This window comes from Phaenicophaeus curvirostris, chromosome 1 (assembly GCF_032191515.1).
Source record: "Phaenicophaeus curvirostris isolate KB17595 chromosome 1, BPBGC_Pcur_1.0, whole genome shotgun sequence".
Lineage (NCBI taxonomy): Eukaryota > Metazoa > Chordata > Aves > Cuculiformes > Cuculidae > Phaenicophaeus > Phaenicophaeus curvirostris.
In genome coordinates this window covers 118917312-118989400 of record NC_091392.1, presented here as the reverse complement: position 1 = coordinate 118989400, position 72089 = coordinate 118917312, and the positions used below count along the sequence as shown (strand labels likewise).

Below are 72089 nucleotides of genomic sequence, written 5' to 3'. Positions count from 1 at the left end.
CCATAGACCAGACCTTATAATAGGTCCTTGCTATGGCACAGACTGTGAGAAGGGCTAAAGGAGTGAGCTCAGCATCAGCCCTGGTCTCGCACAGGCACTGTCTGCCTGACAGTGCTTGAGCAGAGAGTTTCCCTGTGTTCTGCACAGCTCTAGCAGCCCCAGCCTTCCCAGCACTCAGATGCTGTGGAAGAAAAGCTAAGTATCAGCATTCGGCAGGCTCTAGTCACTATTAAAAAGTCCCTCTGAAGGCCATGGATGTGTGTTTTATCAGCTGTGCATGTCTATAGTCACACATCGGGAACCCTCTTCCAAGCCTTGATAAACATAGAACAGTTACACTACAGAAATGCTAAGATCTTGTATTTAGACTGACTGTTCCAATGTAGAAAAGCAAATTTATTCATTACACTGAGAACTTTGGTTTGAATCAGGTGTCCATGAAACACTCATTTCACATCCTAACGTTTCCCAAACCAAATGTTCAGTCTCCTAGTGAAGGCCGTACACAATTTCGGCTCCCTCAAAAAAATGGATACAGATAACACTCTTTAGCACACACATACTAATTGAGATGTGGTCTGATGAAGATGATCTGAAAAATAATCATGTCCTTACATAGCTAAGGGCTTTAAGCATGAAAAACTGAACCTGAGTTTACATGATCCATAGATACCTATAATGTGCTTGAAAATTAAGTACATGGAAACTCCTATCATGGCTTCCAAAATGGATGCCATCAACAATCCCTGACAGGTTTCTTTCAGAATGTTTAATTTTTACTCATATTAATGTATACCACTTCAGGAGCTCATGCCATTTTTTTCAAGGACACCCATATAGATCAAATGCAGGATGTTTTAAGTGTGCTCTGCTGTGGTGTTGAGGAATCAGAGTTCCAGCAACACCACCCATTAGTGTTCCAGATAAAGAAATCCTACTGCAATTGAAAAAAATGAGATTAAGCAGTAAAATATTTGTAAATTCAGCACATTGTCCATGTAGAGAACTGTAGCGGCAGTGGCAGGGTATTTTAGTCTAGAAAGGTAATTTGGGCAGTATCAAATGCTAGTGTAAGCAAACTCCAGTTGACAAAACAGGAACAAATCCACCCACATCATAAGCACGTGCCGCTCCATTGACTGAGGGCTCAGTGACTGCAGCCAAGCCTACACGCGGGTCAGCTCATCTCTCATTAGAGGTCTGAGTATTGCTGACAGATCCTTTTATGCCCCTTTCTTTCCACATGACTAAGATTCCCTCTTTCCATATGCAGGGACATCCTTATTAATGTCAACAAAAACTGGCCAAGATCTCTGGTTAGTTTGACTCAATTCCTGTGAATCACAGTATAGCACCAGAATTAACCCTTCAGTCTGCTGAAACCTGGAGTCACTCATTAGGCTCAATATCAGCCCAAACCTTCCCAAAAAGCATTTGTTGGAGGGTTGCTTCCTCTTGTGTCTCCTATTACCATCAGCTCTTTAAGGCAGGTGTTTCCAGCTTAGTGTTTGTGATCTGTGGAGAGGTTAAAGCAAGTTAATGCAGTCTGGTTCCAGTTCAGCAGAGCTTGTAAGCACATAACTTAATTTGATTGGAGTCCCTGGGACTGTTACGTTGTGTGCTATTAACTATGTACTTACATGCTTTACTAGCCTGGGAAAGGATTTCCTAGTTTTGTAGATCTCTAATAGACTGTAGGACCATGTAGACAATGCCTCAAACAACCTTTGTTTTTCATTAGTTGTTTGGTAGGAGTCTTACTTCCTCCATGCATTTTGCAATGAGGCTTTACCTGAATGCTGCAACGAGCCCAAGAGCCCAGGGTCTGAACATGCAGGATTTACACAAGTTCCACCACTCGACCCTAAAGTCTCAAGCTCTGCCATCTGCCATCTAAGAGACATTTCAGAGGGGGCTAATTATATAGCTATTTCAACCAGACAGTTGTATTGTGTCCCCTCTTTCCTACTTGATACTGCACGATGCAACTGAAGTAAGCTCCTCTCAGTCTGTGAGAAAAATTGTGTTGCCTACATGTTTTTATCATGTGGGTCAACTGCTTACTTTTCCCAGTCACACAATGTCAAGACTGCAGATGGCCAGTTCCCTACTCCACAGATTTAATCTGCTCAAGAACTGGTATGACTTTTTACCTTCTTTTCAGTTTTCAACTATTTATTTTGTGCATAAAAGTTGCCTGGGGAGTGGGAGGTTGTAGTCATGGGGGAATAGTTCATGTACCCTTACAGGATATTCCTTTGTGCTGAGTCCTGATGGGCCTCACTATATAATTTTTTTATGCTTTTCATCAAGGATGCATCAACAGCACCATGAATGCCTCTTCCTGAACGTTTGTGATGAAGCAGGCACGAGCAACTACCACGCAGGTATCTCCAATGAATGTCTAAATTAATGAAGCATAAAAACAGCTACAGTTTCTTGAACTCAGATACAGACTGGAATGGTATGAAAGCCTAATGATAGAGCCTTTCCATGGAAAATGAAATTTCTTTCAAGAGAACAGATATCAACATTATAAATTAAAACATATGAAAGTCATAAATCTCTGTCAAAAACCCGATTGACCTTAGATCATAGAGCTGCTACGCTAGAACACCCTCCCATAAACCAGATGAGAGGGTTACAGCATTTAAAGGTATTAGTTATAAAATTTAGGAAAAGCAGTGAATTTTTCTCTTCCACATACCAGAAATTTAACATTTCATTGTTCATTCCCTGCTTGCTTATGCGCTTTCAAGAGAGCAATTGCAATTAAAGGAACATATGCCCTCTTTTGTCCTTCAAGACTCATGAAGTCCTCTGGTGTAGTGCAGCTGGGTGCAGCAAACAAAATCTTTTAAGTCATTTATCTAAGTAGAATGGTGTCATATCAAACCAAAGAAAACTTTCTTTAGCCACATGTGCCAATGCTGTACACAGGGATCATATGAGAATATCAGATGACCCATAATATAACTGGTGGGGTTCAGAACAAAAATGGAAAGTGTAATAAAATTCTGTGGATGTATTTCTACCCTTTGGACATAGTTTCCTATCAAGGGTTTTCCCTGGCACTGACTTACCTAGATTTTTGATGAACATACTATTGATTTCCCATAGATACAAAAGACTACAAACAACATATAGTTCTTAGGTCAATGCACCATTTCCATCTCAAAACATGCAAAGCAGAGCACATAAAATTTCTCTGGGGTGTGTGTATGGATTCGTGTGTGTGTGTGTACAGAGAAGTGCACCACAGATTGCCAAGTTCTTCTTTGCAGTAGGATTACACAGTTCAATACCTAAACTAGTAGGTCAAGCTTTTTTTTTTTTTGTATGTCTGATTTGGGCTGGATGAGACCAGAAGAACAAGGAAGAAAACAATATAAATATTTTAGAATATATTAATTATAGAAATATAGAAATTCAGGCAACTAAAATAAAATTACACGCCTCTCGATTGATGTAGAAGGGCTGCACTTCCAAAAGGTGTTCTGAAAATGCTACAAGCTTAAGGACACAGAAGAACTGGCACAGCCACCAGGAAAGAAAAAAAAAGTAGATCCCTATCTCTGGCTCTTAGCATATAGATTCAGGCAACCCCTTTGCAAGAGAAAGGGAGGGATTCTACTATCATTTAAAAAAAAAACAAACTCTGAAGCAGTGGTATCCCAGACTTGAGTCAGCCATACCAAGCTGTTGTCCTAATATATAGAACAAACACAAGTGATGAAAAAGATCCAAGAGATTTTGTCTTTAGTTTGCCCTTCTAAATCAGGAGAAAAAATATGAATTGTCTTTTATTTAGTGTGGTTTTATATGGAATTAGCTGTGATTGGAGCTCTTTCCTTGTAAAGACAGAACCATCAAGCGGTGAATGTCTGTGGAAAAGCAAATGGTTCTCATTGTCTTTCCTGTAGGAATACCAAAATGGGGATTAGTTCCATTTCTATACCCTTGCCACAGGAAAGGAGTAAAATAAAAAAAAAATAAAAAATGAAACCAACAGTAGGGCTTCCTGAGAGAGAAAGCTACAGAGGAAACACCATTTGACTTTCTTACATTGTGGCAAATATTACGTGTTAAAATTTGCAATTAGCTCACTGCAGCTGGATGAAACAAATATTACACGCCTGCTGGCGGGTGCCAGCTCTAAGCACACCCTGCTGAAAACCGAAGAATCCAAAGGATGTGCAAAACAGAGGATGTCAGAGGCCCCTTGCGCCGCGGCGGCAGAGCGGAGAGGAGCTGAGCATCCTCCCGTCGGTCTCTGCCAGCAGGAGCTGAGGTTGCCATGGCAGCACGGATGCTTCCTATTTCATCGGCATCGAATCTGTGCTCCAGCGCTCTGCCCTTACAACCGTGTGAACCTTTTCTCTGCCAAGGCGTGTGACTTGACAGACCTGGGGACTTCTCCACGTCTGTTGAAACGAGAGTGGACGTTTCAGCCCTGAAATTATTTTCTGCTCCATTTGTCGGAGGGCAGGGTGGGGAGGAAGGAGGTAGGGAGGGGCGGTCAGTGTCCTCTTTAGCGTTTGAGTGAGAAGGGCTGTGTGACGCTCGGGGATGCTCGGGGATGCAGCCCCGGTCCCGGTCCTGGGCGGGGAGCTGCTCGGTGCGGAGCTCCCGGCTGCTTTCCTAGCCGATGTCGCCCTCTCGCGAGCTCCAGACAACCTTATTCCCGTCTTTCTTCCTCTTGCAGAAGAATAAAAAAATAAATCCTAGCTACCCCCTGCTCTTAGGGCAAATACCAAGCTTTTCAAACACAGGGCACATGTGTATGGGCTTAGAAGAAGCAGTAGTGGCGGTTTTGCTCTCTCTCTTTTTTATAGAATTGTAGAATCACCAGGTTGGAAGAGACCCACCAGATCATCAAGTCCAACCATTCCTATCAATCACTAAACCATGCCCCTCAGCACCTCATCCACCCGTCCTTTAAACGTCTCCAGGGAAGGTGACTCAACCACCTCCCTGGGCAGCCTGTGCCAGTGTCCAATGACCCTTTCTGTGAAAATTTTTTTCCTAATGTTCAGCTTAAATGTTTACCCCGTTATATGTTCATTTGTGTATCTACGGATCTATTTGTATGCATCTCCAGCCACTGGGGTATGTGGATGTCATAACAACTGCTAGCACAGACAGGGAGCTCCTGTCAGAGGCAGCCAGCACAACAAATTGAGGGTCCGCCGTAGTGTTTAATTAGAGGTCTGCTGAAGCAAACATGCTCTCCTTTCAAAACTAACACTGACCAGGCACTGGTTCTCCCAGGCAGCTTGCTGGAGAAAATGCCATATGTGAGAGCTTTTCCATAACAGTACATGGTCACTGGTTTCAGACACCAACAGACCCCACAAAAGCTGCCCTGCAGACCCAACTTGCATGTGTTGTTCAGTGGTTCCTATGATAAAGAAATTCTCCCTTTGGTAGCAAGGCTACAAGAAGAAAATCAGTCTGGAGCCTGTCTGAGATTCCACGCAATTGTTTAATTTATGCGACCTCATCTGGTCAAAGCTACAAAAGCCGAAGGTGTCCCTGCCCTGCAAAAGACTTTTCTTGTTGCCTTAGTCAAGGTCCATGTTACTGGGACTTGATCTGGGTGCCCAAACAACTTTGAAATGCTGATCTGGGCCCTCAAGTTCTCACCTGGAAAACAGGTAAGTCTGTTCTGCTTGCATGTACAGGAAAGAGTGAGAGGACTCAGCTAGTGTGAGACAGGAGCTGTGACAAAACATTGGGCATCATAGACTGAAGCATCTCCAGAAGAAAATGCACCCCCTACCTGAGCCCTAGCCTCACAGCGTCACCCTCTCAGGCATAAAAACACATGAGTTTGCACTAGAAAGAAGGGTCTACACTTTTCTGACTCACTTGGGCGAAGATGATCCGTTCCCATTATCCGATAATGTAGGTTAACTGTAAACAGTCAGAGTTTATTTGTAAATTGGGTGTGCATATCACAACAGCTATAACCTTGGATGTTCTGAGATGTCTTCAGGCTATTGTGCTCTGCAGGGTTTTCTTGGTCGGCAGCAAGCTTCAGGGCTACAGCAACAAGAAAGGCTGCAAACCAGCAGCAATAAAGTCCACACTAGCACCTCAGGCTGCAGGGGACTAAGAAACATGGAGCAGCTAGGCAAGTGGATCATATGTTTTCCACTAAATTAATCTTTGCACAGAAATGGAGCTCATCTCAAGACCAAATCCTATTTGTTTGCTGTGTTAATCACAGTCCCTTTGGATCACTAGGGCCCAGCTTTCCGGCTCCCGTCACATCTGTGCGCCTACACATTGGACCTTAAGAGCAGTTTGGGCCCCACAAGGAAAGAGCACTGTAGATTTGCTGGTCTTGGAGGGATAATAGCAAAAAAAAAAAAAAAAAAGAGAATTAACACAAAAGATCTGGAGGATATATCCATGGCACTAGAGGGATCTCTGAGCATTTTACCCTGAGTTGTTTTTCCCCAAATGTAAATGGTAGGAAGGCACTACAGAAACAGCTCCAGTACAAAAACTCACTTGCCTGACTTCAAAATCCTCCACAAGTGAGGAAGCTCTTCCCAAGGATTTTATTGCTTATCACAGGTAATAACAATTTATTTCAGTGTCTTCACTGTTAGGTTTAATAGCCAAACAGAGGTATGAAAGACCCAAGCTGACACTCTCATTGAAATCTATTGCTCTGCCTAGCCACTGTACAACTAGTCACAGCTAACAAATCACCAATGTGGCTATAAATTGTGTATTTGCATAAATAAATAAACAGGCGGTCTTGTGCATTCATCTTTCCCATTGTATAATGTGATTTCTCTAGTAGACTTCTGGGGGCTTCTGAGCATTGCTTCTCAAGCTCCCAAAATCTTTAGTGTCATCAGGATTGTCAGTTTTCACCAGCTTGAAAAGTACCAATATTTTGTTCTGCTGAGTCATAGAACACTTGGGTGTATTTGGGCTGCGTGCCTTTTAGATAAACGGATCCAAACTATACAGAGAAGGAAAGACAGAAGAAATGTCCTGGACATTTGTAGTCATGAAATAAGCAGTTATCCTCCTTTACAAAGACAGAGAGGGACTCACTATTCTCTTCTGGGAACTGCCCCATCCTGCCTCTGAACCAAAACCTCCTCTGCAACTTTATTGTTGTGCATGGTTAAAAAGCTCCTGCTTTTCAGCCCACTGTGGATGTGATTATTGCTATGTATACTCATTTATAAGCACAATTTCATATCTTTGGGAAACAAAAGACAGTAAATGCATACAGAATATGATGCTTAAACATAGATTTCATATTTTCTGAATGAACAGAAGAAACGGTGGGCTACTAATCACATCTACATGAACCTTTACATTATGTTTGCTCCATCTCAGTCTCTTTGGTGTTTGTTATTTCTTTCCCTTTCTGCTGCTCAATACAATGAAGTAGACTTCTACATATTGGGGTGCCTTCAATAGACTCAGTGCAGCAAAAGGCTTTCAGCTTCTGCATGCTTCTGTTGATTTCAGGGAAGGACAAGCAAGGTTTTCAGCTCGAATACTGTGTTCAGTTCTGGGCCCCTCGCTACAAGAAGGATGTTGAGGCTCTGGAGTGTGTCCAGGGAAGAGAAACAAAGCTGGTGAAGGGGCTGGAGAACAAGTCTTACAAGGAGCAGCTGAGGGAACTGGGGTTGTTTAGCCTTGAGAAGAGGAGGCTGAGGGGAGAATATTGCTCTCTACAACTACCTGAAAGGAGGTAGAGCAACAGGAGGTTGTAGAGAGGAGGGAGCTGGCCTCTTCTCCCAAGTGTCAGGGGACAGGACAAGGGAGAATGGCCTCAAGCTCTGCCAGGGGAGGTTCAGGCTGGACATCAGGAAAAAAAATTTCACAGAAAATGTCATTGGGCACTGGAACAGGCTGCCCGGGGAGGTGGTTGAGTCACCATCTCTAGAGGTATTCAAAAGAAGGATGGATGAGGTGCTGAGGGGCATGGTTTAGTATTTGATAGGAATGTTTGGATGCAATGATCCTGGAGGTCTTTTCCAACCTAGTGATTCTATGATTCTATGAAAGTTAAGGACCTCTGCACTAGTGGCTCTGCTGACTCAATCCTTCCAGTTTTTCGCCAAATCCATGTCAGAGTTCGTTTAGTCACATTTAATGTAAGCCTGTAACCATCTCCTCACCTTAAAAATGATGCTTCTCTACATGTTGTATCTGCAAATAGGGAAGTACATGGCAGTTTTACCCATTTTCTTTCATACGCTCAGTATTATGATATACACTTTAAGTGAATACGCAGAATAGCAGGAGAGAAAGAGAGGCTTGAGTGGTCACCATGATGAAGATTATGACAAAAGGGTGAAAGATTTGGCAGATCTGAATTTTAAAAATCCGATCGTCATGGCTCTGTTTAAATACATGTGTGCATATTGCACAGGTGGTTAATTTATTCAAATTGTCAGCAACTTGCAATGTAAGTTACCAAATATCCACCAGAAATAATGAAATTTGGCATTTAAAAGACATCTAATTCAAGGCACCTTGTTTCTGTGGACACAATATGGCCAAAAAAGGCTCAACTTGCCTCACAAGTTTAGAAACGGGCTTTCAGATCACCAAGCCCTGTGATTTGTGTCTGTTGTTCCAGCTGCTCCAGTGCCTAGGGACCCTGAGACCCACCAGCCACAAGAGCCCTGAAGAGCTTCAGATCCAAGGTTACACCAATTAGGCATTGCCTAATCCATGCTAAAGATACATTTGTGTGCTAAGCCCCAGAGGTACTGAAGAAAATGTCATTCTTTTATCCATGTGGAGATCTCAGTAATGTATTTATCAACAAGCTATTACCTCTAAGACTCTCTAAATAATTTACCTTGAGCAAGTTTTTCCGGACACTTCTGGGCAGGTAGTGTCTGGGACCTGTGTGATATCCAGAGCAAAATCTCAGAAGACAGCAATGGTTACCTGACTCCTGTAATAGAGGTGTGAGCTCCTATCCTCCTATCCTTCTGAGCACAGGGGACATCAATAGTACACATCATGCCCCTGCAGAGGTTGCAGTAACTAAAAGAGCAAAACAATCATTTGGCCAATCATTGGCAAAAGCCAAAAGAAAGCTTCAGGTCATCTTCTCAGCTTCATCACATCACGCCTTCCTGATGAACCTCTCTGAGGCCAGCCATTTGCTTTACAGATTGTTTTAGGCCTCTTTGCCAGTGCACCATATGGCTTTGGAGAGATCCTGGCTGATCTCATTTTAACTGCTTAACATGTCTTCTACTAACACAGATATAACTTCACACCCTGTTCTTTCTTATTTTAGAAAAAGACTCCACTAGCAATCTTGTCAGCCCATGACTTCTTTTGATCTGGTTGTTTTTTCCTCTTTCCACCCATGTTCCCACCAGATGTAGTCTGATGCTGGTTGAAGGAAGACAGCTTTTCTGTCATAGCCTAGCTTATTAATACCAAAATAAAAATTTAGAAAGCAATACCAAACAAATTCTGCATAAGCTAACTACCTCTCTAGAGCTCCCACCACACTTTAACCTGTCTTAACTTCATCGCTCACAACTCCTTCCAATAAAAGCTGATCATCAACAAGACTTTAGTCGATATTCTTACAGGAGCAGATCATCTGCAACAAACACTAGTGTTTGTCTGGCCAACATGAAGCACATCTACACTTATTGGTGCTGGTCATTACGTTGCACTCAATAGATTAAACAAGGAATCCTGATTGTTATTAGTTTTGATGGCATCTAGAGTCCTAGCTTGGCTACAGTCCCTAACTGAAAACATCTGCATGAGACAAACCCCACTGAAACAGAACACTTGTTATAAATGAGAAGAATGAAACCATTACACAATAGAAAGCCCATAGCATATTTATCAGTCTGAAAGAAATCAAAGCCTGAGTGATAAACCTGGTTCTTCTTCGTAACGTGGTAATCCTGAAACAACTTCTTCAGGAGCATAGTTTCCAGCCTTGAGAGCATGCTGCAATCAAAGTTACTCACATTCTTGCTCTGTCAGGAGCTTGCAGGTTTGGGGCTATATTCTCAGCTGGTATCAGTGAGCATCACTTGTGTACAGCCAGGCCAGGCAATAACACCTAGATTTAGTCCAATGACTCTTCTTAGATGGATGCTTAATTTCCTCCCACTAACTCTCTATACCTCTAAAATCCCATGCAGCCTTCTTCTCACCAGTATATGAGAAGGGGCAATGTGGATTCTTCATCTCAGATGATCTTCAGATTCTTTTTGGTATCCATTAGATATTCCTACCAGACAGTCCTGTCAGGTAGGTTTAAATAAGATGCACCAAAGTGAAAGCTGTTATCAAAAGTGGATTATTTTACTGATCTCTGCATGAATTTACTACATAGACATTTGGGCTTTGGGTAAAGTCAGTCAGAGGTTTTGGTTTTTTCCACATTACTTCCTTTTCTTGGTAATCCAGGTAATGCATGAGAAATAGGGGTTAGTAGTGTAATTTCCTGCCTAATGAAGCTTGAAATTATTGGTTGTGTCCACTAATGAATTAATAGTAGACATTGATTCAAATCATGGAGTTCAAGCCTTTTTAGTTCAGTAGTTCATTAGCAACAATTAGCATACAGCATGTGGGACATGCATACAGCATCAGGCATTCTTTGCCACAGTTAATTTTCTGTGCAGGCTGCCAAACAAGTCATCTCAGGGTTGAGCTCCAACAGCACAAGTAGGGAATGGTCCATGCATGAGCACAAACCAGAAAGAGCTGAAGAGGAGAGGGCATGCACGGGAACCTGACCCTGCATTAATGAGAGCTACGCAACTGTCACTTTACTGATTGATGAGGACTACTTCTAATCCAGGTCATCCTGAGCATGTCTTTCCTTGTTCTGTTCTTCACCTTGGACTCACATGAGCTAGTAATTAACCTCACAGACAGCCTGAGGTTTACTCTGTAAGACTCTCGGTGCAGATGCCCAGCTGTGCTTTGATCTTCAGCAGAGGTGTCCTCCCCACAGGCTCACAGTACAGACCAATTTTCATGCCAGGTACCAAAGCTAAGAAGATGAGAGGACTCAGCTTTTCTTCAGTTCAACAGATATGAGAGCCACTATTTGCCTAACTGTTTCAACAACACTGAAGCACTGGAGATGTGCACATCAGCTAATGGTCCCATGCTTTTTCTAATGTCTTTCTCAGCAGGATTCTTTTCTTTAACCAAGCTCTATGCATTAACAACTTGCTCTGTTGGAAACATAGAACTGAATTTTGCTTCACAGCATACTTCTCAGTTAGCTGGTATCTTGAATTAGCATAGCCTAGCATACTTAGCTGGCCACTCTGTAACAGTGTACAGGTTAGACCAGGAAGTATATATTAGAAAAATGCCCATTTTTGATGCTTACACTTGATAATCTCAGCTAGAACTCTTTGCACAAAGCAAACATTACCAAGAACCTTAAAATATGAGATTAGGCAATGTACGAAATACAGAAATCTGTAGGTGAAAAGTAGTTCTTTCTTCCCTCCCTAAGGAAGCCACCGATTTCTCTCAGCATTGAAAGCTAAACAGGCAGAAATGACCAGGCAGATTCCACTGCCTCGCCACAACTCTAGACCCCTCTCCTTCCCTTTGTCTATCCCTAGTGCTGCAGCAGACAGACCTTGGCCATGTCTGGTCTCCCTGCCCAGATCTACACGTTTTGCCCAGCAAGCAGAAATGCTGTACTTCAGGGGCAGAGCCCAGCTCCAGCTAAACCCAGATATTTGCTTCTTGTCTACACCATTCATGGTCCCAGAGAGTTAATTAGTGGGAGTGCACAAATCTCACAGCATGGGTCTAAAATATCTGCAGACAATTTCTATAAATATTAAACCTGTTGCATGGGTTTTTTTCTTAGAGTACACTGAAGTGGTAAAATAATACGCAATGCAGAAGCTTTTTTTTAATCTACAGGAATTAAGTATTCAATTAAGATAGGTTGGGGCTGAGTCAGTGATATTCAAGGCTGATCAGGCTCAACCTTTGAGACAATATTCTCTTTCAGGGTGCTGCAGGCCATGGTCTATGTCAGACACAGGATTAAGAAATGCTACCAGAATATCCTATCTGTGTCTATAGACGGTTGTCCAACAAGAGTCTTGAAAAAGATTTCCAAAGATGGTCCAAAAGAGAAAAGATTATCAGATCTTTCAAAAGACACAAACAATTCAAAGTTTCCTATGGCATCAGAAGTTAGGACATCTTTGGAAAAAGATAATAATTTTTTTTTTCATTATTGTTTACCTGATTTGGTTCTGTGCAAGAGCTCAGCTGGGAAGGAGGTTTGAGTATGTTAACAGCATAACTGACAACAAAAAAGCAGCGAAAAAAACCCATTATGCCTGTTAACATCTAAAATCTTAATTCGAGTTTAAAGTCTAGGAGTGTTGTTAAAGATCTACTCTGGAGTTTTGCTTTTCTGGCAGGCAGCCAAGCGTGAAAGAAGATGCCACTTTATCTCCTGAAAACTTTAAATACATGACATGGGGTAGCAAGGAGTATTGCAGTGGTATAGTGTGGAGGCCTTTTCAAAAGCCTCATCATAAAGCCGCATGCCTTGTCCACCAGCCAAGAATCTACATGCTTCTATGCTGGAGCATGTCTTTCATAGCTGAGAAGTGACCCTTCAGGAAAGCAAATACCTTGTTGCTTTCCTTGGAGAGACAATGCCTGGGGGGATAGCCTAATCCACCCTTGATCCAGTTTATGAAGACACACACTACCAAAAGCCACCAATCAGAAGAAGTCCCCCAAATTAATCTGACAAAACATGGGTAAGGAGGGGAGGGGAAGAGGAAAGTGGTGATATCCAAAGGTGCTGGTACCAGAGGAGTCACTGGGATCATGTTGCAGGACCTCTGGGAAGATCAAGTGCCAGGACAGGAAGGGAGGCTGCTGAGGTGCAAGTGCAGTGGTTGCCCCTCCTGAAGGGATGTTCATCTGCTTCAAATGGCAGGCAGGCTATGTAAGCTAGAAAGAAGCTCTGGTAAACAGGAAGATAGGTCAGAGAAGATCCAAGCCTAGGAAAATAATCTAAAACATTGTTTCTTCATCTTGTACCCCAGAGGCCTCCCCAAGAGAGTGAAATACTCAACGAAAATTAATTTGCCATCAAAGAACTTGATCCTTTCCTTTAGAAGGGTGCGGATTTTTTTCACTTTGCTTCTTTTAAGAAGAACTGACGTCATTCTGAAAAACAGGGGATACCTCTTGTTTTTCCAGAGATATCCAGTTTTAACAAAGTTCACATCTATTTTGCATGCCTGCCCTCAGGCAAGCCGGGCAATCCTAGGATGTGACTGATTAGTCACAAAGCTGGCAAGTCACACAGCCCAGGCTGATGTCAAATCCAGGACCTGGAAGGAAGAGGTGATGGAGTGGCAGCCTATGACTGCATAACTCTGTGCAACAGTGACTTATTGTCAATGTTTTTGCTTAGATATCTTTCTTACTATTATTTAATGGCTAGGGTTTGTCATCGAGACTTTCATCCATGTTTTGGGAGCAGAAGTAATTCCATGTTGGACCACAGAAATGTCCTTTTTCTTAGCCTGTGAAATATCTGCAATCCACTGTTCAAGGTCTGGTACAAGGAGCATCTATGGCCCTGATATTAATTCTTTAGGTTAAGCTTAGCCAGCTTATAGTTTTACCTCTGAACATCTACATATAAGCCACTAGTGCCTCAGCTGGAATAGTGCCCATCACACAAGCACATACTCTGTTGTATTTCTCCAGATACAACTCAAGCTCTAAATTCCCTTGGGAAACATCATGATGCGGGCTAAATCTTTGTAGAGGCAACATTTTCCAGTATGTTTAAGAATATGAAGTCTGTCACATCCCTGCTCATTGCCATGTTTTCAAAATGTCTCAGTTAAATGCCGTTGAAGCGAAGGAGGTGAGCACTGCTATTTCAATTAACAAGTTACACTAAAGACCAGCAAGGCACTCTGCCACTGGTGAGATCAGCAGCTTCAGAAAGCTTGTTTCACTTCTGTGGCTTTTAGCATTTGCTGAATTTAAATCGAAACAGATGTGGAATTCCAGCTCTGTCTCACTTTCCCCAGCAGAACTTCCATGCCTGAGCCACCGTCTCTGTTGTAAGCACTGGAGCACCCCGAGGAAGGATCCCTGGTGGCTGTGAGACTTTCTTCCTTGAGTCTACACAGGGCTTGTGAGACTTGGGAAGGGGAATCCCATGGCAGAGTGGGGTACAACCCATGACAACAACACTTCAGAGGATAATATCACCATAGGCGAGCATGTCCTCAATCCTAGCCCCATGGCCTCTGAGCAGGAATGTGTCATGTCTTGACCTCCATCCCAGTGCCCTGGGAGGGGGACTTGGTGTGGTATTTCACAGGGGTGTCACAGGCAGACTCCCAACCACTCAGCGATATGCAAGGAGCAAAGAAATAAACCAACACAGAGACATATTCAATGTGCAGGTAGCCTGGGAGCCTCCCTGGGAGATAACATGCCATTTGTTGTGCCAGCTGTGTCTGCCCCTGCCTGCAAAGGAGCACCGGGTTTATACCTGTCTTATAGTGCCAACACTGTACATTAAGTGGATTTTGCATAACGTATTTGCAAATATTGTATAAATATTTCCTGTGTCATTCAGCATGTGGTTTGGTCTGGAAGGATGGAAAGAAAGCAAGCATTTATTACAGCTGAGTACTAGTACAAGTGAGGTAGATAAGTGTGGAAAGGAAGAATGTGTTACCAATTGTGAATAAAACTTCTTGTCTCTAGAGGTTTGTTCCTGAGGGTGCCTTACATTTTTATATAAATTATTATGCTTGGACAGAAATCAAAACTGTACTAGTGGAAGTGCTGCATTTTTGTATCAGCTGCCTTGGGCCTAACTGTAGAGAAGCAGGAATAAAGGAAACAACCCTTGAAAGCTCAGGATTTCTCTTTTAAGAGCCATGCCAAAAATTTGGAATGTTTTCTCAGTTATTACAACTGTTGGATTCTCCATACATCTGAAATGCAAAGCAAATACTGCCAATTCTTCTGACTCCACCAAATATCTTGTGGTTATGAAATTTTGTCTTTAAAGATCTGGATTCCAGGTTCTGAATGATTATATGAAAATCTTGGACTGTACTGCTTTTAAAGAGCAAGCTTCTGCTGTCTGTAGCTGCAGAGAAGAAGCTGCAGCTATAACTTTAGTATAAGCTAACAGTGCAAAACTAATAGCAGAAATACCTCTTTTATTTCTGAGTTTTTCCTTTTTTTCTAGATCTCAACAGTTTTGAGCTCATTTTATGATTTAGAAGGGCCTGTCTGATAGTGCTTGGACATGTCAGCTACAATCCTGGAAGCTTCCTGTGAATAAGACTATTTGTATGCCATGATTTTGGGGCAACCACTCCTATGTGGTTCCCTTCTCTCGCCTACCTACATCTCTGGTCATCAGGTTTCATATACCAAAAAATTACTTCATCCTTGCCTCCATGGCTAACTGGAGAGTGATTGGTTAGCCACAGAGAGGTCAGTTCTCACAGCTTACCAATTGTCACAAGGCCGGAGTAGTTGGGCAAGAAGAATGTCAATCTACACGCTGTTTGGTTTCAGAAATGCTCCCAACAACACTTCCAGAGCATGACAAGAAAGAGGTATGAGAGGATGCAGAGTCTCTCTGAGGCGTGAGGTCTCTCTGATGGCCAACCCTCTCCAGTTCCCCAGCACCCACTGAGACCAAATCCATTGTTTTGAGCTGCTCAGCCTCTGGAAGGAAAAGCAGATGCTGGCTCCTGTGAGAAGAACCACCTTTGTAGTGCTCAGCTTTTATATCCTGTCATAATCAGACGAAGTGTGGCCAGAGATGCATGAAAATGCAAAATAATCCAGGAGAGCTAAGGCTTTCATCACCCTCAAAGGCTGAAATCACCATAACGTTTTGCTTTTTGGAAATCTGAATGGATTTCTCAGCAGTGTTTCACCCACTCGTGCATGTGAGCTGCACAACTGCTTCTGCAACAGGCGCTGAGAGCATGGTGGTATGCAATTAATAGCAGTGGCCACAGGCTGCCTCCAAGTCAGGCCTGTTCTTCTGATAAGAGATAAAAGCCTATGCCATGAACTGTGTGTGCCAAATTGCACAAAAAAAAAAGTGCTTCCTTATGATACTGCATCATTTGAATTACGGCTTTGCATCACCAACTTGATGATTTGATTTTCATCCTGGCTATGCTTCAGAAATCTTCAGAAATCAGGAAGGGTTAAGTAAAATATTTTTTTCTTGTTTGCCCACTTTTACAGTAGATGTTGCAGGCACCTACCTGCTATTAATGGAAATGAGAGAAAAAGTTCAGCTAACTAACTACTTCATTATCTCTACTAAAAATATTTCAGTTGCTGCTAATAAAAATTCAGAAATTAATTAACAGTTATGCCAGGACTTTTACATTTTCTACATTCATGCTACCACAGCCGCAAACCTAGACAGGAGAAAAGCATTGTCACTCCTTCTTTTGTTGTTCTTTTTTTGTTTGTTTGCTTGTTTGTTTTCTATTTTACAAATGCTTATAAGCTCCTACTGCCTTCTGGAACAGATTTCTACTAGATAGTCAGAAAACACATTTAGCTACCTAAATAGTCTGTTTGTTAATGCATTGGTGTATCTATAATAGGCTTTTCATTTTCTGAATGAGCATTTTCATTTTTAAAGGCTTTGCTAGCTTCTGGTGTAATGGACTGTAGAAGTAATCTTAGCATGTGGACTTTGTTTATTCCAAATACCTTCAGACTAGTGCCAAGAAGAGGCTAATGTGTGCTTGAACATTGAGGATTTTGTACATTTGTGTGTGTACACATGTATGTACATATAAAAAATTTTGTGCACACAGTTTCTCTGATACAAGTGTCTGATCAAGAATGAGAATTTGGCTACAGTCATCATTGGCAAATGTTTGCTAGACATACTCTTGTCTGACAGGTTTTGTGTTGCAATATTAGCGGGTTGATGGTTGGCAACTATCACAATGCTGTTAAAACTTGAAGCATGAAAGCTGGATAGTTACCTGTGCTGTCCAAATATAATACCTTTAACTGAAAACCATTCTGTCTTTATTTAGACAAACTTGGTGATGGGGTCATTGAGAAATTTCCCAAAGGGAACATAATAAAGTGAGCACACCTGCCTTATGGATGATAGAACAGGCATTTTTTTCCCTTGAGATCTCAGCACTTCCCTTTCCAGTCTCAGCCATGCCAAAGAAGCACTGAAGTGTGTAAAAATATACGTAAGAGTCCTGATCCTGTCTCTCGAGCTTGTGCATCTCATCACTCTACATGTACAAACTGACAGTGAACCTGGAGGCAGCATCCCTACATGCTGTGCAGGGTCTTGTCTGGTCCATGTCATTTTCTTTCCATTTCTAGTTGATGCTGGAAGGAAAATTTTATTTTTCTAAAGGATATTTATTTTCTTTGCAAGAATGTATTTATATTGCCTACTATTGTCACTCATTCAACTGCAAATACAATTCAAGTTGGGTAAATTGTACCTATGAAATACACTCCTCTCTCTATGAACTGCATGGACAACCTAGGTGTTTTCTTGCTAGATGAAATCAGGAGAGGTGAATTGTACTCAGAGTCACTCCCTCCTTACTTGGCATGACAATAAGGGAGTCTTTTGTTTATGGATGTCCTAGAAATAAAACAATAATGCAATAATGTCTTTTCACATATGGGAGGCTTGAAACTGCATAGTCCACCTGGGTGCTTAGGCAGAAGCCACGCAAGAAGGAGATCCAACTTCTTCTCCAGGCTTGAGAGCCAGCACACCTTGCAGGGTAGCAGCTTGTCTGTTATTCAATAACAGCTCCATCACACTTGCCTGCAACCTCCTTGCCATTGGCTATGAGACTGTGGCTTTTATCCTTGCCAGAGGGTAAGTCCCATGCTAAGCATGGGCTGGATGCCTGGGACCTCCCTGTCGGGGGTTTACGTGATGCTAGAGGTGCTAGAGACATGGGCAATCAGATTGTCACCCCCACACTGCAGCAGCTTTGTGGGTTCTGTCACTGAATAGATCCAAGTCTGCAGCGATCTAGCTGGGAGCAAGGAGCTCAACTGCCTAGCCATACAGCTAGGAGGTCCAGAAACAACATATCTTTTCCGGGGCAATGCATGGGGGTCAATGCAACAAGGAAGAATAAATACATCAATCCTTGCTCCTGAAAGTTGCTTTTGTGCTGAAGTCTCCTCATGCAGCCTGCCCCCGTGCAGATATTCTGGGCAGACAGATTGCCCCCTCTTGCTTCCTGGACATGGATGAACCCTGTTACATGTTTCCCAAATCATCAGGTCAGGGCTACTCCACCCAAATGGCCATTTATTCTCGGGCAATATTAACCTGCCAGCTCCGCATGTGCACCAGCCACTGCTGACTGCAGCAGGTGGGACAACCAAAGCTTTTGCATCAAGAAGGATTTTCTGCTTTACTGCATAACACTGAACAACGTATACGTGAAAACTCCACAGGCAGATAATCAATATGTTTTAGTCCATGGTGAAATACATGAACAGATGTTTTTTCTGTGGAAAATCAGATAAAAAGACCTAGCATAGTCCTGATGGAAGAATATTTAATAAATGGGATTATTTCCAATCAGATTAGTCACCAAGGGATCTGAATGGGATCAGAACACCTCAGACAAACAAGAAGTCTGCAAAGATGGCCAGCATGAACTAGAAAAGAGTAGCTATTGAAATGAAAACAAACATAGCCTTTTTACAAGGTTGTTGTTCAAAAAGGCACAGAAAAACATATAACAAAGTGTTCTGTGAGGATCTCACACTAATATCCATGTCCTAGCCCACAGATACACAGGAGCTGTAGACTAATAATAACTTAATAATAATGGTAGACTTTTAAAAATATTTTATTATAATTTTGTTTATTCCTTCTCTTTGCAGGAATCACCTGTCGATAGTCATTCACTTATCACTTAAGTGTTTTATCAGGAAAAGGCTTATGACTGCATATTATCTCCTTAGAAATACATTTGAAAGCCAGTCAAATTGCAGGGGAGGTAATATTCTCCTTTCAAAAGACTCAGTGATTCACCACTGTGTAACCTTCAACACCTGCAAACACAAAACGTTCTGCAGGTAAAAAGTTCATGCAGATATAAAACTTCATATATAGGAAGTTCCCACAGTTCAGAAAGTGTACTTTCACACTGAAGAGCAAACACATCAAATTGTTTATTGCTGTAGGCTCCTTTTAATAGCTCCATGACATTGAAGATAGTGAAAAAAAAACCCAAACCTGCCAGAAGTCAAAATCCAAGGAGCACAAATAAGATATATGCTTACTTAAGCACTGCAGAGTTTACACACAGAAGAATGTGAGGCATTGCATTAGGCAAAACAAGTGGGTCCAGTGTGTGCACCCCAAATTATTAGAGGCTGGTGAAGCTGTAGGAACTGGTTTCAGGTGGCTCTGTCACATAGGCAAGAGAAAAAGTCCATAAACAGAACTGAGGGTACAGAAAAATATGAAGTGAAAGACTGCTTGCCAATAGTTGCTGCAGCTTCTGACTTGACGAGGCACTTCAGCCTGGGCTGTCACCCTCAGCCTCTGCAACCTGCGCAGAAGTGACAAGCTTTCTCACAAGGGGCAGAAGTGAGTCTTTGGAGGCACTGCCTTTCTTCCAGTGCCTCCTTAATGTATTGCAAATGCACAAGCAAAGGTGCTGTGAATCACTACTCCTGGCCAGATACCTCCACCTCCAAACCTTAGTATAAGTGTCATGTCACACCAGAGCGATGGTGCAGCCTCCTGTCCTTGCTGCCTCCTCTGGCGCTGGCTACCCAGAGTGGTGAGCAGAGGGTCTCCTTGTTGGCAGTAACCCTCGTGTACACTGTTGATGGAGCCTTCTCCATGCCTGTCCAGACTAGCATACAGTGACTTCTTTCCCCATGCTGTGAGTAAAAAGTAAACATACACTCCCATGTGTAGTTTCCCCTCAGTTCTTTTCCCACAGATGTCAGATGAGTGTTAAAATGATGCCTGTATCTCATAACCCTGCTCACAAGAACAAGAACCACTTTTACAGTTCCTTAAGAAAGATCAAGAAATATTTAGAAAATTGCACTGATTGCCCTATCTATTAAATAACTCATCAAGAAAAGCGGCAATGCATTTTGCTAATGACTCAGGAGCACAAGGTACCTGCAAAGCTGCCTACTGCTCTGCCCCTCATTTCCAGCTCTTCACTTCACTTGTAGTGTGTGCGAAAGGCATAAGCAGAATATAAATACAGCTACCTCCTGCTGCTGTAAATTATGCTTACATCTGTGCTCGGCGTTTCAGCTCTAGGTAAATCAGCACCACAGAAGCAAGCAGCAAGCAGCTCACATTTGAGAACAGTTTTTCTGTCCTTCCTTCCTGTTGCCCTGACATTACAATTTGAACTTTGATTGCTCTGCTCTGCCTGTATCATATATAACCCTGTGAGGGTTATCTATCTATCTATCTATCTATCTATCTATCTATCTATCTATCTATAACTATCTTTTTTAAGTTGGCAGTAACTACTGCTAAACAGACTTGTGAGAAACTTCACACAATGGTGTTGATGGATATCACCAACGGCTACAGTTTTTTTGCTTCTACTGGAAGCAAGTTACCTTGACCAGAGATTAATTTCAGGTTGTTCTTTTAAAAAAATCTAGAGCCAGATTAAGACATATTATCTCTCAAGCAGTCAAAAAGTTTAATATTTTACTAAGTTGCATGAAGCAGAAGCAATAGACAGTATTCTAGAGCACGCTTTGATATCACCAGGTAAGTGCTGGTGACTATCATAAATACTACAGAGATAGTATAGTTAGGCCAGAGGTCAGTAAAATCATGACAATTCCCATGATTTCAACTTTAACAAATTTATTCACACTTCTTACTCACAAAATCTGCTAATTCATTGTTTTGGCCAATTACTAATAATTTATTACCTGAATTTGAGTAATTGTACAAGGGAAAAACATGCACTTCTCTCTAAGTCAGTCTTAGGAACAAGCATGATGTTATTCCCAGAGTTTGTTTTAACACCCAGAATCATGGCTTAGGAGCTTAAAACTCCTGATCTGAGACTGTCTATTGGATTTGCAAAAAGGAAATCATACAACTAATGTTATTTACTCAATAAAAAAATGTGATTCCTGGACTAGAAACTGCGATGAATCTACATGGGTAACTTTCAGTTAAGGACTTTCAAGAAAAGAAAAGTTGGCATATTGGCAATGAGCCTTTCTGTTTGTCTCTCATTTCAGCTGCCTGACAGAGATGGGGAAAGGTGTGTGCATGTGACTAATTTCTGCCTGGAGGTACTTAGAGCTGGGTCCAATAGCAAAGTGCCTAAGTCACTGCACAGGGAGAGGAGTGGTGGCAGAAAGGGTTGTTAAGTTCCCAACCCCTGTGGAATATTTGCTTCTTGGGAAGGGTGCTGAGGGGTTTAGCTATTCAGTGAAAAATCATTAATATAGAAGAGAGAGGAAGCTGTCCATATGGCTTCATCTGACTACATCCCATACAGGATTTGCAGAGAAGAACAGCCTTTATTACTGTCTGGATGCTTTCTATAGGTTTCCAATGCTATTTTACCTGATAGACAGTGAGAGGACACGACAAAGTTCTCTGACCTACTTTTAGCAAAGGTTTTTTGATGTTTTTTTTGCTGTTGTATCAAAGGCTGGAGTTCAATGGCCCTAACTGGATGCTTTATTCTAGCTGGTGTTTCCACGAGACTCTTTCTTACTCTCAGATCAAATCTTATCCTTTGGTATTTAACTGTGCCCACTCATGTTCTCCACTGATCTTCCTGTATTCCTCTAATGACTGCTCTGCTTCTAAAATCCTGTTCAAACTGCAGCCAGGATTTGTGATCTATAACCAATTCTTGTTATCCAAACATACTACCATGTTCACTTTTTCTTATCTCTTACACAAGCTTTGATCTAATCTTGGACGATACCAGCAATCCATGAGCTACATACAAACCACCTTTCTATGGAGCTGGTTAATAATAGGAACACTTTGTTAATAGCATTTAAAGTGCCTTGTAAAACTTAATGCATAAAAATTAACTGCTGGTGGTGAAGGACACAGAGAAAACTTGATAGCAGCAATGACACTGCACAGTATAAAGCTGTTTCCTGTGCTTTAAAAAAATGTGATCAAAGTTCAGTTCGTCACAAAAAGTCCTATCCAAGAGCCAGAGCATATGTTGTGCAATACCAACAGTCTCCCCTCCAAAGGTCAGAAGGCACTTGCACTCATGGTATTTGAAGACTGAAAAGTGAGCCTCTGCAAATCAGTATGAGCTAGTAAACTAAGAATGGAATTAAGTCAATGTAAGACGCCCGCGGAAATACAGTAGTGAAAGTCTAGTAAACAGTGATGGAGTTGGAGACCTTAAATGTACATATTGAATGTTAAACCCACACTTACTGAAGAGCTGAGTCTGGGAGCGAAGATTCAGAAAATTCTCCTTGTGTCTGGAGGCAAAGGCTGCTCTGCCACAGCTACTCCTTGCTGACACCTACATACTTGGGATATTTCAATGACTTTTGGCCAAAACTCTAACAGAAATCTCCCACTCACGGCTATTTGGGTAGTTTCTTTCAAACGTGACTCCATGCATGACCACTTTGCCTCCAGCTTGCTCCTTCTGTTGTGCAATGAAAGCACCACGCGCTGCCTCATGAAGATGGGACGAAGTTGCTCCAGCAGCTTAAGCTGTACCTGGAGCCCTTCTTCTAGACCTTCCATGCAGTCTTTCTCACCTACTGACTTCATGGTGGAGTGTATATTGGAGCTGAAAGTGTTAGAAGAACTAAGCATCCAGAAGGATTTATTTAATGTAAGCATTTTGAAATAATGAAGGCTTCTTTTATATGAAAGCAAAGGCAGACCTATACATATTTTTGAAGCTCTTGTTACTACAGTCAGTAAATATATTTTACTTCATAATTATTTAAAAAACCTCCCTTTATAGGCAAATGAGTCAAGAAGATAAATTAGAAATAAAGGGTAAGACTTCGCGTCTATCTTAACGCTGACAGTTGAACTAATGCACATAATCAAAGACTAGTAAGCTAAAGAGATTAAAAATGAGTTACCAGCATAACACTTTGAGTCACACATACTCACTTTAACTCAAATTGCCTCTATTTGTTTTGTTAGCATGAGTCATATATATGAAACTGTTGCCTTCAGATTTTATGTGAAATGCCTAGGCATGTTGCATTCTAAAATTAAATAAAGAGTTGGGAATATTTTACAAAATTAAATTATTGTTGGTATCCTAGCACAGAAATAAAATAATTACCTAACTCTTTGATGGCTAAAAATACTTAGAAGTTTATTCCACTTTTCTGTGAAGTCAAAATATCATTTGGTGCCCTGAGATCATGAGACTTCATCCAGTCCATATGCAACAGGTTTCTCTGCGGGAACAGAAAATTTTATTGTTTGTAGCTGAGGGCATTCCCCTTAGGACATAAGTCTCAGTTTGTATTTTGCTTTTCTGTTCCCAGGTCATGAAGCACTTTGCAATTTGGATGAATGTTTTAAATATATCCCAGTAGATTTACCTAGGGCTATTAAAGTCATGGTAGTTGACTTTTTCATCATGGCTTTAAGAAAACTCCCTACATGCAGCTGCCTATTTTCCTCATCTCCACTGAAAGTTTTCAGGCCCCTAAATGCAGGGTAAACACATGAATGATGCCTTCCGCATCTGCCACTATGGAGGGGACTGAGGTCACTGGAGGGGTGCAGAGGATAGAAAGCAAATAAGTACGTCTTGCACCAATCAGTAGCTGATGAGCAGAAACTCTGCCAGTGATGGGGACTGGCTTGGAGCACCCTACTTGTCATGTGCCCCTCTGTGTTCCTCAGCTACCATCTTGCACTTGGAATGGACACCACACCAGAAGGTCTGTTGGATGCTCAGTAATTGAGGGAGTGGGAAACATGGGTCAAGGAAAGTGTGAACACGGGATTTTTATTGCCTGTCTTTATATTTCAGAAGATTCCCAGTTGTGATTATAAGGAAAATGAACTAATCAAATGTTAATAGCCGTGAGAGCTGACAATTTGCTTCAAGGTGCTTATTCATTGATTACAGTTTAGCATGATGCCTGAAATAGAACTAGCCAGGAAGCATGAAGTTGCTATAGTTGTTGGAAACTTGCCAGTAAAAAAGAACAGTGATGAATAAACATGTCACAGCCTTCTTCGTGTACAAAAGCATTTTTCATTCTAGTGAAGACCATTTTACAATATCTGATGGTTTGGAATACTCAAGTAAAAAAAGTGGACTTGAAAAGCTAAGAATATACATCATAGACAATAAAAATGTCCATTAATACTCTACAACACCATTCACATCTTACCATTTTGTTTCTAACCAATTTTTACTAATCTATAACATAATCTCTTTATGAATCCCCTACTGGGACCATTCCAGTTGGTCTAAAAAACTACGTATTAGATGAACCAGAGAGAGGCAGAGAAATAGTAGGAACATCCCCTACAATGGATCTGCTGGATCTACTTTGGGCAGGATGCTGGACTGTCCCTTCCTTTCTATTTGGGAATACATCTTTTCTCTCTTTCCAGTTTCATAAAACCCTTGCAGAGACTTCGATTTCGGGGTGTTTGTTTGGATTTTTTTCTTTTGTTTCATAAGAAAGATCTTTAAAGCTTGAAACATTTTATAGAACAATATTTTCTCTTTTTATTTTTCTACTCATGGTGTACAAGATGGTGATTTTATACATGCTACATTGCCTTTTATCATTTCTTTTACTGATAAAGTCCTTGGAAAACAAAATCAACTCTGTAAAAGTGATTAGCACTGTAAATTAATCGATGACCCCAAATTTAGCATAACTTAGTCTAAGATACTCTTGCAAAATAGAAAACTGTCCTTAGGAAATACAGTATCACCTACCACTGAGGCTTGACGTTCCTCCATGCTATGTATCCTATTGCCCAACAAACGGACACCCAACTGAACTACTGAATCTGATGCCCAGGAAAGTTTGCACTACTTTTTGCAAACTTTTTTTTCATGATTCAGCTTGATGTAACCCAAAGTATTAACCATATAATTATCAAAACTAAAACATTTGCAGACAACACTAAGCTGGGAGGAAGTGTTGATCTGCTGGAGGGTCGGGAGGCTGCAAAGGGATCTGAACAGGCTGGACCGCTGGGCTGAGTCCAATGGCATGAGGTTTAACAAGGCCAAGTGCCGGGTCCTGCACTTGGGGCACAACAACCCTATGCAGTGCTACAGACTGGGAGAAGTCTGGCTAGAAAGCTGCCTGGAGGAGAGGGACCTGGGGGTGTTGGTTGACAGCGACTGAACATGAGCCAGCAGTGTGCCCAGGTGGCCAAGAAGGCCAATGGCATCTTGGCCTGTATCAGAAACAGCGTGACCAGCAGGGCCAGGGAGGCTATTCTCCCTCTGTACTCGGCACCGGTGAGATCACTCCTCGAATCCTGTGTTCGGTTCTGGGCCCCTCACCACAAGAAGGATGTTGAGGCTCTGGAGCGAGTCCAGAGAAGAGCAACAAAGCTGGTGAAAGGGCTGGAGAATAGGCCTTATGAGGAACGGCTGAGAGAGCTGGGGTTGTTTATCCTGGAGAAGAGGAGGCTGAGGGGAGACCTCATTGCTCTCTATAACTACCTGAAAGGAGGTTGTAGAGAGGAGGGTGCTGGCCTCTTCTCCCAGGTGACAGGGGACAGGACAAGAGGGAATGGCCTCAAGCTCCGCCAGGGGAGATTTAGGCTGGACATTAGGAAAAAAAATTTCACAGAAAGGGTCATTGGGCACTGGAACAGGCTGCCCAGGGAGGTGGTTGATTCACCTTCCCTGGAGGTGTTTAAGGCACAGGTGGACGAGGTTTAGTGTTTGATAGGAAGGGGCATGGTTTAGTGTTTGATAGGAATGGTTGGACTCGATGATCTGGTGGGTCTATTCCAACCTGGTTATTCTATGATTCTATGATTGTAAATTTATGTGAATCAAGCTTTGAAAAGACTCTGATACTCTCTGGAAAGCTCATATTTGTGCCTGCAGAGTGCTAATCAACACAGATGATTAGTTAATGGCAAAAATGTCAGCTGGCAGTAACACTTAAGAGAGCGTGTTCTAGGATATTTCACATTAGCTCTGTTGATATTATTAAGATACGAGAATTATGTGACTTTAGAGGTGGCTAAGTGGTGGTAATTATGATCTTAATAATGACAATCAGTCTTCTAGTGAGAACGCATTCTTGCCTTGCAGCACTTTGGTTCTTTCTATTTACCTGTCAAAAGACACTTATAAAACAAATGAAGAACTAAAAAATGTTACTGTATACATGAATGTACAATAGGTAATTTGTTTTATTTTATTTTAATGCCAATGGATTTTCGATATGCTGTGTTCCAATTTTCAGACGCATTGGTAAAATAAAATAACAGTGAAATCAGAAATTAATGCAAAGCATCTGTGACTTCCACAAGGATTATGACTTGATTTTACTCATCATTTGCTGCACTGAGCAAGTGCAAAATAACATAGAACTAGGGCTACTGATGACATGACCTTGACCTCCTCACATCAGTAGCTGGTAAAATTGAAAGCAAAACACTTGTAGTACAATAAAGAAGTTGGTGATTACGTTTTTATTTAGATATTTGTCTTCAGGCTCTTTGATGAAGAAATTGATGCCTTATTGCCAGTTCTTGAGGCTACTTGTCTGGTTTTACTGGTGTTGACACAGCTGTGATCTTAAGTGAAAGCCTTGCTCTGGGTGTTCGACTGTATTTCTCAGCCACTTCCAGTGTTTTTTTTGTGGTAAATGCAAAAGTCTGTATCAGTCCTGCAACCTTCTATACCTTCACATTAATGACCATGCATATTCTGCAAGCTCAGCAAATTATTGCTACAACTCATTCACTGAAGCAGACATAAATCAACCAGACAGATTGCTAGGAAATGCTTTCAACCACAGTAGCTTCCTATGCTCACCCTTCAGAGCTGTCCTCTGTTTTTTTTATAATGCATAAGGGATGGGCACCATTGATGAGCATCTCTTCATTATTCTGCTATCTGTTTGGAGCAACAATTAACTTCTTTCCAAAGAAAATTTTATCTGCTTGGAATAAAATTTACTTTACCGTAAAGTTTGCCACCCTTTTATTTTCTGTTGATTTCTGAACACATTTAAAACTTCTCTTTGAAAAACTGGTCATAACATTTAGGAGGAGAAGGATCACTCTCAATATGACACATTCCTTCCCAGTTTCTTGTATTTTAAGCAAGTCCTCAGCAAACCCTGATGGATACACTTGTGTGATTGACAAGATCTCCTTGATCATCTCCCATTGGATTCATCCCATGGTTCTCAAGCAAGACTTCAGCATCTGCTTGGGGTTTGGTGGTTTGTTGTGGTTTGGTGGTTGTTTTTTTGGATTTTTTTCCCAAATGCTAGAGATCAGCAAATCTATATGCGTTGGGGTAGAATTATTCTGAGGTCTCTCATTTCTACGATAAAGATAATAAGGGCTTAGCAGCCACACGGTTCTGACAGCCATTGCTACACCTGGAGGCTACTAATGCCTGAGATGATAGCCCCTTAGAAATTTTTTGGTCATTACTCCAAATGTTGAGGCAACCTCAATATGTACATTTCACATTTTGACATCATATCTTTAAAGCTGCTCCAGGTAAAACCACTTCAATCTTCATTGCTCCTTAACAAGCCTGCTGCAGCTCCTTTTTAGCACATGAGAATTTTTTGGCAAGCTTATCTAGCAGCAAGTTATCTAGAAACACATAAGTTTCCTGTTGTTATCACAAAGGATGTTTCTTTGTCGTCCTCCAAACTTGGCTCCTGGATTATGAGGGAGGTGTTGCTCGGTCAAGTTTTTTATTGGTCACATTCCCTGTGACCTGCTCAACAGGCCAGCAGAGCTGTGAGAGTGGATATCCTTATTGCCCTCAAGAAACAAAGTTTTCTTTGCCCAATAAGCACTAGCAGGTGTTGGTACATGGCATTTTCTGTTTCAGAATACACACCCATCTCAGTCTTGGACTGACCCCTTTTTGCTCACTTTACTTTGCATGCAAGCACCAGCAGTCTTATGTGCAGCTAGTGCAACACACTTAATTAGCACAATACACGTACTTTACTTTTTAAATTACTTGGTTTTATGTTGAAAGAATATCCATTATTCCGTCTCTCTTATTGTTTATCCATATAGATCTTGATCATTTCATAGATGTTTCTGTCTTCAGTAACTGTTGTCACAGAATTATAGAATAGATCCAGTTGGAAGGGACTTTTAAAGGCCATCTAGTCCAACCCTCAGAGCAGGGAAATCTTCCACTGGATCAGGTTGCTCAGAGACCCATCCAGCTTAACCTTGAATGATTCCTGGGATGAGGCATCTCCCACCTCTTTGGGCAACCTGTACCAGTGTTTCATCACCCTCGCTGGAAGAAATTTCTTCCTTATATCTAGTCTAAATATACGGTCTTTTAGTTTAAAACCATTATGCCTTGTCCTGTTGCTACAGGCCTTATTAAAAAGCCCGTCTCCAATTTTCTTATAAACCCCTGGAGTATTCTCTTCCTCGGGCTTAACGACTCCAACTCTCTCAGCCTGTCCCCACAGAGGAAGTGTTTCAGCCCTTGTGGCCCTCGTCTGGACCCGCTCCCACATGTCCACACCTTTCTCATTTGGCACAAGCAGCACACCCTAGAAGTACTAATTTTTCCCACTGTAAGAAAGCCAAGGAATTTCTGAGAACACCGAGTGTGCAGTATTGCATTCTTATTCAGCTTTTTGGTCATACCAGGTATGGCATCTTATTGCAGAACCAAGCGACTCTCAGAATTTATATCAATATTTAACATGAAGCAGCATTAGGATTTTCTGTAACTGTGTGAATTGTAAAGGTCTCCTATGCTTACTCGGAAGGGGATGGACGGGCTCTCTATTTTTTTCTCCTTAGCTTCACAGAGATGACATTTACACTTTGGCAATAAAAATTGTACGAGCTGTAAAATGCATGAGAAAAATCACAACCATCATGTATTTCAGAGCTGTAATAGCAGAAGTACAAACAAAATTGGTATTTTGGCAACCAGTTATTATTTCAGGCACAGCCTCTGGGAAACAAATTTTGTGCAGAGGTTAACCCTTCATTCCCTGGCTTGTGGACCGAATGCTATTTGATTCTAGTACATCAAGAGGCTTGTTTGCTTCTGTAACCTAAGACACTGTAGAATCACAGGTTGTCTCCTCTCCCATGTTCACTGCTAGCAGACTTTCTAGCTTCCATTAAATACTTAAGGGCTTGGTGAGCTGCTATAGAATCATAGAATCATCAGGTTGGAAAAGACCCACCAGATCATTGAGTCCAACCATTCCTATCAAACACTAAACCATGTCCCTTAGTGCCTCGTCCACCCGTCCCTTAAACACCTCCAGGGATGGTGACTCAAGCCCCTCCCTGGGCAGCCTCTGCCAGTGCCCAATGACCCTTTCCATGAAAAATTTTTTCCTAATGTCCAGCCTAAACCTCCCCTGGCGGAGCCGTCGCATCGTGCAGCAGGCACCCCGTCATCTATCTGCCTCCTCCTCCCACACCAGGAGCGAGCTGGTGAGAAACTGAGCCTGTATCAAGCCGACCCGGAGCCGAACGTGCCCCGAGGCACCGCCGGGCATCGCCTCGCACCTCGCAGCCCCGCCGAGGCTCCGAGGGGTGAGGGGGCGTGGTCTATGGAGGGGGCGTGGCTAATAGAGACCACGCCCCCTCTCGATTCCTATTGGCCGCGGGGAGGGGCTAGAGGTGCGGTGCGACTAGAGAGGGGCGTGGTTATATTAAACCACGCCCCCTTCACGCATCCCATTGGTCTCTGTGCGGCGCGGGGGCGGGGCTAGCGGGGCGGTGCGAGCGAGGAGGGGGCGTGGTTCTATGAGGCCGTGCCCCCTCAGAGCTCCCATTGGCCGCGGGTCTTTTCGGGGGCGGGGCCTGAGCGGGCGGGAGCGCGCGGCGCTGTCCGCCTGCCAGAGCCCGGCCGGAGCCGCCGCCGAGGGAGGGCGGGATGGAGGCAGCCCCGGGGAAGAAGGGCGGCAGCACCCTGGTCGAGAAATACGACGTGGTCGTGGTCGGGGCAGGCATCTCAGGTGGGCCCGGGGTTGGGGTGGGGGGGAGGTCGGGTCGCTCCCGGCCCCGGAGCCGCGGGGGCTTCGTCCCCACGGTAGCCGGGAGGTTTGGGTGGTGGTTAACCAGGGGGTCCGGCCTTTAGGGGCTTCAGGTGCAGCGGAGGGAAAAATACTCAGGTCGGTGTTTTAGGATGTATCCACTTCTTCTTGCATCGGTTTGTACTTTGTGCTCGTCAGAAGAGAATCCGTAGGAAAAATGAGTTTACGGTTTCCACGAGTGCAGGAGAACACAGGGCTGCGCGCTGGGTTTTTTCGCATCACAAGGAATATGACCTCTTGAAGTTGTAGTTGCAGTGCTGGTGTTTGTGTTCGTTTGGTAGGCGCTGCGGAAAGTCACCTGGGAATATCAGTAAGAACAAGTTTGGTTTCATTACTGGGAGAAGAGCTGCACTCTGCAGGCAGCCACGTTCTCCAATGCGATGGGCTTGGAAAAGTACGTCTGAAAACACTGCTCACATTCACATCTACTTTAACATTAACAGGTGCATCGCAGCCCCTGATCCTCACCCCTAAAAATCAAGTAATTATTCCTATGGCATCTGATGCTACCTAATGACAATGTTGATATGTTAGGGAAAATCTGTATTTGGTTTGCCAAACAGGTAAATACTGTGCTAGCGCCTTTGGCCAGGTTTTGGTTTTCAGGGAGTCTTTACTTCACAATGATTCAGAAAAGGTGACTTATGTGACTGAGTGACTTCAGTGATACTACAGCCGTTATTGTTGTAGGTAACATTGATTTTTATTAGGAGTCAGAGGTTTTCCTTTCTTTAATCTGCAGTCAATTGATGCACAAAACAGCAAATTGGTGACTTAATAACACTATTTTGTTTGCTAAAACAACAGTTATTGTTTAAGTAATTATTTGTGAAAATGTAATTATGTAAATAACTGTAATATCACCAAACAAAAGAAAGAGTTTGGACCTAGATTTGATTGCTTCTTAGTTTTACCAGATGCCTGGGTATTTTCCAGATGGCACAAATCATTTGGTCTTCATCCTTAAGGTTCCTGTAATTCAGAGTCTCCTAAGGGAATTACCACCCCTATTGTGTGCAGGTGCTGGTGATGTGATCTTAATATGGTTTTTAGGGCTCTGAGAAGCTCCTCTTCCCTTTAGAGTACCTTTCACCACTGGCTTTCCAACCCCTTGCAGTGTTTTGGAAAACGCGTCGTACATTTCTAAGTGGTGCCTTGCTTCACTAGTGCAAGAATCAGTGAGTTACTTCGGAACACTTATGCCTTGGACTAAAGCCTGTTGTGGAGTCTGAAATGGAGCCAAGCAGGAAATTTCAAGGCGTTGCAGTCACTGAAAATTTGCCAGTGGCATTAGGAAGACAACAAAAACATGTCACAGCACTCTTATTAGAGTACAGGAACTTTTTTCTTTCCAATGGAAACCCTTATAGCACACCAGCGGCACAGAAATTGGTGTTTACCTGTTACAAATTAGAACAGGCATCATTTTAAGTAAGCAGCCTTAGAAAAATGAACAAGAAATGCTTTATTTCATAACTAATACATCTTTGTAATGCCATTCAGCTTTTGGTTTGTTTTCCATTCCACACAGCTTCTCTTTTACGAATGTTCCTATACCTATGTCTCAGTTCTGTAAGAGGTTAAACAGTGTTGCTTTCTTTTCTTAAAAAAAAAGTAATCTATATGTAGAATTTTGGTTCTGGTGACAGAAATACTAAAACATGTTCCATTATGGGCAGAGGTTTGCGCTTTGCAGCTCTCTTGACTCCAGTTTTGAGTTGCTGCTGTTTATTTCTCTGAGGATATATTTGCAATTGCCTGCTCTGATAAGATTACTGTCTTGTGTCCTTCTACTATATTTTAAATACTCATTGCCTGCAAGAAAGAAGAAGGAAACTTTGGGATAAACTAGTTTTTTACTAGAAATACATGAACCATATACCAGTTATAAGCAAGCTGCTTGTTATATTAAACGTGAGCTTCCCAGTGGTGAGATTGTGGCTTTTTGAGATATTTTGCAAAATGAAGCACAAATCCTGACTGGCACCTCTGAAGGTATGTATTCCTCAAGACGAGGCACGGTCTTGAGAGACAGTGTCTGTACAAACTAAAGCACACTTCTCATCCATGCTCCTGGCCTGTTGTAGGCACAAATCTGTAGGTGGTCATTCACAGGGACACAGAATCCATTCTTCCCGTAGGAAGCTGCAGTCTAGGGATGGAGGGAGCTTCTGCAAAAAGTAGTTCACAGTGGGGAAGCTCTTGGAAGACGAACTTGGCTCTAGTGGCCTCTGCGCTTTGTCTGTTGTACCCTATGAAATCATATTTAAACTGTCCAGGTGGCATCAGCAAGAATGTTTGGACCTCTACAGAAAAGGAGCTGCAGAGCTTGGGCTAGATTTCTCATTTTGCATGGGCATGCATGTTAAAAATGTGGATAGTGGCCAGGAAAGGCCCCAGGCACATGTTTCTGTCATTCTTAATGGACAGTGCCCCCCATAACACAGTTAATATTAATTATAATATTTTATACTCAAGCATATTAAATAAAGTGATCCCTAAAGTTCAAGACTTACGCTATATCAACGGGGAGTTCTTATTTATATGCCTTGAATATTGCTCTCATTTTCTCTTTATAGGAGTTTTCTGCTGAACTGACGAGGGAGTTCTGGTCTGGACTAATTTTAACCTTTCAATTGTCCATTTTGGTTTAAGCTATTTAATTCCATCATTTGTTAAACACGGTGGGCTAACAGCACATGACATGCCATGGATGTGTGTCTCATTAGTCATCAGGATTGTAACCCTGACATCCCAACACACGATCTTCTGACCCCTGGGTTTAGGGGCTACACTAGATGAGGACTAGGAGTTTGTCATCTACTGTGTGGAATAGCTGCTGTATTGACTGCTTCTAGATGTCGTCCCTTTTATGGAGCAAGTCACTGCCATAATTTTCTTGACACATTGTCCCCTTTCCCACTCCATTACCACTCCCCAAGCTAAAGCCATAATTACAAGGAATTTCAGATATTGGCTTCATAGCCCTAGGATGGAGCATACCCATGTGCTCTGAGGTACAACATGGGTTGTAAGGACGTTTGGGATGCTTAGTCACTCTTTGGAAACTGCTCATTAATAACTGGACAGCATTAAGTTTTGACAGAAACCTCAGATATTTCAGCTTTTGAGATCTAGGGAGTGGCTTCTGCCTACGTGTGACCTTTAATTCCTCAAAACTTCATAACTGACCTTATTGGGGCACATTTTCACATGGATAACCAAATGTGCTCTGTTGACTCAAAGGCTATCTCCCTGCCAAATTTAAAGATGCTGCTAGAGCTTCCAAAATAGGAAAGGGAAAAAAAGCCCCGACCATCAGTTCTCAAAATCAGGCAAGAATGTTTGGTTCCTGGAGGTTTAGAAATAGCCAGCCAGTTTTGACCAAGATTTTCCAGCAAAAAAGAATCGGCCTGAAAAACACACCCTGAAAATTAAAGCTTAAATAGTTCAAAATTTGGCAAAAAAAGAATGTCAGCAGAACACTCCAGTTTTTCCAGTGGGAAGCTTGGGGTACATTTCTATGCCAGCCTCACTTTATGTTGGACTTTTGGACACTGGAAGCCCAGTTTGTCAAAAGAAGGCCTGGAGATCTTAGGATGTTTGTTTACCCAGAGATGTGTCAGATGTGGAGAAGTATGTCCAGCAGCAGGCGAGTCCAAGAGAACTGGTATGCAAATATCTTTTGGAAGAAATTTCAGCATAACGTGTTACAAGCATGAGGCACAAGGAAAACACAGCCATAATTGAAACTTCTACTGAAGATTATAATTCCTTTACATGGATTCTTCTTATTTCCAAATAAAACCACATTCTTTCGTAGCTTGACATGAGGAGTTCTCGTGGCTCAACAAAACAGATGCTTAGATTTGCAAGCCATGTGCAGCTAACAGCAGTATTTTCTGTTGCACTTATGGAGGGGTCCAAGGGGCACAAATTGTAGAAGCTGGACTGTAAAAATAATAGTAATTAGTCTTTATATTGAAATAAAACATATGAGAAGCCATTAAGACTTTCTTCCCTGCCCCCCCTCCATGGAAGAGCACTATGCATTGGCATCTTCTGCTCTACAATATACAATTGACTACTTGAATTATCTACGCATTGGCTGTAGACTATGAGTGAAATACTTAATAATGAAGAAATACAGATTTTCTTTGCTTGCTATAATGGCAGCAGAACTTATGTTGTATACTGCTCTGTTTGTTTTGACAACATGTCAAGCTGCTGGTGGGTGGCAGTGTCAGGTAAACTGTCAAATACTCACTTGCTCGTAGAAGATACAATCAGTCCCACCTGTTCAAATCTGGAGTAGTTTTCAGTAGATTTTTTTTTTCACCATTACTTATAAATTTACACATAATTTGACTTACAGGAATGCAATAGCTGGTTCCTAAAATGGATCTTGTGTTTATCTCTTCACATCTGTCCTGTGCTGGCCTCCAGCTACCTGGTTCCTTCCCGCTTTCCTTCTGGGTCTAACAGAAAAGCTGATAATCGGTGATACTGTTGTCACTTGGTACCAGAAATCCTATAAGCTGTTTTTCGGGGGTACAAAACCAAATGGCAATATTTCACAGAGCTCTTAGTTCCCCATGTAATGATAGCAAGCTGACTGCAATTATGAGAACAATTTACAGCAGGAACATAACAATGTTCATACAGATCCCTGTATGAAGTGCAATGCATGTTATGTACTATGCTCACAAATAAGCACAAATACCAGTTTCCATTTGCTGCCTTCCTCATAATGTGTTCTGATGTTTTGCTACTAAAGATGCAAAACCTTATGGCATGGGGCATGGGTTTTGGCTAAGACCTTCCTTTCTGTTATGTGCAGTGATAGATATTTAGTTTTGGCTGCAAGGTTGTTGTGTGTCGTTTTCATTATATAAGCAGTTACGGAAATATTGTTATTTTCTTCCTCTTTCATCATACATTTCATGTGGTTTTCTGTGGTAAATGCATCATTTATAACTACTGTCTAACCTAGGGGGTAGCCTGAGTAGTCATAGCTGGTTCTGCTTCTGAATTAAAAATGTGTCAGGTTGGTTTCTGGCAAAGTAAAAATGTTCTTGTGTGTGATTCATAGGTTAGCAAATTCAGACCCCCTAAGAGAGCACTGTAAACTCATGTTTTGTCCCAGAAGAACAGATTTTTTTACCATCTGTCAGGCTTAGGTGAAAGGTGTTGAAAGGTAGGAAAGAGTATTCCTGTTAGATGGATAGGTCTGAAGTCTTAAAAGTGTTGTTTACTCCAGCAAGCCGAAGAAATAGCCAAGTAGTTAGGGCAGATCTGTAAATATGCTAGCATAACAAAAACAGGCAAGGGACAGGCAGTATGTCTTTCCCAGGAAAACCAGTGCTGACATTCTTGATATTTGTGGTAATTATCATAGTTTTGCAGCAACATTTTTTCACATATGTATTTAGCTGAAGATCACTGATGAACTGACAGGGATTTACTTTGCATACTGACTAAAAGAATTACCAATAATTAGAAAATGTGCATAATTATCTTAGACTTTTCCATAAACTAGATGGAATCAAACCGTTATCAATTTAACTGGTACTACTCATTTTAATAGATAAGAGAAGGGCAGGTGCTCTATTACTAACTCTGTACTTACACTAGTTAAATTTTTTATGCCTTTGTTTTGGGAGGAGGAGGAGAGAGTAATTCCAGGGAAAAGTTGTTTACTTCAATAGGCTTTGGACTTGAAAGTCACAGTGGGTGTGTATGGAGGAGTGGATTCAGCCTCAGGATACAATTCCCTCCTCCTGCCCACTGAGTTACTGTTAACATTGTCCATGAGAAACTGTCTTTGTACCCTCCCGAACAAGGCTTGCATCTGTTGAAAACATTTAGACAGTGATGCCATTGATACCAGTTAAAGTGGCTTGGACAATGTACTCTGTAATAGAAAATATTTATTCTCTTTTGACTGAAATCTTTGCTGAATCAACTGGATTATTTTTGCTAGAGTGAGGAAAAAAGAATTGATAGCAAAGAAGTTTACCTGAAATTAATGAAATAAACAAACTCAACCTCATCCCCAGTATCCGATATTCTTCAGCAAGGATTGTGGAAGAATGTATGGAAAGATAAAACACAGTTTCTGGCAAACATAAAGTTAGTGATGTAATGGTGCTAGGCAGCATTGAGGAAGAAATGACTGTAGACTTGTGATCTTCACTGTGTATTCTTTCTGGTATATGCAAATATAGGGGTCTGTTATTTAATGAATACATTCGGTTTATTTGTTTTGGGTTTTTATTTTTCCATTTTTGGTGGCAATTTTAAAACTTTAAATCCTTACTCTGTGAAGGAAAACAGGTTTTCCATTCTCAGCCTTCTATATGTTGTTGCCTGTGAGTGGTTTCTCTGGTCAGTCTGATGTAACTAAATTCATTTTAACTATATTTTAAAAGTTATTAAAGTACCATGATGTGCACAAAAATTCCAATTAAAAAGAAAAGGCAGGGAGGGGAGAGGAGAAGTCATCTTACTGTCATAGTAGAAAAGTTTTGTCTCTCTTATTGACAGGTTTGTGTTTACTTGGCAAAGAGGCTTCTAGTTGCATAACAAGAGCTGATTCTGTGGAGACCATTGCCAGATTTTATTACTCGCTTGTGTTTGGAAAAAGTTAGGTTTTCTGTTGGGGAGACAGTAAAAATAGTCACAACGTTAGCATGCTGTTACAGTGGAACTCTGATGAGAATGCATCAACAATTGTCTCGCTTTACTGATGTATTAGGAGGAAAAAAATTTAAAAATTATTCCTTTGCTAAGATCAGAAAAATGTAGATATTTTCCAGAAAGACTTCCCCCCCCCTTACGTTATTCATTTAAAGCCTGCTAGAACACCATGGTAATGGGTTAGTAGTCTTTCATACAATGTAATTATTCCACTCTATGTACATTAAGGTGGAGTCTTTACAAAGAAGTGTTGTATGAGGCTGGATTTGGTAAACTTTCAGCCTGATAGTGGATGCATAAAAGACAAATGCACTTTGTCAAAGACACTAGCAAGTGAGCAAACAATGTGTCTAGAAAACCAGCAGACTGTTACCTTTTCAATAGTAACAGGTAATTTTCTCTGCCTTTGTTTTGGTGTGCTCATGGAACATACATAGTGGCCTCAGTTTGAAAGGCTACAGTTTAATTGTATCAGACTGTCATCACTCCCCTTCACTGCTCTTCATTACCCTGTATGGGTACTGCCCTTGCATGTTTTGGGGATGCTCAGCATACATCATGTAAATGTTATCTCTGGGAAAGATGCTGGTGATTTTTACTTCTGGTTGTGGTGTATCTGTGAATCTGTTTGATGTATTGGGTTTTCAGGGCCTAGATTTTGGAAAGTAGAATCACTGTACTGTTACTGTAGAATTACTGTCACATTTCTAATAAAGTAACTTTCATAAAAACTTGTGCTACAGGACTCATATCTGCTCATATCGCCCGTGTCAGCCTCCGTATTGAGGCAACTTGGAAGTACTCTCATAAACTCTAGTCTTATAAATGCTTCCCTACAAAACAGGGAAACATTTCCTGCATTATGGGGCTTGGTTGGGAATCAAGCTCAGGTCTCTTAAGTATCAGTCTTGTGCACTAACTGTAGAGTGGAACATTTCTGCCCTATGAGGCAGAGACATGCTTTGTGGTATTTTCTATCAGGCTACATACAAAATTGAGTATTATTCAGCATCTCTGTGTTTCAGTCATGCTATATGTCTGGTAGTCTGCAGATAGGCATAAATTCATATTAGTTTGGTTTGGGTTTTTTTTTTAACTGTATTATCCAGTGTTTTGATGCACTTGAAACTACTTTGTCTGATAGGATTATGACAATTTTCTGAAATGGAAGTAGCAGCAGTGTGATCTGTGGCAGCAGCAATTTGGAGTCCTTAATAGCACTGCAAAATCAATAGGAATAGAGCTTTCCTGCATGGTGTCTTCAGAAGAGGGAGCTTGGTGTGAGATTGCCATAGAAACCCTTGTGAGGAATGTATAAGTCATCCTGCCTTGTGTGTTCTCATCTAATAACAAGTGAATTTCTGCAGTCAGATACTTCAAATAAGGCATGGTTTTGGCAGGCTCCTTTAATCTTTCTGAGGCAAACAGTGTATTTGTAATTCATAGAATCAGGGTGATATCTGGAAGGAGTGCAACCAGTAATTTGGGGTGGTTTGTGGCTTTATCTCTAGGCTACCTTTGGAGCAGCTGGAGGAGGCAATGGGGTACAACAGCAGGTCTGGCTGTGACAGACATGCCTGTGCTGCAGTCATACAGACATACACAGGTGTGTTTTAAAATGCCTCCTGTGAGTCTTGGCTGTGGCCTGAGAGGTCACAGCCCAGTGCTTGGTTTGTGCACAGGTGGCGGTGGGCCACGGCTCTAGAGCAGCCCTCGTGTGGTGGGAGGCCCTCGTGGTATGAAGATCCTGCCCTTCCCCTTGGCAGCTTCGTGAAGGTGCGTGTTGTCCTCTGGGGAGGGAGAGGGATTGTTGGAGAGGAGGGGAGAAGCTAGTTGTGTGCAGCCTGTGGGGTGCCGAGCAGGCAGAGATGGACAAGGAGCTGGAAAGGAGGTCTTGTTCCTTCTTCTCTGTCATTCTTACCCCATTAGTCAAACAGAAATCGTCTCTTTCTGGTGTCCAGTCCTTTAGGGCAACAACAGTATTGAAAATTCAAATTATGGTGAAGGTAAAGGGAAAATATGCAGTCTGTATAGAAGTTAATTGTGTATCAAAAGCACACAGGCTTCATGACCTGTGAGATGCTTAAGAGATACCTGTGGAAGCAACTGTATCTGGTGCACTTCGGTCAGACACAGATGGAGCTACTGTTGAGTTCAGTTCAGCAGACAGCTACAAAGGGACTCTCTGTGGGTGGGTGTTGTTTCTAGTCCTCAATTTTAAAAGAAAATTGTTTCTGTATTTTAAACAAATAAATGTGCAGTAGCAACCTTTAATCAACATGTTTTGCATTGTTTTTATTTGAGTCAGGCCCTCTCCCAGCTGCCAGTAAGCCATCCCTGTCCCAGTGTATCTCTTGTATTAACAATAATGAAAGTGAAAAATAGTAACACTGGAGTGCAATAAGTGCAATGTAACAAGCAGGCAGGTTAAAGAACCTCAGTCACACTACCATAAGTTCTTCATCCTTTAGCAGTCATTCTGTATTCGGATATATTGTATCCATGAAGTAAGTTTAACTTCCAGCCTAGTCCAGTGCAACTATTATTCTTCCTAAAAAGCTGTGATGTGAATGTAACTATCGTGTACAGCATGAAATGATGGTATAAAGATTTGCATACAATCTTTTATCATACCTAGGCCAGATTTTTTCCTGCTTTATGTTCCATAGGGTAACACATGAGTGCACTGTGCAGTTTTTCAAGACTTGTATATCTACTATAAACATTCTTATGAAAGAGTTACCCACTCATGCCCGAGTATCCAGTGGTATTAAGCTGAATAGAGAAATTCAACCTTTTGTTTGGTATATGTCGGAAATCCACTTTTATTTTTTTTGTGACAAAAAACACTATCTTTTGAGAAATCATTTTTATCATATAAAAATATAAATATTTTTAAGAAAATACTGCAGTTTGTGTTTCCAGCATTATAGACTTATGTCTTCTGTGTTTATGTTGAGGAAGAGGAGAATGCCATCACCAAAAGGATTAAGAATTAACAATAACAAAATTGTAAAAAGTTCTTTGTAGACATTTGTCCAAGAAAAAATAATTTAAAACTACTGAAATAAATTAGATCAATTTATAAAATGTTCAGTTCAGTAACAAATGGCTTGCATTTTTAAAAATTAGTATATTGAATAGATGGAAGAATGAAAACAACTTCTTCTCTAGCAGCAATCTGAAGAGTATGGTGCGAGAATGTAAAGTCACTTTTAGATGAGTGTGGAAATGGTAGATATAATTTTGTCAATGTAAGACATTTGAACTTCCTCAATTCTGATTGCCAGTGAATAGGGTTCTACTTCCCCATTAAAAGATTATGTGCACAGAAGTTTATGAGCTATTCTATACTGTTCTCAGAACAAATGAGTATACTTAACGCTGCCCAGAACAATTCCTCTCCTCTAGTCTTTTCAGACATACATTCTTTGTAGGAGCAGTTGCTTTTAATCACATTTTGAGGTAGTGCAATAAACATGAATATAATATTATTCCTTGCTGCAGGGTATCTTGGGAGTTCTGATCAATAAGGCTGGATTTTGTATACTTAAGGAGGGGGAACAACTCCATAGAAGCAATGCCTCAGTGCTAAATTGGCCTGCAGGGCAATGGGATAATCTGATTTCACAAACTCATGATTGGTTTTTACAATTTTAGCTCGCATTTGTCAGAAGCAAAGAGGACTCCTGTCCTATTGAATTTTCAGTTGTCTCTAGTGCCTCCATCACAAAGTCCCATAATTAGATAATTTCTGCTGAGACTATAATTCCTTTCGTAAAGTATCTATGTACAGCTTGTTTGATTGCCACGGTCAACCTCCTTTGATTAAAATTAATCTTGACAGTGAAGCAGACTGATTTTCTGCATGTGAATGAAGACAATGGATAACAATAAAGTGGAGAGTTGATGAGCGAGAGAAGTTGGAAGCCTACCTTGCTGGAACATGCCTATTGAGTATATTATTATTTTTGTCACTTTAGCACTACAAGCCTCACCACCTGGGTTCTGCCTTTTTATGCACTGCACAAATGAAGAAGGAGGTGCGTGTCCCTCAGCAGTTGAGATTTTACTGTTTTTAAAATACCAAAACGCTAACCTGAAACTTCAGTCTGTGAATGCTACTTGTGGAGGTAGTTGTAAAATGCAACTCAGTAGCAGCCAGATGACTTCTGTTGTAAGACCCCATGAAAAGTTTCCGACTTCCGTCAGGAATTTTTGAAATCAGTATTGAAATCTCTGACCTTGATACTGTGGCTTGGGTTTTGACCATTAATGTGGCTGATTGCTCCCACTTGCTTTAAAGCACTTTCTCTTTCTCTGGTAGGTTTGTCAGCTGCCAAATTGCTGGCTGAGTCTGGGATCAATGTGGTGGTTCTTGAGGCCCGGAACAGAGTTGGAGGAAGGACATTCACTATTAGGGTAAGTTCTTCATGATAATCTACACTGTCACTTGCCCTGGTCTATAACATGGCAAAGGGAACTGCATGCCGGTCAGTCTCAACTTAATCCCTGGGAAGGTGATAGAGCAACTAATCCTGGATGCTATTTCCAGGCACATTAAGGACAAAAAAGTCATCAGTCATCATTAAATCACCAATAGGAAGTCATGCTTGACCAGCCTGATTACCTTCTGTGATAAAATGACTGGTTTGGTAGATGAGGGAAGAACAGTGGACATTGTCTAGATGTCAATCATTAAATGCTGTCTCCCATAAGATACTCATAGACTCCAAGATGATGAAGCATGGACTGGTTGATCAGGCAGTGAAATGAACTGAAAGCTGGCTGAACAGCCTGGTCCAGAGGATGGTGTCTCAGTATGAAGTCTAGTTGGAGACCAGTAACTTGTGGTGTACCCTAGAGGTCAATACTGGGTCTGATCCTGTTCGACATCTTCATTAATGATCTGGATGATGAAGGGACTGGACCATCTCTACTATGAGTAAAAGCTGAGAGAGCTGGGACTGTTTAGGCTGGAACAGAGAAGTCTGAGGGGTGATCTCATCTGTGTATAGAAGGGAGGGAAATAAGGTTGCAAAGAGGGTGGAGGCAGGCTCTTTTCAGTAGGGCCCACTGGCAGGACAAGAGGCCATGGGCAAAAATAGAAACACAGGAAGCTAAAACTATCTGAACATTTGGAAACACTTTTTTTACTGTGAGGGTGACTGAGCACTGGTACAAGTTGCCCAGAGAGGTTGTGGTGTCTCCCTCCTTGGAGATATCCAAAAGCTGTCTGGACATGGCCCTGGGCAGCTAGCTCTGGGTGACCTTAGTAAAGCAGGAGGGATTGGACCAGATGGCCTCTAGAGGTCCCTTCCGACTTCAGCCATGGTTCTATTGAGTTTGACATCAGTAACCATGGGTGAAGATAGCAAGTCCCAAAGAAGAGCTGGTATCTCAAGTTGCCATCACTTTTAGAGTAATAGAGCTCTCTTTGGACAGGTTGCATTGCAATATACACCAATGGGCTTCTGTTGACAGGAGGTGCTTTAAAATAATGTAACAGGCATGATAACTAAAAGCCCTATAAGAAGCAGTCTAAGTAGGACTAGAATCATAGAATCATAGAATAACCAGCTTGGAAGAGACCCACCGAATCATCGAGTCCAACCATTCCTATCAAACACTAGACATCATTACAGCTCAGACATACACTTTAACATGGCTTAAAATTATCTGAAATAACATTCTTGCTTCTAGAAATGGACCATGGCTTGATTGACATTAAAAAGAAAATGAAAGAAATAACAAGTCACCTGTGATGCAGGATAATGTAATGCATACATTACCTCTGCTTCCCCCTCGGGAAGAAAGGGAGGTTTAAATTATGTCAAATGCCATTGCTGTGGAGCCAGAGATAAACAGTAGTGTTTCAGCAGAAATCATTGCACATGAAACATGAAGCACCATCCTTGTGTGACGCTGAGAATGCCCAGCTTAAAATGTTCGTTATAAACAGTGTTAAAAAGAGTTACTAGCTTGGGAAAGCAGCCTACTTATAATAGTATGCATCCCTGAAACTTTTTGTTTTCTTTCTGCTTCCCAGGTGAAAGCAATGCTAGCATGAGGGATATGTGGAGCACCTTTGGTGGTGAGCATGGCTAGGGATTGCTAGCCAGAGCACACCAGACTAGAGCCAAGTTGTGCCATGTTGGAAAGGAGATTACTGTCCTTGAATACAGTGATGCAGTGCTCAGCATCTACAGCATTAAGTCTAAGCAGATATCTATAGAGAAAAAGTAGTCTGTGGCACTGGAGATGGTTTCAACTTGAGAAACATTTTGCAACAAGAATAAAAGTAACGTGAATTCTAAAAAAGCTGGGTTAGATCTAACTGAAGTATTGATTTTGTTGGATATTTCTTTATATCCTTATGTCTTTTGCAAGACTAAAAGGCCAATGCTGAAAACTGTAGTGAAATTTAAACAAGGGGTAGACCCAATTGCACGTATGTGCCTGATGGAGTGCAGGCACTGTAATCCTTATGTGTCTGTCATTACAGAGCTCAATGCTGCCTACTTCTAAGTCAGTACATATTTTCTCCTGTGCATACAGTTGTAGCCAGTATGGAATACAGCTAGCCAGTATGGAATAGTTCTCTCTGCTTCTGGCTGTTTATATTGAGGGGCTTCCCACACAGCTTCTAATTCCTGTATTCTTTCTTTTGACAGAATGATCAAGTTAATTATGTAGATGTTGGTGGAGCATATGTGGGACCTACCCAAAACCGGATTCTACGACTGGCAAAAGAGCTGGGTATTGAGACCTATAAAGTGAATGTCGAGGGTCATATGGTCCATTATAAGGGGGTAGGTACTGCATCTTTCATGTTGAAATACCTAATTTGGAAAGGACTGACAGTCATTAAAGAGGTTTCACTTAACGCTCTCTTTTAGTAATCCAGTAAGCAACTGCTTGAAGTGTTGTTATTCTATTTTAGCTTATTGGTAGTGGGATCAATGGATCTTGTTTTCTTTTGAAAGGTGTTCAGAAAATGGGACTAACAGCAGTTAAAAAAAATGGGATATATTCAACACCCGATTGTCTTTGAACATATCTTCTAAAGAATTTTTGCCTGAAATTCAGAAAATGATTGTTCTGAAATAAAAGCCAAGTTTAAATAGGAAAAAAAACCTTTATCCTGTTGGATACTATTGAATGACTATACTAGACAGCAGTATTATACGATTAGACAGGGAGTAACATAACATACTTGCTGTAATTAGATTCACATGAGACCCCTCCCAGTCCCATAGCATGGAATTCATCTTACTTACAGATGGGTGTCTGGAAACTGGGCATCTAATCTGAAACTTGTTGAAATTCCCTCTCTAGCTAATGATAAGAAACGGGCACCTCTCAAGGCTTGCCGTAGGCTTCATGTCTGAAACACAGAGCAACTGGTGTTCGGATGGTGACTCTTGAGTAGGTAGTGGTGTGGCTAAAGCAATCTGGAATGACACTTGTCTTCAGTGAAGTCCTATTTTTAGTTCTTTAGCTCAGCAACCAGGACCTACTGCCCAGACCAGTGCAAAAGTGTGGGGAGAGGGACAAAGAGAGACCTAAGATCCATACATATGAGGTAGAAGCTTCTGTGTCCATAACTCACAAACTACTTTACTTTATGAAGACCATCACTTTTCATTTTTTTTAAGATAGTTCAGTTTTGGTACTTCCCAGATTCTGGCAGAACAAAGTTTGAAGATTATATGAATCAGAGTTGACATACTGTGATTGGACTCTTAACTGGTTTCATCTCAATTATCTTCTCAAATTTTCTTCCTAGGATTAGAGCAGTGTATTCATACCGTGAAGTTTTATCATCTGGTTCTGTAAACTCTCCTTATTGGGCAGGTTCATGCCACACTTATAAAATAGTCACATCTTAAATAATCACATAGACATTCCATGATACTAAAAAAATATATATTTTACATCACCTGGTGTAAAATTGGTGCAATTCTAGCCAGCAAATGGGCTGGGCTGGTTTGTACCAGCTGAATGTTTGGCCCAGCTCAGACATGGATCTCTTAGCATTCTAAAAGGTACTTATCTCTGTATGTTAAATAAAAGGCTCTAATGGGTTACATGAATTAGAGACCTTAATCCATTTTGACACTGAAGCTGCAGCCTTTTTTTTGTCTTGCGTTACATTACGCATGTCCTTGTTAATGACCATGTAATTTCATAAGTTTTCTTTGAAGTGGAAGCATGTTCCAAAGCAAGAGACAGCATTACGAGCAATTCAGCTGGATCACAGGCTGTGGATCAATTCTAGATTGGCATCCTGGTCCTTCCATGCTAACCAGGGTCTCCAAGGAGGTGTATATGTTGGAACAGGGTGACAGCAAAGAGGCTTTAAGGTTTCCCAGTGTGGATAGACTTAAGCGCTGAATAAATAATAATGATGCTTTTCCTCCAGTAGATCTCATTCCTCACACATACTCTTCCTGCAAATTGCAAGCTTTTTGTTTTCTTTTCTTTCCTTAGGGTTTTCCACTGCATTTTTTCCTTACTCTTTCCTTGAGACCTCATGTAGTCACCATGACCTTTTCTTTAGGGATCTGTTGTTGAACTTTCTCTTACATCTTAATTCTACAAGAAACCTATTGAAAATAAACTGTGCAGTCCTGGCTATCGCCTTGTTGGTGAGTGCTAGGAGACATCAGGGCTTATACATTTTACCTATATGCGACACACTGTTACCATGCTGTGATGGTAAGCTGATGAGGTAGGGATTTGTCCTCTCTTGACTATAGATGCACCCCTCATATTCATTAAAGAGGCCCCAGGAACCTGAGCACCTACGGCATTCCCTAGATGATAGAAAATGCATTAGCAAAGTGATGGTTTGATATTAAAGGATCATTGCCCCAGAAATTAAATGCTAATCTGAAAGAAGGATGTGTTCAGCTTCTTGGGCTAATAATGCTGTCAGCCGTGGGCCAACAGCTGCCTTTCGAGTTTGAAAAGTATGACTAAAACTTTTCTCTTTGCATCTCATCTGCCATTTCTGTCATCTGATGACTGTTGGGGGTGTGTAGGCAGGGCTGGACAAGAAGTATCTGTGCAGTTTTGTCAGAGGCAAGAGGGAGACTGGTTTGAAGAATGAGTCAATATGTCTTTAGATTTTATTATGACAGTCACTCAAATGTATATCGTCTCCAGCATCCCCAGATTAAGAGGTTTTATGTCTTTTGTTTACCATACTAATTGATTCAGTTGGCTCTGTCTGAGGATTTCCAGAACTGCTTGGATTTAGTTAGGGGAAAGTAAGGAAATGGTTAATCCTAGCAGTGGAAGCAGACAAGGGAAAGTGGAAATCCCTGGGGGGATTTCACAAGCTTCTTTGCTCTGAATGGAATTTTTCCCATCTGTGTGTGGAAAAATCCATGTATTGCGTTAAAAATCATGTCACTTCATGTGGGCAGGTTTCCATTTGAGTTACAGTTTATTTGAAAAAATCCAAATATGTAACTACTGCTTATCTTTTTTTTGTTTGCTCATTCCCATCAGTTAGCATGGTAATGTGGACACTTTTGATATCAATCAAGAGTTTGTTAGTCTCCTGTAAATCTGTAACTTCAAAGTGTAGATTTTTCTATGAGCCTCAGACTTTTTTTTCCCAAACAGATTGCTCTGTAGCTACTGTCCCGTAATTCCTCAAGAATGCTTTAGGACTGAGAAAAGGCTGATATGCTGGAGTTCTTCCTTTCCCAGAAGAGGCAGATAGCTTTTTATTTTTACAGAGGTCCTTGAAGGTCGTGCTGGGCTCCATTTTCACTTTCTCATTAGTAGAAGGTCCTAGAAAGGAAAAGACATTAGCGCTGTGGTGTGGCATTAACCTTCCCAAGTAGTTGCAATCATCTAATATTTGGCAGCAGCACTCGCCACCAGTATATGTAACGTTAGTAAATAAGGACTGATTTTGCTTATTTGTTTGCTTATGATTTTCAGAGCAAGGTGGTACATGACAAAAGATGAGCATTTCTATGCAGTGCTTCACATTGGCCATCTAGTCTTTTCTTTCCTTCATCTAGCCTTAAGATTAAGAGATTAGCATGCAGCAGGTAGTTCTGTGACTAGATCTGTGCAGATTGCGTAAATCTGCAGTTTGGACACAGGAATCACAGACAGTCTAAGGCACTGCAGTGCTCACAAGGCTAAACCTGCTGGAGGTACTGAACAGAGAAGGATGCCCACATGAGGATTCACACCATAGGGAGCTGCTGCTCAAGCTGTGTGCACTAAGCCCAGCCCAAGGGAAACAGGAATTCCTGCCCTAGGGTGCGAGGGATACTCCTCCTGTGCTAAGTGACACACAGCTTGTCCTCCCTCTTGTGCTAACTGACACCTAGATTGTCCTCAGAACACTGGGCAGGAACCAGACTTGCCTTTCTCAAGACTGGCAAAATTGTCTGCTCCTGTGCAAATTGAAACTTTAGTGGTGTCACAGCTGGGTCAGTTTGGGGTTAGTTCCTTTAGTTTTGGCCACAAACCACAGCGTAGCCCTGAGCAGACCTTGCAGAACACATCTCTCTCTGCTGCCTTCTTTCTAACCACTGAACTACAGTGCTTACTGATATTGTTTCCTTTGAACTGGTGTGGGGTAACTAATCCAGGCAGGCAGCAGGACTCAAATCCAAGGTCTGTAAGAAAGCATTCAACACATCAGGAAACGAAAAAAATCTAAAAAGTTAGATAAACTCTGTGGGTCAGTCCATCAGCCTGATGTTAGCATGGGAACAAAGCCAGCAGGCTGTTTGCCTTTCCATTAAACAAACATTAGTTCTCAAAATAATACACCCAGAACACTATAAACTTGTTTTAAAATGGAGTGTTGCAAGATCCTGCCTGCTTGCAGTGAGCTAACTGTGTGAAACATGCAGCCAGAGCTCCTCTGTCCAGTGAGGGAATAATATTAAAAACAAATTAATAACTTACCAACCCCAGGTTGTCTGTGCTAGGTTTATTCCCTGGCATGGAGATACTTGTGCAAAAGAGAAGATTGAAAAACTAATGTGGGTTAGGCTATTTGTGCTTGCTCTGTGATGGACAATGGGATTTTTCCTCCTGGATTTTGTTAGAATTGGGCTTTTCTCTGATCAGCTCCCACATCTTTTAGGTCCAGCCTCACTGCACAAGGAGTTAGAGGGCCTGTGAACTATATCAGCCTCGTGAATTCAGTCTCAGCCCCTTCCAGGTCTCGTGGTTGCATTTTTCCAGCTTTTCCTGTCCTTGGTCCCTTTCCAGTCTTACTGAAGCTATGGGGTTTTTTGCATGCAACAGAAAGCAGCAAGTGCTGCAACTTTAGGCTGCACTAATTGCCACTTGCCATTTAATAGTTCTCTGGAATAAAATATGTTTTCCCATTGATCTGCCTGGGCTAAACCATTGACCAAAGATGTGGGGATAATAATATTTTCAGATGAGTAGTGAAAAGGTAGGTCTCTTTTCAAATAGCAGATAAGTGAATATCCAGTGCGATAAATGTCATAGTAGTAGCTGAGGTTGTAAGATTTCTTGGTCAATCCTCTGCAATTTGTGGTCATGATCGTCTAAAACCTGTATAAAGGTGGAAAATTTGGAGGAGAATACTAGGTAACCAAGCATTGGGCAGGTTCTCCATCAATTGCCCCATCTGCAGCAATCAGGATAGTTTGGGAGTTCCTGAACCTGTAGCTGTTGTACACAGTCAAGTTAATACTAGGAGCTGGAAAAGCTATTTTGGCGCAAACCTCATCATAGAGTTACTGAGCAAGACTTTTCTTGGGCGGTTGTTTCCCGCAGTATAAGCAATATGTTTGTCTGAAAAGAAGAGGAGAAGGGGAGCCTTAGAAAAATTTACATGTTCTGTGGTGTTTCAGTTGCTTATGTTCTTATATGTATTTTAGGGAAAGTCACGCCCTTTCACAGGTATTTCCCCTTCAACATGGAATCCCTTAGTTTATCTGGATTACAATAACTTCTGGAGGACCATGGACAAGATGGGAAAAGAGGTAGGCTGTGTAAATTTCACCTGTTTCCTACAGTGCTAATGTCACCATGAGTAAATCTAGTTTGGTTTTGTTTTGTTTCTGGCAAGCTTTTTTATTGCTTCTTTAATATTCAAAGAAAAAACATCCATCAGGAAAGATATCTGTTTTGCCCAGGAAGTATCAGGAACAGCAGTGCTTCCTTACTGAGAGGTGGTTGGATTAGATCGTAGAATCATAGAACCATAGAATAGTTTGAGTTGGAAGGGACCTTGAAGATCTCCTAGTTCCAACCCACTCTGTGGGGGTTGGAACCTCCCACTAGATCAGGCTGCCCAAGGCCCCATCCAACCTGGCCTAGGACACCTCCAGGGATGGGGCATCCACAGCTTCTCTGGGCAACCTGTGACCTTTAAAGGTCCCTTCCAACCCAAAACATTTTATGATTCTATGACAGGATAAAAAATGATCTGGAGCTATCTAAGATACCTGAAAAAAATGGGTTGAACCTCATTTGTGTATGTACTTTCCCATGCTGGGAAAACCATTTGACGAGCTGGGAGATGAGAAGGGTTTTCCCCCCTCCCCTGTGGCAAACTTTTTGAGTAAGGATGATTCTTTTTTTGTAGCTGCCTAAGATGGGCTTCAGTTTGGCTTAATAGTAATTTTATTTCTAAAATTCTTAAACAGTAAATGCCTTTCAAATTCAAGCAGTACAACTGCAAATTTTCCTGTGTGCAAAAAGTAAACCCACTGGAGCATCATGTCTTTCAATTTTGTATTAGTTGCTTTATAATCTGGCTACAAACCGGGGTCCTATGTTACTATAACCTTCAAGCTTAACTAACTGTATTACTGCGAAGTTCTTTCAGTTTATGTGGTTTTGCAGAATCATCTTTGTGCATGATGCTACACATTTTTTGGTCAAATAATACATATTTTTTAAAGGTGTAAATATATGATAGTGTCCCCTCATATCATGGTACTTACAAGCAATAGATTATTATTATTATTAGAGTTAGGGTTGTTCAGCCTGAAGAAGAGAAGGCTCCAAGGAGACCTTATAGCGACCTTCCAACGCCTGAAGGAGGCTACAAGAAAGCTGGGGAGGGACTGTTTACAAGGGCTTATAGTGATAAGACGAGGGGTAATGGGTGTAAACTGGAGAGGGGCAGATTTAGAGTAGACATAAGGAAGAATTTCTTCACTATGAGAGTGAAGAGGCACTGGAACAGGTTGCCCAGGAAAGCTGTGGATGCCCCATCCCTGGAGTTGTTCAAGGCTAGTTTGGGGAGCCCTTCAGCCTGATCTAGTGGGATGTCCCTGCCCATGGCAGGGTGCTTGGAACTAGATGATCTTTAAGGTCCCTTCCAACTCAAACTATTAAGTGATATTATGATTATTAAGTACTTAACTGTCTAAAACCAATTCAATGATATCTAGATATTTACTCCATCTGTAGAGGGACGTAGGGGCCTTTGGCTACCCATCTTGGAATTGACAGAATCTCTGACTGGAGAAAGAATTTTTCCCTCAGCTGTTAGAGGACACCAAGACAACTAAATTAGAATAGACACCTTGCTTCTGGACAACTAAAGGCCAGATAAGTCCCAGCATAAGGATATGCTTATTGGTCAGACAAAGCTGTGCAATTCATGCATGAAGGTGTGAATGGAAACTATTGCATTTATTGAATTTATTCCAAATTTACAGCCATGTGCAGGGTACAAAAGCAACCCTTGGCCAACATATCAATCAACTTTGTGCTGCTAACTAGCTATGACCAGACAATGATATAGTGCTGAATAATTTCTTTAATAATTTTCCTCTCTCTCCAGATTCCTGTTGAAGCACCATGGGATGCTCCACATGCTGAAGAATGGGATAAAATGAGCATGAAAGAGCTCATAAATAAGATTTGCTGGACCAAGTATGTAACTCTTTATTCACTTTGAAATCCAGCTACAGACTGAAATTCTGGGGTACAACCGGGTACAGCTGGAGTACTGGCAGTGAGAGAGCAGGAGATGTTTGAGATGAAGCTGGTCTTTGTGATGGACTGTTGTTAGTCGATAAGTGGGGGCCTGTGGAAGATAATGTGGTATGACAGAGCTTGAGTCGGCTGCTAGGTGGGATTAAAGGTGCTGGGGTAACCTGGGCTTTGCCTCAGCAGACCCATGCATACAGGAGTGACAGAGTGGGCTCTTCTCACCATGCTTTCTCTTCACTCAGTTGGAGGGTGTGTGCCTTTGTCTTTAGGAAAAGCAACATATATATAAAACTCTGATTATAGGCATAAGTAAAGGTCACTTGCAGGCACAGAAATGGAGGCAGAAGGGGGTGAGGGGACTTCCCTAGCCCCAAGGCAGGCTAGGAGCTGAGAGGTGATGTCCTTTGACTCTTGGCTATGTCCTTTCCTGCACAGCTATTATATGTGTCTGCTTTTATTGCATGAGCTGTGTTGTGTGTACCACAGAGCAGACAGATGCTGCTGGCACACAGGAAAGCAGCATGCCATGCCAGAGGTCGTTTGCTTTCCAGTGGTTGCTTAGTGGATGATGCAGTGTGAGACCCGAGGAGCAGGTAGTGAGCAGCTGTTGGCTCTGGAAAGCAGTTTCAGTGTTGTTCCTTCTTTCATCAGTACGGCCCGCAGGGCCCTCAAAACCCTTGGAGGAAAGCAAGGTAACCAAAGCAATATTTCTTGTTGCCTTTCACCTCCTCTGACTGAGGCTGGTCCGTCTTCATCCCAGCAAGCCTGTTGCTTCGCTTGCTCAACTCTTCTCATTGCAGTGTTCCATCTCTCTGTCCCTAGGAAGCTGTCCTTAAATGCCAGCCAGCTCTCCTAGGCCTCTTTGCCCTACACAGTAGTTTCTCATGAGATACTGCCAAGCAGTTCCTCGATGGGGATAAGATCTAGTCTTCTAAAATGCAGCGTTGCAGTTCTGCTGTCTGTCTTACTCCTCTCAGGATCATGAACTCCACAGTCCCATGGCCACTGCAGCCAAGGCTACCATTCATTCACCTTTGCAGTATCCAACAGATCTTCCTTGTTTCTGAGCAGCAGGTGCAACAGACTGCAACTCTAGTTGGTAGGAAAATGACCAAAAATACTATATTGCCTGGAAAATGGCAGGTGTGTTTTATATGTCTATGAGGGACCACCCTGTACGAAAAAAAGGCACATGTTCAGTATGGGGTGACCAAACTGGAAATACTCTTTTCTTCCTTTCCTTTTTAAATTAGTTCTCTTTATAAGGCAACAAGAAGTGTGCTCATGTGAGCACTTGTATTCCCTCTTGCTATGCCAGCCCCATGGCTGTTCTGTAATGCTCTCCTCCCTTGCATTCAGTGTCTTTTACTTGTGTTGCTGTATTCTGTCTGCCCTTTCATTCTGTGCCTTAGCACTGTGCCTGTACCGTCCTGACCAAAACTTTCAATTTGAAATTATTTGGCTGGCTTAAATCTTGCTCCAGCTCCATGTGATGCAAGGTACAGCCATTAGGACTTTCTCTTGCTCTCTGTGGCATTGTAGTTGTCTTTACAATTCATTTTATGAGCCATTTACCTGCAGACTCAATGACTTTGAACTACCCTTTATGTTGCAAATGCACTGGCTCTTCTTCTATTTTTTAATGTTCCTCTTGGTCAGGGAGCCAGTGGAGTAGCACGATTCTCTTCAGCACTGCTTCTGTTGTCAATAGTTTTGTGGAACACCAGTTCTAATAGATGTGTTCAGCCGAAACACAGTCAAATACACCATAAAAAGCCATTTTTGATCTTCAAACCAAATCAGATTTTTCTACACACAGTTAAAAAACGTAGTTCCCTACACAGAAAAGCTGATCCTCAGCATTTTCTGTATGACCTGGGGCAAGATTACAAAAGAAGATTTGTTTATCACGTGTCACAGATCAGCATCTATTGATCCTGATGACTCTCTTCACATTTCTCAGGCCTGATCCTGCTAGAATTGCTTAGTCTCTTGGTGCTTTCAGGATTGTTGCAGCGGTTTCTTGCATGCAGGATGATTTCATATCCTGGCTGATGAAATAGAGCTGTCTGGACTTCATACCCAAGGAATCAAGGCTATAAAAATTTATAAGTGACATATTTTAGCATAGATAACTTGCCAAGTTCTTTTTTTATCAGATGATTATAAATTCGATTCATGTTGGTTTAGAAAACTTCATCCGAGTCAAAGACCTTTCACCTTCTTTGCAAAATGATCTCAATTCTCTTAGCAATCTGTAGCCACAAATGAAAGTAATGTGAATAGCCAGGTCCTCGTTTCCTGCTGCTGTAACTCTCTTTACTTTTAGAGGACTTATTGTGGTAGAAAGCTGACCCTCTTCTTATATTTATGGCAGTGATTGCCAATTCGGTTTCTCTGGGTTATTTTCTATCTCTGATTCTTGGTTTCACAAAAGGTCTGTGCAGCAGTGTTACATGGGAGATAGGAAATGTCTTGGTGGTGTGGTTAGTCGAGTGCCTTGGGACCCATCAGACCTTGGAAAATACACATCTGATGAGCTCCCCATGGAGAAGAAATGCAGAAGAGTTTCACGAGCTGGTTACCAAATCTGTTCTCCTGTTAAGAAAAATATTTGTTCTCATGAAAGAAACAGCATCTGGGAAACTAAAGAAATAACTAAGGTGAAATCAAACTGAATGGGAAAATGCTTTAGGAGAGAGAGTGTTGCTGTCATAAACACATTGAAACAGTCTTACTACAGACTAAAAAATGAAACAGATATGTATCATCTTGGCTCTTCTAAGTTGGGGAAACAGCCCTTATCAAGAATAACAAATGAAATCCTGAAAGTAATCAGGATGTCATATTTACTGTCTGTATCTGCTCCTGTGTCTTATGCAGAGCCGTTAAACAATTTGCCACCTTGTTTGTGAATGTCAACGTCACATCTGAGCCTCATGAAGTCTCCGCTCTCTGGTTCCTGTGGTACGTGAGGCAGTGTGGGGGCACAGCCAGGATTTTCTCTATCACCAATGGGGGCCAGGTACTAAATGTCTCATATTCTTCCTCGTCTCTTGAAACCATAAAGAACAAGCAGAGTGTTGTACCCATCAAAGCCCTGCAATTAATGAAAAGAGGATGAAACACCAAGCGCATGTGGCAATGGAGACAATTGTGTTTTCATGGGGTGGAGCAGCCCTCTCAACTAACACTGTACAATGAGGAGTTGTATTAGCAAGGCTTTGGGATAAACTGGGACAATTTAATCAATTGTTTTTTCCCGCATTCATTTCAGCACAGTCCTTTTGTTGCTGTTTTGCTGTTTTCTTGCCAATTTGTTTTCCATGGATTACTTAGCAAATTTGAATGTTTTCAAGAGTTCAAAGCAAGTGTGATTCAGAGTGAAATATGTTTATTTTCACATTGAAGCCTCTAATGACAAGAGTTGGAAGTAGACAGCAAAAGGCCCTTCTTTCTTGGAACAGCTCACGTGGCTGCAAGTTTTATGAGCAACTTCAGACTGTTTCTCACCTTGGTCATGGCAGGTGCCTGGTTGCCTGTAGAACATAATGGTTTTGATGTGATTATTCTGGATGATGTTTCGGAAGAGGAGAGGGGGGGCTGTCAAAGTAATTTATATGTGTACGATGTCAGCACCCTTTACTAGCCTCCTACCTCAGTTAACACAGCCTCAGAAAGCATGTGCAGCATTTCAGACTTCAGCTACCAATGGCAAAAGTAGAGATAGTAACATACCGTTCCAAGTGTGCTGAGATAGAGAAACATTAAGAGAAGTTGCCTGGAGAAATGTGAAGACTCCAACAACAGCTGTCCACTGGGGTAAGAATAGACAGCCATGTGTCAGGAAGGATGTAAGTAGAGCAAATGCTGCTCTGATGTAAGAGCAAGACTGAAGAGTCTTCCTCGTCAGGAGCCCCTTGCAGCAGGAATTAAAAATAAAATTAATCCCAAGGTACTTAATGGTAAACAAGATGTGGAGAGAGTAAAGAATAGCATTTCCTTTGTGTTTCTGGATGGGGCGAGCTGTTTAGGTTTCTACCATCCTTCGCTCTGCTCTCACCCCAATCAAATTCAGTTGAGCAAAACCATTAAGGGTTTCTGACATAGAATTCATGAGGAGTCTTATAAAATTTCTTCAGGCAGCCATTTCAGTCTTTCAGCACACAACTTTGTTGATCCTTTCCTACCTGCCAGGACCAGCATCTTATATGTAAAAGTGAGCTGCTTGGTGTGATGCTGGTGGCTGTTAGGTAAAAGAGGGTTAGTGCTTCCCCTGAGCCTCTGCACAGACGTCTTAAGGAAATAGGAGTCAGAGATTGTGCTTTTTTTCCAGACAGCAATGTCTTTGTGTCCTCCCAGGGACAGATAAAGCTCATTGTCTGCTGCACTCAAGGCTAGATCCTGTTAAAACGTCTCTCTTGCTTCTGAGCTGGCCCAGGCTTTTGCTGTACAGATGTAAGTCGGTGTCTTTGTCACACATGAGGGTTTTAGCAGCACAGTGATGGGTAAAATACTGAAAGTTTCTATTTAATGAAGTGATATGTTTATACTAGCTAGAATACTTGCATTATATATATTCGTTCTCTTAGGCTTCAGGAGTCTTTAAGCGAGCTAATTGAGGAAACCATTGCAAAAGTTTGCTTAGACAGCAACCCCACGAAGGCTCAGGTTTTGCCTTTCCCTTCTGAAAGTCTGGGCCTCTTTACACACCCTTAGCAGTAGCAGATTTGGTCTGGAGTTTCTTGATTGTGAGCAAAAATTATATTCAATATCATTGTGATTAATGCTGGTTATTTTTTATTTGTGTTTCCTTTCTATTTGTTTTTTTAGGAGAGGAAATTTAAAGGAGGTTCTGGCCAGATATCAGAGAAAATAAAGGAACGCCTCAAAGGCAGAGTTAAACTGGAGAAACCTGTGGTCTGTATTGATCAGACAGGTGATAATGTCATTGTGGAGACTCTAAACCATGAGTTATATGAGGTAATTTGATCAGAATAAAAGTAGAGTATGTGTTCAGTGGGTGAATATATCTGCTGTAGCTCTTAGCCAGATGTAATCAGAAAGTACCCATTTGCGTGTGTCTATTTCTTGGATTATGCTGGTGCCCTGTGAAACCTGCTTTACGGATTTATTTGTGACTGAGTCTCATCTTGGTGTTCTGCTAGTTAGTTTCTGTCATTACTCTGCCTTGTCTGCTTTAACTTTTTCTGTGATTATGTATTTTTATATTTTAGTTCTCCATTGAGACCATTTCAAAGAAAGAAAAAGTAGCATTCCTGCTCATAACTAAGTTTGTGGTATGCAGAACAGAACAAAAGACATTTCAAACACCTTTAGTAAGATTTTTCCTCTGTGTAGTGGCACTGTGAAATGCTTCACCAGTACATAATTACCTGCAGTGGCACCCATGGGGCACAAGCAACGTCCAAGCCAGAGGAGACAGGCTTCCTGTGCTCAGCAGCCCCACCAGCCTGAGTGTGCCTGAGAGCAGCAGTGTTTGATGTGGTATAGTGTCCCCCTGAGCCCTGAAGCAGAGTCCTTCATCCCTCCAGTCAGACATGGGACCTGCAAGAGGAATGGAGCATGTTTAGTAAAGCTGAAATCACCATCAGTCTTGCTTGTCCTAAAGTAGTATCCTGTGAACATGCACAAAAGTGTTTGGCTGGGTTTTTTTTTTTTTAACAGCTTCTAATTTGGGCAATTTGCATCATATTTTCTTGGGGATGATGCAAGGCAGTTTTACCTATGCCACAAGATCCATCTTGTCCCATTTCCCAACCTGTCTCAGCCAAGTTTCAGCTCTGGTCCTGTAGTATCCAGAGAGCTGTCAAGAATCATTTAACCACAGAACACCATGTTTTTCCCAGCTTCTTTTTCTGAAATGACAGAATTATTTTGGTCACTTGGAAGTATCTGTGTGGGTATACCAGATAGCAGTGTCAAGTGTGGGAAAGCTGCTAACAACCTAGAAGAGCATCTTTCAAACATGTCCTGAAAGGTGAACTTGTCTGTAACGACTGTGGTTTGCATTTCAGGGCAAGTATGTGATCAGTGCTATCCCTCCAATCCTGACAACAAAGATTCATTACAAACCAGAACTGCCATCAAAGAGGAACCAGTTAATTCAGCGCTTGCCTATGGGGTGTGTCATAAAATGCATGGTGTACTACAAGGAAGCATTCTGGGAGAGAAAGGGTATGTGGGGAAAGTAAAGGACTTGGGAGTCCCATGTTACACAAATTTTGAAGCTCTGCTCTCTGGCAGGGAATAAATACAAGTCAGGGTTAAATGTGCAAAACCCCCAATCCAGATACACAGAGAAGTGAAAGCTAAATCTCCTTAGAAAAGAGAGCTCTTCTTCCAAGCTTGAGGCCGCACCTAGTCCAAAGATGAGTTCAGACCCAAACATGATCCTGAATCTCATTGTTGGTAGCTGAGGAGGGAAGACAGAGAACAAGAAAGGTTTCCCTGGGAAGCATTGCTGAAACCTGCAATGAAAGCACAGAAGCAGTGACCCTGCAGCAGCAGGTCCTTGCTTCTCCCTCTCAGGGACACAGTTAGGGCAGCCAAGAAGAGTTTACAGCAGATGACAACGAGAGCTTAAAGTGTAAGCAAGCCCTTTCCTTTCCTTCCAACCCAAACTATTACATGATTCTACGGTCATCAACAAGTTTCTCTGACAATCATTTTGTTTTCTTTTCCCCCCTTAGGCTATTGTGGTTGCTTCATCATTGAGGATGAAGAGTCTCCAATTGGAATAACCCTAGATGACACAAAACCTGATGGATCTTTCCCTGCCATTATGGGGTTAGGAGCTTCTAGACCACACTTAGAGATGTGTATTTCTTTTTGTTTGAAGGAGGAGGACAAGGAGGAGAAATGGCCAGGTTACATCAGTGGTGCCCTCTCCCACAGTCTCCATAGATGGAGGAGAGCACTTCTGACAAGCCTTTGTGCCTGTGTAGTCCATATAAGCTTTTAGGTGCAGCTTCTGCTACAGGTAGCCTAATACAGAAATGGTTGTGAAGAAACTGCTCAGTTTAGCTGTAGGGTTGGGTTTTTTTCCTGTGGAGTAGGTTTAGAAATAAATCCCTTTCTTACCTAGCTTTGGAAGCCTGTCTTCTGTTCACGATGGGCCTTGTATTTAGTGCCTCACCCAAAATGAAAATGCAGTTGTCCAAGAAATCCTCATTTGCCTCCCCTCCTAGTTGAGCTGAGACAGGACAACAAGCATAGCTGATGGCTGAGTGAGACAGCAGCTGTGCAGTGAAGAAATCAGATTTTTAAGAAACTGCCAAGTTAAAAAGCTGCAGTTTGCATAAATACAGGAAAATGCATAACAGCATTGACTGGCTTTTAAGATAGGTTAAGCCAATATGAACAAACAATCTTCACAAATGTTTCCACTGTAATCTGAGGGTAGGCTGAAAAAAAAACCTAATATAAGTGTTAGGAACTACTCCTTAAGTATCTGCCAAGGAAAGCTTACCACTTCCACTAAACTGTACATGTTTATGCACATGTTCAAGGCTTAAAATATTCCATGACTTGAGAGCAATAAGTCTCCTCCAAACCCCATAGGGCAAACAGTTTCCTGCTTTCTCCTTGTGGATTTATGCATCTTTCTAAAAGAGAACAGGATCATACTTCATCTGCCAGGTTTCTCCACTAATGTCAGATAAACTAATCACTAAATCCTTTTCCTTCAAGCTGAACAAATATTAATACCAGTTCTTATAGGGCTGGTCCATTACTCTGTGTAGTGCTTGTCAGAGCAGCAGACTACCATCAATTACTAACACCAAATGCCATGGGCAGTGGTATGGCCAGCTATCTGAAAGACTTCAAAAGCTCAGGCAAACTCAGGGTCTCAGTCCTTTTGGATGAGATCTAGATATAGAGGGGAGGCATGCAGGCTAGTTTGCTGGACACTGTTATCTCTCCCCACTCTGGGTATAACTTTGCTCTGCTGAGTCAGTGGGGATGGAGAGTTATCCCCACAGAGCAAAATGAGGCTAGTGCTGGCAGTTCTGAAAACACTTGCAATCTGCAACTTTCTCTGGTAGCTGCCAGACAGTCCTTTGCGCCTGCCCCCTGGGAATGCATACTCTCCCTCTCAATTAACTCCCCAGGGTACTCTGCAGAGGCCTTTTCACCCGTGTAACCTGTAATTATTAAGTGATGAAGTATGATGAAAAAATGTCAGGGCCATTACGTACTGGTCAAGTGTTTTTCTCATCTTTTTTCAGTGTTATTTCAAGCAAGAGCTTGCGAATCAGCTGGGGCGTTGACACTGTGGGATATTTATATGCCATATTTTTCTTTTCAGTTTCATCCTTACCAGAAAGGCTGTTAAACTGGCCCATCTCAGTAAGGAAGAAAGGTGAGAGTTCAGAAACCTTAAATATTTCAGAAATAAGTCAGTTCTCTGGGATGCTTCCCCAAAGGACTATGTGTGTGAATATGTGTGTGCACAGGCACGTGTAAACATGCTCAGTGCAACTATCAGTACTGGATATTGGAGTAAAAATTGAGCTTTTAGCAAGACACTAATGCTAATATCCATCCAATTATGGATATTTCTAAGTTTCCTAGTCCTGCTCACTCTTCCATGTTATGAATTATCAGCTCTGTGTTGCTCTGTGGTTTTCTGAAGACTGCATCCCAGGCTGCATCCCCATCAAAAGATGCTTCACCCCAGGGATACAGGGAGTGCTGCCATGCATAGTTCTGGGTGTTTTTCACATTCACACTGGGTGATAAAATTTTTAAACTTTTGTGTTTGCAGCAGTACGGTTTCTCCATTAGTATGTGAAATGAACAAACAGTACTTTCTAAATGTGATTTTTGTTATACATAGAAATTAAAGAAGAGTTCTGCTTAGTGTTGCAAGTAGCATTCTTGAGTGGGTGTTTTGTTCTCTGCTCTAGTAAATCTGCAGGGATTTCACCGATATATATTGCTTCTTTTCTTGTTTTACACCAGTGAACGTGAGAATGAATTGGCTCTGCAACCTAAAATAACTGTACAAAGATTTATTTTTTTCAGAGCTCATTGCGAAAATCAACCTTCATTTCCCATTATTTCGGTCCATTTTGGATGTCGCATTTAGCCATCAGCATTTGAAATACATATGTTGAGATAAGAACTTGAAATCAGATTAAAAAAACAAATCCTAATCCAACTTCCATTATAATGTATAGCAATAAATGTGATTTTTTTAATAGAAGAGCAATAGCTGAGAGGTTCTTTTCCATCTTTTTTTTTTCTGACTGATTTTATTTTTTATAGAAAGAAGAAGATCTGTGAGGCATACGCCAAGGCAACGGGGATGGAAGAGGCTTTACATGTAAGAAATGAAGTCCTGTTTTCACCTTTGTTGTACATTAATGTTGGTCCTTTGTACGGGAAGATGAAGCAAAATTTCTCAGTCCCTAAAATGTGTACATAAAATTGTATATTGTGCCATACTATCTGTACTCCCAAGAGGAGCGCAGCAGCATCTAGTACAGGAAGAAAAGAGCTGCCAGTCTCACTCTTTACAACAAAAGGGAAGGCAGTGTGTGATTTTATTTGTCTTGTCATTTCCTCATGGGAGTCTAGTGCTTCTGTGAAAGTGCAAAGATTTCATTTGTGCAGATGGATAGCATTAGCCAAGTGACATGGAACTCTTTGACAGGTATTCTTAGCTTGTTTTTTTCCTTTTTCAAAGGAAATTTTAGTTTATTCTCCAGTTTCTCTTTCATTGTTTCACTCACAAATGTTTTCTAATACTTACAGCCTGTGCATTATGAAGAAAAGAACTGGAACATGGAGCAATATTCAGGGGGTTGTTACACAGCCTATTTCCCACCAGGCATAATGTATTCTTACGGAAGGTAAATCAGAGAATGCTTTGCTTTTTAATTTAAATTTCTTAGTTTGTGTATAGTGATATGCCTTTTGCAACAAACTTAAGGCATATGTAGCATATTGGGGGAAGTCTAACCCTCTTTCCACTCTCCTACTCCCCAGCCAACAAGGATCTTGCTATTAACTTTACTAAAGGCTTCTCTTCTCTTGTGACATTCAAGGAAACAAAGCACAGTCACAAGGAGACCTGATAGATCCAGGGAAACTTTCCTTGGTAGGTTACTTGTGGTATTTGCTGCTACACAGTATTTGCAGTAGATCCCTTTCATGCTTTGTAAGACCTTTAGTGCTCACATCTTGAACAGATGAAGTCTCCACTGTGTAGGTAGAGCACCAGGTTCTGGTGAAGCCCATTGAGTCACATCATGGGCAGAAGACACAAAACCCTTACATAAAAGCTCATTCTCTCCTCTCACCTAGCAAAGACTCCTGTGCCCTCTCCACACAAAACCTCCTGATTCCCAAAGGAATGTGTTAGTTAATACTGATTAATACTAGGTATATCACTGAAAAACGTGTGGTTTGGCATGTAATAGGAAAAAGCAGACAAATCTCATATCCTTAGTCAAAGACCAGGCAAGCCATGTAGCACCCCTCACATTGTGAGCTCTTTAGCATGTCCATCGTGGAGTTACCACCTGCCTCTGTGCCAAGATGCAAATGGGAAAAAGTCAACCCAGGCACAGCTACTGCTGTTGTGATTTATCTGGACGCTTGGGTAGTGGTGGGTGAGGCTCTGACCTGGGGAAGCTGTTGTCAGGCAGGCAAGGAAAACCTAATCAGGGGTTAGATGGGAGCTCTTGGAGCAAACACATCTCTGTGTGGGAATGAGATCTCATTACTTATGGCTGGGTTGACCAGGATACTTGTAAAGCTTTGCAAGGGTGAAAGGCTGGCTTATATGACCGTACAGGGTGAATGCAACTCTCTGAGTGCTGAAGCCTTAAGCTGCCATCCCCTTTTGGCAGCCTCCACATAGAAGCTGGTATTAGTGACTCAACACTGCAAAAAACATCATTCACATCCCATTGTAATGACAGGGTAACACAAAGCTGCCATGCAGAAGACATAAATCTATTGGCTGCACCGCATATCTGGAGGCTGTTAGGATTATCCATTATCCCAGCACTAAAACAAGGCTTATATTATTTTGCACAGAAACTGGGCACACTGATTTATGCCTTGGATTTTCTCTGTCTCAGCTCTTCAGTTTTGTGTACAGAAGCAAGTAGGTGGTCCTGCAGGGGCAGCTTATTGCACCATGTCCCCCAGCCCACATCTGCAGGAATTCTGGAGAACTGAAGCTGAACACTCCATCAAGGCCCATAAATTGCTTTTACAGGGATCATCGCTTTCCTGCTACTTGTCATCTGACATTCTCCATTTGTTTTGAAGGATCATTCGCCAGCCCATTGACAAAATCTACTTTGCTGGCACAGAGACGGCTACCCAATGGAGCGGATACATGGAGGGGGCTGTACAAGCAGGAGAGAGAGCAGCCAGAGAGGTATAGATCGTTGGTTTGCTTTCAACATCTCTATTAAAAGGTTAAAAAGGATTAAGCACAGCTTGGAGGGTCTGATTTTGTGCACCGCACCCTATAGTTGTGCAGAGGCTCCTAGAACTGATGGGGAAAAATACCAGAGAAGGATGTGAAATAAAGCTTTTTTTTTAAAAAATAAATCAAACTTTACTTAGTTTGCTATTGAATAAAGTGAAGCCAAGAATCTCGCCCAAATCAGAACATTATGCAATATGTTGCTGTGCTAGAGGCTTAAAACAAAGCTCATGTCTAGGGGTTAAAAAAATTTTTGAAGCTGATGCTGCCCTTAGATATACTACCACAATTTCTAACAGATTATTCACTGTAAGCTTTAAAAGTAACTTAAGTCATTGCAAATGTTTGCGGCTATTTCCTGTGCAGCATCCGGAAATCTGAGCATTGTTCTCATTTTCGATCTGTCCCTTCTGCTTCTTCTTTTACAAGAGTACTGCTAGCTTGACTTTATGAATTCATAATGGATGGCTCTGATAATGTCTAAATCTCCTTAGAATGACATGCACTGGGCTAAGTTCCCAGTCACAGTGAAATCCCTTTGGAGGGAGGGGAAAAAAATTAGAGAATGTATGTTACAGTTACAACCGCTGTGTCAGAGCCATGGAGCTGTTATTTAAGGGAAAATCAACCCTTTGCTTCTGTTTGACAGGACATTATATTCACCTTATAATCCTTACTACTTGCTCTGTTTCATGTCACCTAATTTCTCTTTTCTCCATGTCTGTGAGTAGTAGATACAAAGACAGTGAACTCTCTTGCAGACATTTATTTGCTCCTGAGAACCTCCATGATTGTTACAGTTTGTTCTTGAAAATTCCTCAATGAGCTTTGTGCTGCCTGAACAGCCAAGAGAGAAATTTGTAATTGTATGCTTTGAAAACCCCAGACCTGTATCTCTCCCCTTTCTAGTTTGTGATCTAAGCAGCATCGCACCTTGCAGGCTTTGTGTGCCAAGTGTGTGGTGGTAACCTCACCTTGCTGTTTCTCAAACTGCCATGCAAAAAAGCATTTTTACTTGTACTCAGAAAAAAAATTGAAATTAAAGTAATCATCTGGAGAATCTGTAGTTCATGGGGATTTCTGAGTGAAGTCGTACTTTTTTTACAAATTACTCTGAAACTGTGCTTTTATCCTTAAAACACTGGCTAGGCACACAACCATTTGACAAGCTGTCACTTATTTACAGAAACTACCAAAACTGTCTCCTTCTCTCTTTGCTGATATAAACAGAGAAATCATTGTGTATTTTGTGGTTCAAAGCACTTTCAGCTAGTCATAGTTATGCCTTTTATCAAGTCACCTTGCTCTGAATTGTTCTGCTTTTCCAGAAGTGAAAGCAGTGTGGATTTTATTTTTTTCCCCACCTGGTACAAATAATTTTTTCTTCTAGATATTGCACAGGATGGGAAGGATCTCAGAGAATGAAATTTGGATGCCAGAGCCAGAGTCAAAGGTAAGCCAGACTTTCTCATTGTCACCTGGTCAGGCTTGCATCCTTCAGTCAGGCTGCGGATCCTGCATCAGCAACGTTTTAGTACTTCACATGCTGATGTATTAATTTTTTTGACTCACCTGTGTTGTTACCCCTGTCTGAGGAGTGACCAAGACCCAAGGACAAGGATCTTGGAGCCTGGGGGACTGCAAAATGCCAGAAATCAGCCTAGTTCTGCCAAGTCCCAGGCCATATTTTTAAGCCAAATATAACCTCCTTCCAGTCACAAGTAACTTCACCTTTGCTGTGCAGTGGGCAACAGAAAACACATTTCACAGCCCTGACCTTCCTTTCCCTCCCTGATCTGATCCTTGGGAGAAACCTGTGATCTCCCCAGCCTAGCTGGGAATGTTTGCCACATCCCTGCTCACATGGTGATGGAGACACAGTGGTGGTACCATCTCCTCTCTCCCCTAGGATGTTCCAGCCCGGCCATTCACCACCAGCTTCTGGGAGAGGAACCTGCCATCTGTTCCGGGACTGCTGTGCCTGCTTAGCTCTACCATGTGTTTCACTTCTGTGGCTGCTGTGGGGCTGTTTGCCTATAAAAAGGGACTGCTGATTCGAAACTAGTGGGGACCACGTGCCCAGTGGAAGCTGCATACTCCTTTTCTTTTCTTTTACCAGATGAGTGTTATTTTCAGAGAGAAGTGGCATGGACAGCTGGAAAGGGCAAAAGTTGTTCTCGTGATTTTTCTTTTTAGTATCGTAATCAATGCATCAAATCTGCTGCAATTGCTACCACGGAAACAGAAATAAATCAACTATGGGGGCATTTTCAGATTTGCCTTCTCCTTGTCCATTTGTTTTGACTGGACTTGATAATATCAATGGTGTATTCCTAACACAGGGAAGGCAAAATCTAGATCACACCTTTCCCAAAAGGCAAAGAGGCCTTGGAGAATGCATTCATTTCCACTCGCTGCTTTATTTTTCACCACACAAGATAATAAATACCCTTATGTATTCACCTTGGTTAGCAGCTCAGAATATCTGAGGTTATTCCTGTAACATCCCTGCTGCAGGGAAGAGATTAGCATGCCAATCAGACGTAGATTTGTCAAATTAATTTCAAATGCATTTGATTAATAATTAATCATCACAATGTGAAACTTAACCATGAGCTGGTTAAAAAGAGGTAATTAGCATGAAGCAGCTCACTAAATGGCAGGAGAGGAAGCATGAGCAGACTTTATTCTGCCTTCCACTGAGCAAACATCCATGCTCATCTGTTCTGCAGGATGCCTGTGTCCATGTGGCATGGCCAAGGCACGGCTCTCTGTTGCGTCCTGGCCCAAAAGCATCTGATCTTGCCCAATCATTCCCTATTGGAGTGAGTTAAATAAGTTAGCAAAGTTAAAGCCCCACTGACTTGCAGGAGATGCTAGCTGTTATGTATTAAGTGGCAGCGGCTTCCTGGCTCTCTGTCAATTTACTGCCCCTTGTTTTGCTAAATAATCTGTACTGCCTTCCTGCAATAAGGAGAAGTATATTTGGGGCTTGAATTACTGCCTTGTAAATTACAGTAATTGGATGCATCTGCCTGTTCTGCTCTTATTATGTACATGACACTTAAAATAATCACTTTAGTGTTAACTGAACTCTGGAATATAAGTTTCACAATGTGCCATCATTATGTGGTCTTTTTGCCATGAAATGTGAGAATTGTATGTGTCCATGAAATCAACTGTCATTCAACATGGATGAAATGTGCCTTTCAATAGTCCTGGAGCCTTGATAAGAGGAGCTGTTCTATAAAGTTTTATTCAAATTCTTTCTTATGTTGTTTTTTGTGAGTTTGTGGAGGGTGGTGTTTTCTCTGGTGTGTTAAGTCACTAGACACGTGCAGCAGCCACCAAACCCATGCTTTCATCCCTATTTATACGCCAATAGAAATACCTGCCTACCTAAGACTTCACTCCTGGCCTCTGCTTCAACCACATTTGTATGTGCTCTTGCTTTTTTGTACAAAAACCTTGTAGACACCATAACTGCAGACCAATCTCAGCCTAGGTTCTGGTGGGCTTCCAACCAGAAGCCACTTCCAGAGGGAAGGGGTGCTTCAGGTTGCTGCTTGTCATCAGATGTGGACTGGTACTCGCAATGCCAGTGTTATGCCCTGCACAGAAAAGGTTGTATGGGCAGTACATGTCTCCTGAGTTACTTTGTTCATTGTTTGTAGCCATTGTGTGTGAAAATCAGCCAGCCACTACCAGTTTCTTGGGGCTGAGGAAGGGGCGTGGGGGAAAGCCTGAATAAATTATTTATAAGACTATCAACATTACCAACTTCAACTTTCTGATCTAGCTTGAATTTATACATGCACTTCAAATTACCCACACTGGAAAGAATAGTCTCAGTAGGAGCAGTAATGTTGGACTTTGAACACACTAAACTGTAGCATTAAAAGCTTATTTAAAGGATTTTTGACAGGTGGGTTTACCTTCCGCCATAGAAACATTTTAAGGGAGAAAAAGTGACTAATGTGAGTTGTTGTTTGACTCGAGGGCTCACTGCTGAATATGTTCTCCTCAGCTCCAGCCATTACTGAGCAGGGATTCCTGTGTGCCAGTACTACCCTATGTGTGCAGCCTGGCATAGCCACAGTACCTGCCCAGGAGCTCAGAGAGGGAGTGCAGGCTCATTCCTGACATGCCTTTTGTGGGATGAAACAGTTCTGTACTGTTACACACTTGCCCCAGGGAGATGTTTCCACTGCCTGAAAAACGTTGTCCATAGCTGTTCAGAAATATTCCTTCATATGTGTATTTGTGGCAGCTAGAGACATTAATTTTTGTGTTGACTCCAAACTTGACATCCGAATTTCACAGCTTTTGTGTGCATGTGCAAATGGAACCCTAAATCATCTGGAATATATCTGTGAGCTGGCACTGTCAAGCTTCACTTTTCACCTCATCCCTGCATATTTCTATTGCAATTTATGTGGGTTTTGAAATCCAGGTTCAATTTGGCTGAAATAGCCTCAGACTGTTAAATGGCACTAGCTACAATGTTCCCCACTTTGCAGGGAAAAGGCAGCCTGACTGCTGTGGGAGTGATAGGCAGCAAATGAAATGAAAGAGGCTGATTAAAATTGGCATTTCTGAAACTCCTGTAGCTCCCAGGCACCACACTGCTGCAGAGAAAGGGCAGCGTTTGTCAGAGAGTACAGACCAGTTTCCATCCGGCTTTAATGCCCTTTCTGACAATCAGAACAACTTCCCTGTTTAAATATTAAACATCCAGCTTAAATATTAAACAGCCAGGCATCTTTCTTAAACCAATTTTGAAACAGAATGGAACTGAGTTTGTCACTGCTGACAACTCTCCAAGTGAGCTGCTGCTGTTATTAAAACCATGAGGATGAAGCACTGTGGAAATATCTCTTCCTGCTGGGGACCAAACAGAGTCCTCACCTGGGCTGTGGGGTGGGAAAGGCTCTGATGACCTTTCCTGACCAGGGGTGCTCAATGCCAAGCTGGTGGAGAAAGAGCCTTGTACTCCTTTGGCAGAGGCAGGAGATTCTCTGTCCTTTCAAGGTAAGGAGAGAGACGGGAGAGGGAGGCCAAGGTCCACACCAAGTCCATCAGCACCAGGGTGGGAACGGAATTGTGGTCACATGCCTGGGAAACAGGAGAGCCTCAGGTGAAGAGGCTGCTGTTTGATGACTGGAAATAAAGCAAAGACCAGAACAAGCACTGGCAGAATAAGCAACAGAGGGAAAAGAGAGGGAAAAAAAATAGATTAATCCTCCGTACTAGCAGTGAAATAAGAAGCACCACAGAACAGATAAATCAGGCAGTCCAAAATAAGCAAGCAGAGATGATGTCTGTGAAAGAACTTGCCTCTTTTTTAGCTGAATTACTGGTTTTGCTTACAGGTACCGCAGCAGTACCACAGTGCCCAAACCCTTCACAGCATGTTGCATATTTAGCCTGTCGACACCTTTGAGAGCCACAGAAATCAGCATCAGGGTTGGCCAAACACTCCTGTGAGACTGTCGTGCTTCTCACCTCCTTTCTGCTCTGCTCCCCTCGGCTGTGGCTCCTGCCTGTGCAGGGCAGCACAGCTGCCCCGTCCCTGGCTGTCATCAGCCAGCCCCATGGGGACAGGGACCTTGAAATAGGATGAGTTGCTGGGCTGTCAAGAGCTGGACAGGCAGAGGGTGTGGGAGGAGAGCTGCCAGCTGGCCTTTTTTTGGACCATGAACCTGACATCTCTTTCTGTCTGTCATTACCTGCCTCTCACACAACCCCCAAGACACCTGGTGTGGGACCTAACATATAAAACCCCTCTGGTAGGAAACTCACCATGTGAGAGGTCTGGGAAGGGCCCACAATCATTAGGACAAAGCGCTAGTTGGCAGAAGTTGCGTGTTTCAGCGCAGTGGACATGAACCTCCTCGGGTCTGACAGCATCCCTCCAGCTGTGCTCCTCATGTGGGGCAAAGAGGAGGTCTGACTAGATTCACCTGTGGTGCTAAAGGTATATCCAGCCACAAAATCCACTCTGGGCAAGCAAGGTGTTGCAGCCTGTGCTTGTTCTCTTCAATAGTCATTTGCCATCAATACTTTCCAGTCCATGTTTGATCCAGCCCCTGTTTTCATGCCTGACCTCTTCTCCCAGGATCAAATCCTCAACCAGTGGCACAAATTAGCATGATATATTTGAATAAATTACCACCCAGGGGGATGTGTCAACATTATGCAGTCTGATGGGGTGTGATGTGTGGATTTCACACCAGTCTATTCCCACATCTCTTTGTCCAGGCTCTGCTGTCTGACAGCCAAGGCTTTCACCAGCCAGAAACCATGCTGGGAACAAGCTGGAGGCTGGTCTGATGTCCTCTGCACAGAGCTCAGCTTCCAACTCCTGAAAGCAGAATCAAGACATAGAAAAATGGGCAAATCCAGAGAGTCTTCTCTTGTGGAAACATGATTGTAGTCAGTTTTCCTTTCTTTTTGGGCTGTTTCTTTTCCACAGAGCTGTTGGAAACAATTTTGCTTTGCAAATGATCCCTGCAACAGTTGCTTTCCACACACACAGAGAAAGCAAATTTCATCTTGGTGAAAAAAACAGAAGGGGAAATTAAATGTGCTCTTTGTTAGTGAACTGTAACTTTTTATTTTCACACTCAGCGATCAATGCTTTGGGCTCCAGTTGCAATTGCTGGTTTGCTCTTTATTTGTACTGCTTGCCTTTCCAGTTTCTCTTCTTTGTTTCCCACTGTTTGTTTTTTTTTCCTGGAGTCATCTTATGCAGCAGAGCCAGAATAACCCATGACATGAAGGAGGAGCAAGGAGAAATAGTTTCCCAAGTGAAAGTGCATAACTTATGAGAGGAAAGGGAAGCTTCAGCAAAGCTGCACTGGCCACATACTGGATGCCACAGGAGGTCAGCGGAGCCTCCAAGCTGCCCATCTCCTTTTCCAAGGGTCCTAATAAATATGATTAGCCCCAGCCCGCAGCTATGAACAAATCAGAGAGGGGTGTGTTTGCTCTGCCTGTGACCTTACCAAGCACATGGGTTCACAAAAGGCAGGTCTTGCCAAACTAACCTGCTCGCCTTCTATGACAAAGTGACTCGGCTGCTGGATGAGGGAAAGGCTGTGGATGTGGTCTTCCTGGACTGCAGTAAAGCCTTTGACACAGTTTCTCACAGCATTCTGCTTAGGAAACTGTCAGCCTCTGGCCTGGACAGGCGCACACTCTCCTGGGTGGAAAACTGGTTGGATGGCCGGGCCCAGAGAGTGGTGGGAAATGGTGTGAAATCCAGCTGGAGGCCAGTGACAAGTGGGGTTCCCCAGGGCTCAGTGCTGGGTCCAGCCCTGTTCAATGTCTTCATCAATGACCTGGATGAAGGCATCGAGTGCACCCTTAGCAAGTTTGCGGACAACACTAAGCTGGGTGGAAGTGTCGATCTGCTGGAGGGCAGGGAGGCTCTGCAAAGGGATCTGAACAGGCTGGATCGCTGGGCAGAGTCCAATGGCATGAGGTTTAACAAGGCCAAGTGCCAGGTCCTGCACTTGGGGCACAACAACCCTGTGCAGTGCTACAGACTAGGAGAAGTCTGTCTAGAAAGCTGCCTGGAGGAGAGGGGCCTGGGGGTGTTGGTTGACAGCGACTGAACACGAGCCAGCAGTGTGCCCAGGTGGCCAAGAAGGCCAATGGCATCTTGGCTTGTATCAGAAACGGCGTGACCAGCAGGTCCAGGGAGGTTATTCTCCCTCGGTACTCGGCACTGGTGAGACCGCTCCTCGAATCCTGTGTTCAGTTCTGGGCCCCTCACCACAAGAAGGATGTTGAGGCTCTGGAGTGAGTCCAGAGAAGAGCAACAAAGCTGGTGAAAGGGCTGGAGAACAGGCCTTATGAGGAGCGGCTGAGAGAGCTGGGGTTGTTTAGCCTGGAGAAGAGGAGGCTGAGGGGAGACCTCATTGCTCTCTATAACTACCTGAAAGGAGGTTGTGGAGAGGAGGGTGCTGGCCTCTTCTCCCAAGTGACAGGGGACAGGACAAGAGGGAATGGCCTCAAGCTCTGCCAGGGGAGATTTAGGCTGGACATTAGGAAAAAGTTTTTCACAGGAAGGGTCATTGGGCACTGGAACAGGCTGCCCAGGGAGGTGGTTGATTCACCTTCCCTGGAGGTGTTTAAGGCACGGGTGGACGAGGTGCTGAGGGACATGGTTTAGTGTTTGATAGGAATGGTTGGACTCAATGATCCGGTGGGTCTCTTCCAACCTGGTTATTCTATGATTCTATGATTCTAAGCACAAGACAAAACAGACAGATGTCCTTTGCTGTCACTTGTGTTGGGATTAGGACTTCTGTGGCCAGAACCTTTACTTAAAAATTTGCATTATAGCTTGAGCACCATAATTTTCATCAAAACATTGGTTAAATCCAGAGTGTCCAGCCAGAATACAAAAAACAGAGCCTGGTATCTGGGAGGAGTAGGACTACTGTGAGCAGATACCAGCTGCAGGCAGCTGTGCTGAAGCCTGGCCAGCTGCCCGAGTGCTGCACAGCAGCACAGCACGGCTCAAGGCTGAAATAAAGGCTGCCATCTTCTGGCTTCAGAATAGCAGTATTTTATCACCTTGCAAACAAAAAAAAAAGTGGCAAAAGCTTAACATTTTGGTTTGCAGAAAGGTCTCAGTGGGTATTTCTGCACTGGTTCTTGTTGGGCACCCAAAATATCAAACTGGAGAGGAAACACATGACAGGAAAGGGATGCAAGTATTCAGCTTCAAGACCCAGTTCCCACCCATTTCCAAGTTCCAACATGCCACATTGGAGGAAGTGGAGGAAGGCAAGTTCCATCTCTGCAGCTTCTGCTTCTCAGAAGCTGGTCAGCCCCTGGCAGAAGTGGATGAAAAGGCTGCTGCCCCACACCTCTGCTGGCACTGCAAGACTTTGTCTAAAGTCTTAAGTGTTTTCATAAGTCTTAAGTGTTTTCATAAGTCTTAAGCTTCAGTCTTTCCTGTTGCTTGGCACCATAAAAGAGCTGGTAGAGGAGTGTGAGCACTGATCCTAGATGCAGCTTAACATTCTCCTCCTCTGAGAAGGGAGGGGTTCTTTGGAGACAGTTTGTTTTATGAATCTAGATAGAGGTAATGGCTCAAATCTCCAAAGCGCTCAAAGCACTCTGGCCGAACTCCAGCACCTAAAGAAATTATTGGGAAATAATATAGTTCCTAATTTTGTTTAACATTCTCGTTCTGCTTTGGGCTGAATTGGCAAGTGGAGGCTGGAGTAACATCTCCCCTTGACTTTGATTAAGTGTAAGCGTGCGTTTCAATTGTTTAAGATTATGACTGCACAGCCCAATGGGACAACTCACTGCCTCAGACCTGGAATAGAAGTTTCCACATCTGAAATTATAATGTAATTTCTGCTAAATGCAACGCTGCCGTGCAAAGTGTTTTCGTACAACTTGGAGCATATGCAAATTGGGAGTGAACAGCCTGAGAGCTGACAAGGATGCCTCAGCGCTTTATTAATAAGTTTCCTTTTCTCTCTCCTTCCCATCCAAGTATTTATTAGAGCATATTCAAGTGCGGTGTTGAATCCCATTAGAGGGTGATATGGGAGTGAACCGATCCATTTGACACACTCCATCAGTCAAAGGCTGGGGTTTCTGC

General features: G+C 42.2%; 1 protein-coding gene across 1 annotated transcript; it reads left to right on the top strand.

Moving 5' to 3' along the window:
* Nucleotides 1–30092: 30092 nt before the first annotated feature.
* Nucleotides 30093–65727, top strand: LOC138728989 (amine oxidase [flavin-containing] A-like). The gene is made up of 15 exons (XM_069872813.1): nt 30093–30240; nt 41345–41439; nt 43692–43829; nt 48915–49019; nt 50834–50925; nt 53869–54010; nt 55819–55968; nt 57024–57183; nt 57699–57795; nt 59318–59371; nt 60280–60337; nt 60769–60866; nt 62296–62407; nt 63849–63911; nt 64368–65727. Exons 1-15 carry the CDS (start codon nt 30159–30161, stop codon nt 64521–64523), a joined length of 1602 nt encoding a protein of 533 aa, XP_069728914.1. The 5' UTR covers nt 30093–30158; the 3' UTR covers nt 64524–65727.
* Nucleotides 65728–72089: the final 6362 nt, after the last annotated feature.

Bases quoted from the DNA above. Each gene is read 5' to 3' on its own strand.
- LOC138728989 (XM_069872813.1), top strand. From the start codon at position 30,159: ATGGAGGCAGCCCCGGGGAAGAAGGGCGGCAGCACCCTGGTCGAGAAA. The intron at 55,969-57,023 runs GTAATTTGATCA...TTTGCATTTCAG, and splicing joins TAAACCATGAGTTATATGAG to GGCAAGTATGTGATCAGTGC. The intron at 59,372-60,279 runs GTGAGAGTTCAG...TATTTTTTATAG, and splicing joins CATCTCAGTAAGGAAGAAAG to AAAGAAGAAGATCTGTGAGG.